This window comes from Phalangium opilio, unplaced genomic scaffold (genome assembly GCF_054372755.1).
Source record: "Phalangium opilio isolate 3A_F unplaced genomic scaffold, DU_Popi_V2 ptg000013l_1, whole genome shotgun sequence".
Taxonomy (NCBI): domain Eukaryota; kingdom Metazoa; phylum Arthropoda; class Arachnida; order Opiliones; family Phalangiidae; genus Phalangium; species Phalangium opilio.
In genome coordinates, this window is record NW_028324148.1 from 3,101,967 (window position 1) to 3,153,011 (window position 51,045).

Genomic DNA, 51,045 nt, shown 5'->3' on the forward strand with positions numbered 1-51,045 from the left:
GTTGGGTTAGAAAATTACTTAAAACTTTTTGCTGGTCAGGACGGGTAGGGTTTTCATACCGTCTACCCTGGTAGAGATTTTTATTATCTTCAATAGGGCAAGGTCGGGCCCAGGTAGGCTTTTTTGTGATCTTCAATGGGGCAGGGTCGGGCCCGGGTAGGCTTTTTTGTGATCTTCAATGGGGCAGGGTCGGGCCCGGGTAGGCTTTTTTGTGATCTTCAATGGGGCAGGGTCGGGCCCGGGTAGGCTTTTTTGTGATCTTCAATATGGCAGGGTCGGGCCCGGGTAGGCTTTTTTGTGATCTTCAATATGGCAGGGTCGGGCCCGGGTAGGCTTTTTTGTGATCTTCAATATGGCAGGGTCGGGCCCGGGTAGGCTTTTTAGTGATCTTGAATAGTGTAGGGTCTGATAAAAAAATTTCTAAACGCGCGGTCCGACCAAACAATTTAGCGTTGCGAAAATTCAACTCAGTCTCACGAGCTTCTGGTGGGGCAGTGGGAGGAGGTTGCGTCAAGATAACCCACAATATATGGGAATGGACCATTTCGATGAAATAAAGAGGTAAAAACATGTGGGTCAAAGTTTTCCTTCCATCTCACTTTATGGTGCCTGCGCTGTAATCTGTTATTATATTTTTCAAAAATCCACTGGATTTTTCAACGTGGTTTAAACCGGTTTAATCCAGGTGGATAAAACCGGACTGGATACCAGCGTGCCAACCCTGATGCATGCGCATATACACCCGATGGAACTAAAATGAATTTAATTCCCGGGAGCGCAAAGATTGCATCTTTGCAAGCAAACAATTTCTTTGACCTATAATGAAATAATGGTCAAAGAAATTGAGCACCATACGCGAACATTCTGTAAAATATTAAGCACCTATTTTAGTTTAGAAGAACCAAATACTTTCAAATCCCCGAAAATTTACTTTTTAAAGGGAATTGTAGTTTTTTTTCATTATTTTAAATTATATTTATCACGTTATCAGCTAATTAATAGGAGAATTTTTTGGAAAAGGTGGCAGCTAACTATTAGGAGAATATTTTGGAAAAGGTGGCTGCTAATTAATAGGAGAATATTTTGGAAAAGGTGGCAACGAATTATTGGAACCATTGTTTTGGAAAAGGTGGCAGCTAACTATTAGGAGAATATTTTGGAAAAGGAGGTAGCTAATTAGTACGAGAATGTTTTGGAAAAGGTGGTAGCTAATTAGTAGGAGAATGTTTTGGAAAAGGTGGTAGCTAATTAGTAGGAGAATGTTTTGGAAAAGGTGGTAGCTAATTAATAGGAAAATAACCTAATCGAACCTTACCTACCCGAAACCAAAATATTAAAATCTGGGAGCACGGCAGTGCTCCCAGCCAAGTCGAGCACTGACACCCTTTTCTCGAAGCAACTCACGACACTTTTAAGCCCACTGTAACTTCGTGATGGGTATAGGTAAAAGTCTGAAATTTTGCTTGCCGCGAGGACTGTCAATCCTAGCTATAGTTTCCAAATTTCAAGTTCCTACCGTATATTCTTTTCGAAATATCGAAGGTGAAATTTACCTTATTTTGTCACTCACTCACTCACTCACCGATCATCAAAATTCTAAGGTACTTCTAGGGTAGATAGAAACTTAAAATTCAGGATTTAGTTTTCATTTATTTTATAAAGCACAGAAAAATTAAAACATCCCGAAATTTTTATAAAATTGTTCTTTAGTTCTTTATTTTAAAACTAGATGGCGCTGCCGTCTTTTCAACAGAAATAGTGTATGTTCTTGATGAAAGGACGTAATGGTCCAAAGTTAACCGAAAGTTAAATATATATTAAAGCTAATAAGAGTAGTAGTTTAAAAGAAATGTGTCGTAACTGATGCTACATTCTTATATTAGGATATCGCGTACAATCGTTATTGCATATTCTCTGCGGGTCGAAAGGGGTAATTCAGCGTAAATAAGGACAAACGTTAGCGATTATATTGGCAAACGAAGTACCACGAGAGGGTCTTGTTTTAATATAACTACCGAAGTATAACGAGAGGGTCTACAAAAAGAAGTGAGATCCTATGAAAAACATTAACATGTACAAAAATGGGCCAAGCCTCGCCTCGTGCCCTTTCCGCCGTAAAACGTTCTGAGATCCCATGTAGAGCCAAGTCTGCCTTTTGTTCTCATTCAATCGCCAATTGAACAATTACGTTATAAATTAAGTCCTTTTTCTAATTAATAACCAATATTCTTTGATTCTATCATAATTATACATCTTTGTTCGTATCAAAAATATCGTGACTTGGCAAACTTCCAGTAATTTTGTTATTTCACTAAAAACCACTTCTTAGTAGAAAATAAAAATTTCGATAAGATACTAATATAATTAAATTAAATTAAATATTAGGGGTTTAATTGATCCCAATTCATGAAACAAGGCTTAAAAAACCATATATTGGCAATCTATTGTAGTAGTCTTTGTCTCTTCGGGTGTTTTTATCATTTGTGTGAAAATATCTCGTTGATAGAAAGAGAAAAACCTTACGGAAACATTTTAGTAAAATAAATTATCAAAACAATGGTTTTCGGGGCCCGAGGACCCCAAATTAAAAACCAAACAAATCTCAATCTAATGTAGTTATATAACAATAGCAACTTATCGACGTCTCTGGAGCAGAGAGACAGACAAAGACTTGGAAATATATTAAAGATTGACCCACGAAATTATCTCAAGGCACAACTAATATTTAAAAAATGTAAGTTGAAAATAATTTTAATTGAATTTAGCCTGGGTTTAATATATTATAAATGTTACAGGTCAAGTTACAATAACACAAATGAACTCCATGTTGGTCTTTGCGGGGTAGGTTAATAAAAACATGATTGCCAAATCAGTATTTGAAAATTTTCAAAATTTGTTATGTACCAAAGGTGTAACATCTCTCTTTTTAAATCTTTTTATCTCTAATTTTTAATTTACGAGAATTTTGATAATAAAAAGGCAAGGCGTTACGCGATTGGTCGGAGCACCTTCCTTAAAATTATCCTTAAAATCTGAACCTAATTTGAATTTTAAAATCATTCGGAAGTATTTCCTGAATGTTTGACTATGCAGACCTGTCTTATAATTAGTAGAAGAATAGATAAAAAAATCACTTGATTTTCTCCTTCACCCTACCCTTAAATGTGTTAAAAATGCGTTTTACTCAAATGTTCAGCCTCATTTGTCTTGTTAAAGCAAATAAGTAAATTTCTTTAAAGAAATGAAAAACGCTCTTAACCCCAGAAATTTTCCGATAAATCAATCGGCAGCCATTTTGAAATCTCGAGATTTTTATAGATAGTTTTCAAAAAAAGGGACAGAGAATATTCCTCCTCAACTCTTAGTTCTAACCTCAATGTAGAGTAGTCGGCATTTTCTATCCATTATCCACAAGTTGGTGGATAACGGATTATTTTTAAACAAAGTTGTGGATATAATAGATTTAACATGTAAGTTCTGTGGATAATTGTCGAGTATGGATAAAGATAAAATAACGTGGATAGTGAATAGATAATTCGGAGCTCTAAGTCAGGCCATGTTTGTCGAGTACCGTTTCAAACTGATCTGAGTCTTGGCTCCCAACAGTAAGGAAAGGGTTAAAGTCTCTTTAGTCAAAACGTTTATATTGTTCACATTACAAACTGCCCATTTCGTGAAAAATTTACACGGACTATTTAAACGACTGTATTTTACAGCATCAAGAAAACATGTTCGACGAAAACGCTCATTTAAAACCATCCAATAGGAACTTAAACCTGTTGTTAAATAATATAAGGTACAATGTAGCGTTGATAAAATTCAACAAGACTGGTTTCTAGTTCGTTCCAAGCATCGGGATCAAAACTAATTCTTTCCATATAGACGTGACTAGTTTCTTTGGTACCAGTAAATATCACAAAATCTGCCCAGGGCAGATTTTTAATTGCCATTTCCCCTAAAATCTGATAATAATAGATGGAGCTTCGCTTTAAAAAGTATTCGTAATTTTTCCTCTCTACACAAAATGTTTTGAACTGACTAGCAATTTTGGTGGCAGGCATGTTACTAATATCTATTTTGTTTAAAGATGATGGACATTTAACCTCTAAGACTCCTTTTGAAAACTTATTAGGGTCCATTACAATTCCATCGGAAGTCGCTCCAATAAAATTGTACTTGGTGTATAGTGTAAGGCCCGTTTCTTTAACTTCGAATCCAGTTAGATCCTTGTACCTCTCTATTGCTAACGGTTCCAAGTCTATTCCTCTCTTAATGGCCTTTGGAAGAGACGAATACATGTCCAGTTTTTGTGGATTGAGAATTTTTTCAATGATAGATTTTGGAATCGTCCTGCACTTGGCTTTCGCAACAAGTCCAAAGCGAGGGGGTAGCCACTACGTGTACATTTGGTTTTGTAATATTTAAAGTATTAAAAAATATCGAAAAGTAATGTGAAAGCAATACTCTGCTGCGTTCGAGCCCCTTGAGATTAACTTCACTGCGCCCGGAAAAAGGAGAGAAAATGTGCTGCCGCCTAGGTGCGAAAGCCTGCAATTCAATTTTTCCTCTAACGGTTTTTCAGTTCTGCCCTTTCTCCCACCCGTTTCCCACGGCTAGGCAAAAACAGTTGTTCCCCTCTTGCGAGTCAGTTTTTTTAGGGGGATTCGAAGAGGGAAAAATACAACTGTCTTCCCCCTCCTACAGCGCCCTTTTTCTCTCTAGCCGAAGCCCAGGCTCTAGCCAGGGAGAAAGCTCTAGCAGATCTTTGGTGACGCGATATGCTATACATGTTTCTGTTTATAAAATGAGGAAGAGATGAGTGTTTGCCTAAAGACGATCCGATGTAACGGGGCTCCAGGAGCCCAGACAACCCGTCTCTCTCTTTTCGTAATGCCCCTATACAACTAAAATATTTTTTGGTCGCTTTATAAATAGAATAATGGCATCCCATGCTAAAAGGGGGTACTGCCATTACTCTATTCGATAGCTTCAGAGTAGCTATAAAAATGTTTCATTATAAAATTATGTTTTACTTGCCAAAATGTTAAAAAAATTTATCAAAGAGGCAAATAAGGACATGCACTTAACAAATCCTTTTTTCACATCAAATTACACAATTCCTACAAATGAGATTGAACATGGAGCAAAAAAAATTATAATTTATTAGTTCAAATTGCAAATTTACAGTCGTAAAATTGAGTTTTTATCATTCAATTTAATCCGTGCACAGTCTGAAATGAAATATTTAAGTAATAAGTTTTATTCAAAATTATTGTGTGTAATCGGCAAGACTTGTTTACAATATCGGAATGAATTAATTTGGTGAAGTTGGCATTCTTACATAATCCCTCCTTGCGTGGTGAATTCGCTTCCGCTTTGGCTGTATGGACATTGTTCGCTCTGCCCCGAGGCGGAATCGGGGCTAGCGGCTGCACATATGACTGTACTTAAAAGATTACAAGTATAAGTCCTACCCTTGATAATGCTAATTTGTTTAGACGTAACCCCTCATTGCGGCGAATCTAAGAGTGATGAATGGTAATACCCTCAGTTTCTCCCGATTTTTGTCTAGAACGGTAAAAGAACAATGCCGATAGTTTCCCTCTTTTTATCAAGGCCATGTCGGACAGGTTGGAGGGTAGGCTGATCTACACTTCTATATAGAAATTAATTAGTTTCTAAATAAGGGTATACATACCCTTTCTAAAAATTCTACACTATCCCTGAATAATATAGGCTATATTTTATTTTCATAAAAAGGAGTTTTTAATTCGAAATGTCAGTATTTGTCGGATGAAAAGCGCCGATTTTCTGCTTCATCGGCGTGCACTCACGAAATGCGTTAAAAAAATTTGCAATAAATAATAATAAAAATATTAGTCATAAGTAGATCTAATATACTATCTACAGTACATACATACGCTAAAATTTACCCGTTGTTTCTTATAACATTTTGATTTGAGTCCTAATTATGCGGGAGTAAATTCCCGGGTAACGGCTATTGTAGAAACTATTTTTCAGCGTTTTTAGCCACATCGTTTGATGTACATCTAACGATGGGGGTATAGTTTGACTTGGTCTGAAGTAACGTTCGTCTTTTTAAAGGGAGAGTGAAAAGATGGATTTTTGATTTTCAAAGGATCGGGATTATTATTTGTCTATAACAGTGCATTGCAAATGTACTATGCACATATTTATGAACGCACGTAGACTGAAAAGGGATAAATTGTGTTAAAGGCCCACTTCCATCGAAAAGAGTTCTAGCGAACTGAAAACCGAGCATCGAGACTAACAATGGGGCGACCGTGCCCATTTTTGAAGCCCCGCTGGGGAAAACGCTGGAAGGGTTCTAACAAACTGAAAGCCATGCAATGTGGTTATAGCGAACTGAAGACACAATAAAAAGCCTTTCCTCTCGAATTTTTGCTTTCCTCTAAAGGAAATTCTCTATTGTGTCTTCAGTTCGCTAGAACCACATTGCATGGCTTTCAGTTAGCTAGAACCGGGGCTAGAACCCTTCCATCTTTTACCCCAGCGGGGATTCAAAAATCGGCACGGTCGCTCCATTGTTAGTCTTCATGCTCGGTTTTCAGTTCGCTAGAACTCTTTTGGATGGAAGTCAGCCTTTAAGGTGATATTTTTCAATCATTGGTGATTTTGAAGGGGGAAAGCTTATGATTTATCTATTACAGTACAATGCGGATGCACCGTGAAAATATTAATGAACAAATAGTAATATCTGTGTGTCTTATATGAACACACAAATTGGTCATATTGCCATGCCAAAATGAGAAATTTCATTCTCTCTTTAAAATTTCTCTCATTTCAAGCCATGACTATACTAAGAATCGGAACAACTTTCTATGCAATAAAAAGTTCAGAGTTTACACAAAGAAAGAACTCAAGTTTGGATGTTTTACAGAATTCTTTCTCTTTCAAACGCTTCTGCGCATAAGTCCATGTTATAAATTTATAAGATGCGATATGTATGCATCGGCATAAGTCTATGTTGTAAACTCATCGAGGGGATATTTTAAAAGAAAGTACTAGCTTGACGCCCCGGATATTTCAATTATAACGTAAGTAAATTGATTGAAGTAAGGATTAAGGGTTATATTTTTTTGTTAGGACATCGAGGGGCTATTCACTCTGATTTTCTGTACGCCTGTTAAGAACGGTAAGATGTGGCTACTATTACGAGCCCAGACCTTGGATCGTTTTGTTGCGGAAATAACAAATACTTGTTTTTTGTGTTTGGGTTGTTTTGAAGAAATGAAAGCGAAAACGAAAGTGAAGTTGTACACGAGCACGGCAAATTTTGTTTTTGGAAAACACCCTTGATTTCACGGGACACTAACAGTTACGGACTTTCTATAAGTATTTGTTTATTATTATCACTTTCCTTTTTGGACTTCACTTTCACTTATTTATTGGGCTCTTGGGCGAGGAAGAGCTTTCACTTTATTATTGGGCTCTCGAACGAGCAAGAAATTTCACTTTATTATTGGGCTCTCGAGCGAGCAAGAAATTTCACTTTTTTATTTGGCTCTTGGGCGATCAAGAACTTTCACTTTTTTATTGGGTTCTCGGGCGAGCATTATTGGACTGAAGTGGGAGAATATTTTTCGGGCACAAGGGCGTGCAATTTCATTTTCAGTCTAATGATGAATGTTTTTTTTATTTTACTCATCTTAATTGAAGTTAATTCTCAATAAATTTTTCAAGTTTTAAAAGGTTGAGTTGTTTGGAAATATTCTAAAGAATAACACGCAACATTATCCCCACGAAATCACCACAGCTATAGCTTACAATATTTTAAAAGTTTTCGCGCTTTTTAGCTGCACCGAATTCACAGCATAAATACACTAATTAAAAACGGGTAATTTGTTTTTCCCTCAGTTCCTCCTTTGAAGGGCCTTCAGTCATTCCCCTGGTTTTTGATATCCGAAGTGGATGATCCTCTTCCAGAGGAACACGTTGTTTTAAATTACCCTAAGATAATTACGTAACAATGAGGATTTTTCAGTATCTAATCGGTACAATGTATATTACCTTGAAATTCTCCCGTTGCTCAAATATGCAAATCATTAAGTCTTTTATATAGGTATACTTTTTCTTTTCATATATTGGGACTATGTACCAAGCCTTAGTGCGTTTACTATAGGCACGCGTATCCCTGTGAAGTTTTTCATATACGGACAATTTGTACATAATTTGATTTATTAGAAATGATATATTACCTTGGTTTTCCATCTTTGGTTAGTGCCTTTGGTCGTCCGCAGTGTTTATTGTGGTCTATAGCCGCAAGCTTAACTCTAATTTGGTAACCCCAATATCTTTGAAAAATATACCAATAAACAATGAACATTCTTAACCCTAAATCTATTTCAGCCAGTCCTACCCAAAAGCGATTCTTTTTGGGGCGTACATAAGAATCAGCCTATGGTAACTTTCGAGAAACCCGGTATGCCTAAAAATGTTTATGTTATCTTTCAAAGAATGGTACAGTTGAAACATAAAATTACGCGTTTTGTTCAAGTACAAGTTTTTACCTAAAATTTGTGAAATATACCATATTCTTCAATAGGTATTTTCGCAAAACTTCATTCCTTGGTTTTATAAACGTAGGAGTGTTTGGTTTTAACCACGGGTGTTTTTCGAGCTGCTCTGGTGTTAAAAGGTCATGGTCACAGTGATTGTACATGCCAATTTCCACGTGCCACTCATGTTCATTGACGACATGGTGCAGACAAGTCAACCACAAACACTAAATACGTTTCAAGTTACAACTTACATACCTCGTAACTTTCCATAACATCAAAATACCTTCATTTTATACACGTTGCCCTCACAGTTTTTAGAGCACCACCAGAAATGATTCCTAAGTAATGGAGCCCAGTGACTTAGGTCTCGGTGTTCTTTGCATTTTAGCCCAATCTTTAACGGATTGAAATGAATTTATTTAATAAGAAACACAAAAAGACGGATTAAATGATTTATAGATTCACATCATTGATTCTTTTCAAAATAATTTTCCCCCCGTGCCATGTATCCCAGGAATACTTGACACCTGGCAAACAAGATTCCTCTTTTCCTTAGTATAATAAAAAATTCTTAAGTTTCTAAATTTCTTAAAAGGTATCTGTACACAATATCACCCAAAACTAACTTAGTTCTCCAGAAATTGCTGAATGGGCGTCAGTAACAACTTCCACTACATTAACACGGTGTTGAGACCCTAACTCTACAACTTCGTTGGCGGCAGCTTTGAAGGCTAATAGCTCCATGTTTGGGCTTTTACCCTGGGCATGCCTCACATCTCTGTTAACAACAGATACAATTTTCCTGCTATTTGTATCTGCCAAAGTGTACGAGCAGAACATTGCGCAATGCCCAGGGCTATCCATTCTACCATCGCCAGCCAATATCAGGTCTTGACCTGACAATTCTTCAAAAGTTTCTTTTTGAGTTTTTTCCCAGAAAAGATCCACCGCTGGCTTCATGAAATGTAATTGGTAGCTGCATATCGAAAATGTTTAATTTAACATCTAAGTCTTAAAATGTCTAGAGTATAGTAGCGGAACGTTCCGTATATAGGAAACAGTTTACTTCTAAAAACATATTACTGTAAAATGGAAAGGAGATAATGCCTATCTAATATCAAGGTGAATTTATAGAATTGATTTCACGAAACTAAATTCAATATTAGCAAAATGTGCCTCAATAGGTTGAATAAAATTTAAAATTGATTTTCCTATATGAATCCTGCACCAATTTTAAAATCAGTAATGAAACCTAGGAAATTTAGAGTCAGTATTTTGACTAAGGACAATCGGTAATCGGTGCACAAGAAATAGGAGTGATTAGCCTCTCGATTTTTCTCAATCGAAAATGCGAGTCGGCCTACTCTTTGTCCATGGGGGGTTCAGGGGTCCTTAATTGCACCCATTAGAGTGTGTGTGTCGGGTCGGCTCCCACTTTTGAGGAACAGGCCAACCTTTTTTTTTAAACCTTAGTTGAATCCCTATTCCCTCGTTTTACAACCCAATTTGCGCTTAAAAAGGATAAGAGCTAACACAAGGGTTTTATTTCACTGTACTGAGTCAGAATTCTATCTTTATGTATATAGGCTGACTTTGGCTTTGGCACTTATTTGGAAGGGTGGCAGATAAACTTTACGATAGATTGGAATTTGTTTGTGGAAGTGAACATTTCAAATGGGTTCGTGCTAAGCGCCAAAAGACTTGCACGTGTTTTCAGTCGAAATTTATGGGAATTTTATGACTTTTTTTTTCAAGCTAATTGAAAATATAAGCTAAAAAGTACAAAAAAAGAAAAAAAAATAAAAAATAGGTTTTTCTTGTCCCCATTTTACCTTGAAAGCTGTATTACACCAAATTGTAGATTTCACATATCCTTTATAAGCTTCACTACTGATCTCGCCTTTTAAAGTGCTATTACGCTAAAAAAAATATAATTTGCAAAGTAGAGGACTAATTTACGGTGCTTGCGAAATCTGAATTTTCAGCAACTCTTGAAGGTTGTCATTTTCAGATTTTGGTCCTTATAGTTAAGACATATTATAAAGCCTTCTTCGCAAAAATGAATTTCCCAATTGCAATGGGTCTTGGGACCTCGGACCCTTTCGGGAATTGTTGCTCTTGCCGTTCAGTGTGCACCCGTGCGACTGGACGGCTTTCTTGCCCTTGTAAGGCTAATGGGGTAGAATGTAGCGATAGGTGCAGCTGTGGGGTTGTGGGAAAAAAGGTCCTAGTGTGCCAAAACCAGGCTAGACCAAGCACGTCAAGTGCGCCAGCCCCGGAAATAACCGTGCCGCGGCTTCCTCCGGCCCAAGAACTTCCGCTCTTCCAAGAAGAGGAAAGGGCTAGTGAGGAGTCCGAGTCGCAAAACGAGGAACCAAATGAAGCAAGCACGGAAGAAGAGGATATTGTTCAGGTAATATAATTCTCCCCCCTCCCCCAGGAAATGGTTTTAAATATATATTTTATAGCCCACTACTAGTAAGAGGAGGCGGACCCGCGGTAGCCGTGCCCCAAGACGGCCTTTTCAAAAAAGAGCCCCAAAATTTCAGGGGGACCCCGCCATGAGGAGGGCATTTTTGGAGATGGGCATCTCAGATGAGCCGAGAGTTCTCTCGACCGAAACGGAAACGTCTAAGAATATCGATGTGTGTATTTTCTTCTACTGATTTACTAAATATTGTAGGATGTTATTGACAAGCTAGACGTTGATACAAAGGATCAACTGCTGCGGCGACTAGCCCGAATGGTCCCGGAAACAGAAGCTATCCTTAGAGATGGTAATGGGCCCATATTTCGTGTAAATTTTAATTTCGAAGCATTGTAAAAATTTCAAATTATTATAGTTCAACGCGGAAATTCCGAGGGGTTAGTCACTTGAATAATCAGGTGTACAAAACCGCAGAAATCGATTACTTGATTTCTAGAATTCTTTGAAAATCATCAGTAATCAAAATCATTTCTGTGGGTAATCAAAGGTAATCAGAAATCTCCGATAATCACTGGAAATCACGTGAAATCTTGAGAAAATTAGAAATAATCACATGATTTACTAGTAATCTTTTGTAATCACATCGGTATTCACGCCTTTCGTGAAATAATCACGCATAATCAATGGAGGAATTCGAAAATCCAAAATAAAAATCATAATCAGTTGAAATAGAAATAATCACTGTATTCATCGAAATTCACGAGGAATCCAGTGGTAATCACGGCATTCACCAAAAAATCACCGGAATTCAAACGGAAATCACAAGTAATCCGCGGCAATAACGGGAAATCAGTCTAAAGATTATGGATAATACCTAAAATAATCGTAATCACAAAAATCAAGGAATTCGTCCAGTAATCATAGGAATTCATATAAAAATTCAGAAATCAGTAATCAGGTGTACAAAATTTTGGCGAATGACTAGCCCATCGGGAAATTCTCACCGAGTTGACGTTGAGGTGCAAAGTCCGCCCAACTTGGGCGAGCGTCAATCCCCTCCACCCTCTCCTCCGGGTGACCCGCTGCGAAACTGCGTTTGCGGGCGTTGTGAAAGGATGCCCACCGAGCCCGAGAATGTCTGCTGTGGAAACGCAGTTTGTACCACCCTACGGCCACGATTTAATTTGTTTTGCTTAGAACCTTTGGTCCTGGTATTGACGATGCGCCTTAGAGGCGAACTAATCCTGGAAAGAGGGTTAGACATAGATAACGAAAATCTCAGATTTCAGGCTTATGCTAATCTATGTCTAACCCTCTTCGGGTTTCTTGGCCTAGGCAACAGAATGGTTTTGCCGGCCTGTTGTGTCGGGCGAATTCGTAGTGAGTTCCCCAGTCCGGATGGAGTGTATCGCGGCTTTCAACCCGGAAGATTTCCAGCATAATTTATCTTATAACTGTATATATTTTCTGTTTTAGTTGTATATATTTTGTGTTTTTGTTGTGCATATTTTGTATTTTTGTTTTGTACGTATTGTATTTTATTCTATATATTATCTATTAAATAGTATATTTTCTGCACATTTAATGGTGTTTTAGTCTTAACGCGTGTATTCAGCACCGACGATTTTGACCAGTAATATTTAGCATACTAGGCCTAGTAGATAGGACTTACATCAAATTCTCAAAAATAAATAGGCGAAAAAGGGACTTTTTATGATAGAAATAGGGACCAAAATCTTTAAAAATAGATGGCCCAAGGGCTCGGCTCCTAATAGAAGACACATCGTACCGCACTCAACGTGCATTTTAAAAGGAAGGGAACTATAATAGTAAGTTCCCTTCAAAATGACTCTCACCCCTCGACAATAAGAATTTCACGCTCCCCTGTTTCAATATTCAAAGAAATCAGGGGAATTTTAAAAGCAAAAGCAAGTATGTACTGACGTTATTTTTAGAATGGTCTTAAGGCGGTATTTATTATTAGAAGTTGCCGGTATTTCTCCACAAATCATAAGAATTTTAAAAGCAACAGAAAGTAAGTACTAACTTTTGGCCCTAGATATTTTATATTTCATTGAAAGAAGGATTACGGGTAAACATTTTAATACTGTTTAGGGTAGGGCATGTATAGGGGTTATTTACCAAACGTTTCTGTACGCATATTAATTAGAAGATCGAGGGGCTAGTCACTCATTAGGGTAGGGCATCGAGGGGTTATTAATCACTCAGATTTTATGTTCTTGTATTAAGGGTTAGGTATGCGTTACGGGTAATCGTTATAGCGCTGTTAAAGGCTGCGCATCGTGGGGCTACTCACTTAAGTTTTGTGTTTGTGTCATATTGTTACAATTATAAAGAATACTGTATTAAGTATGGATTACGGGCAATCATGTTAGCACTATCAAGGGCCGCTTCTCACTCAGGTTTTCCCTATTTTTTTATTATTATAAGAAATTTCCTCTCCCAAGCAACCATGATGAGAGGGGAAAGGCCCCATAAACTTTGTTATAGGGGTTTCGAACGCCAGCACCCAAGGGGAGGCTTTAATGGTTTTGTGTTTCTCTTAGATCTCAGCTATCCCTTGTACATTTTAGAATGCTTAAGGCTAAGGAACGAATTCTGTTTATCTTGGCATCCAACGGCCATAAATTTAAACATAAATGAATAAACATAAAGTAGAACAATGTTCATGCACAACAATTGGTTGAAAAGTATTTTAATTTTAGTTTGTATTTTTCTACACTATACCAAAATCATCTCATCTTAAAAACTCCTAGCAACTAACAATTAACGCATCGAAAATACGGAGGTGACAGATTGGGGAGGGGTTTGAAAAAGTTGGTAAGCCTTTTATGCAAGAGGGCGCAAGTACTTTGTACTCTTCGTATTTCTCATTTTTCCCAGTTTCCCAGTTTTTAGTATGACCCAACAAACTTATTTATATATATATATATAAAAGGAACCTCACCGGAAAAAGGTGTCTTTTCCAAAAAAATGCACATTGCAATGTTGCATAAATAAAGCCACTTTGGTAAACTGGTTTCCAGAAAGGACAATGCCACTTGCCAAAGTTAAATTTCCCGTATAGGCCATGAAACATTGGCTGGCTCTCCCATTTTCCCTATATCATTTTTGACATTCGATCACAAATTTTTTCTTATGTTTTGTTTTCTAAAGTAAAATGTATATAATCAAACTACCTTTGCGTGTTTTCCGCCAGTACCCTCGCAACATTTCCACGTGTAAATAAGGGCAGTTCCTCGCTTGTGAATTTTGTAATCCAATTTTGCCCGACAATTTAAACATTTTTTGCCATAAGCTTTCTGAACCAGAGAAGTTTAAAATGGAGTATACACAAAGGAGAGATTTTCGTTCACGATCTTTTTCGCAGTTTGGTATTTAGGCTCCTGTGGGGGAGTCTAAAACAATACATTTCCAACAACACATTTTTAAAGCTGCTGCGAAATGTTAATTTTAAAATTAATATGAAAATTACTTCAGTGTATTCAATAATTAAATCTTCATAATCCGATTCGATTATAGCATCTTCCGTAAATTCATTTTCAAAATTTAGATCTGAATGCTCATCTTCATTACTGAAAAATGTTTTTTATCGAAAAAATTCATACTAATAAATTGAAATGCCCTACTCAATATTTTCCATAAGATCTCCTATAGCTTCCTGTTCAATTGGGTCAGCGTCTCTGTCAGTTATTTCCTCTTCTCTAAGTTTATAATTTTTCATAATAATTTAATATTATGAATGTTTTAAATTAATGATGTTTACATTTCATCATCATCATTTTGTTCTTCTACACTTTCAAACAAAGAACGCCTAGACCTTTTCCTTGAAGGAGGCTCATCCTCTGTAGAGGTACTACCTGCCTTAGGTGTATCTATCAGTGATGATTCCATGGCCAAGCCAAATTTTTTATATAATGGTGTTTCACATTTGTCTGTAGTTTAATAACAATGTTATAAAACATGTTGAATTACAAGCTAGATGTTAAATATGTACCTTTTGGCTTAGCGTGTGTATATCTTGCAGTATTGGCTGCAGTAAAAAACGGTGAAGTCATCATTTCGAATGTGCTTATTTGTTCAGTTTGCACTTGTTTGTCAATGACACTAATTTCAGTTTGAGTTGATTTGTGGTCAACCTTTTTAGTTCAGCATGAATATGCTCATTTTAAAAAGGAAAAGCTAAGTAGCCTACTAGTAAGAACTGTAAATCTTACCCTAATTGGTTAAGTAGAAATGTAGCAAATTTATCATTATTTGAACCCATACCCATCCTAGCTCTCTCGGCTGTCCACCGTTGAAATAATAATTTCGAAAATTGCATTCTATGCGTAGTTTCTGGTAAATCAATAAACTGAAGTAAAATATAGCTAACCATAATTTTGAGCATGCATCTAGTTCTTCATTAATATATTACGAATTTTTCAATAAATCAATATAGAACATGGCAAACCTTTGGAAGCCATTTCAGTTAGATTTTTAAAAATCAAACTCTATAATCCCTCTCGAATTTTTAATATATATGAATTCCTATTTATAAAAAAAACGGAATAACAAAGCGTTTAAAATATACAATATAATGAATGGTAATATAATTACTTACTATTTGAAATGGCAGCAGTAAATCCTCTATTGACAGAACAACAAGTGTTTCTAGTTTTCACGGTTTCACCAACAAATTTCGCGCCGCGCCCGAACGAAAAAAATAACTAGCGTTAAGCCGTTAACCGATATCGCGTCCGACCGAAAGAAAAAATATAACAAGCCTAAACAGAATCGTTCCTAAACCAAAACGGGTCATTCCTATTTTAGAGGCCGTTTTCCATAGTGGTAAATTTTTTAGAAGGATGGTAGTAAAAATAGTAGTATTCCCCCTACATAGAAAAGCAAAACCTATGATGGAGAAAATAGTATGAATTGCTACATTGTGCCGACTAACCATAAATTGCCGCCTTTTCCAAAATATTGCTTTCTAACCATAAATTTCCGCCCTTTCCAAATTATTTCTGACTAACCATAAATTGCCGCCTTTTCCAAAATATTGCTATATTACTGTCTTTTTCCGTGTAAAGAGGCGCATTTAGCCTTTCGTTAATAAACAGGAAAAATGAAATGGGGTAATGCACTGGCCTTTTAACAAGGCGTTTTAAGTGTTCTAATTGCGAGGCCAGTACAGAATGAACATGCAAAACGAAATGTTGGAATAATACATTGGCCTTTTAACTAGGGGTCCTAAGAGACCTAATTGCGAGGCCAGTACAGATATGCCCTTACGTTCAAACGAGATTAGACCAGGTTAGGTAAGGTTTGGTTTAGGCGAGGCGGGTGAAATTTCATGCCGGGCCTCTCAAGTAGGCGTTGGTAGTGGCCTACTTGAGAGGCCATTAGAAAATAAACATGCAAAACGGAACCGTGGACAATTACACGGGCCTCTGAACTTAGCGTTTGTAGTGGCCTACTTAAGAGGCCATTAGAAAATAAACATGCAAAACGGAACCGTGGACAATTACACGGGCCTCTGAACTTAGCGTTTGTAGTGGCCTACTTGAGAGGCCAGTAGAGAATAAACACGCAAAATTAAACTAGGGACAATATATGGGTCTCTTATCCATGTTTTTATCGTCGGCTACTTTGCCGTTCGTAGTGGTCGGCATTTGGATAGGATAATATCTGTTTGTTTTATCTTTATCCATAATTTGAAATTATCCACAGGAAGTCTATGATTAATGCAATGTAATCACGAATAATTATCTGATTATTATCCATGGATAACTGATTAACCAAAATTCTGTGGATTATCTTGTCCAAACGCCGACCACTAGCCGTTCGTGAATAAATATTAAAAACGAAATGGAAGTATCACATTGGCCTTTAAACTAGGTGTCCTAAGTGGCCTAATTGCGAAGCCAGTACAGATATGTCCTAACGTTCAAACTAGATAAGTATAGGTTAGGTTGGGTTGGATTGGGTTGGGTTGGGTTCGGTTGGGTTGGGTTAGGTTAGGTTAGGTGTCGGGCCGCTCATCTTCGCGTCAGTAGTGGCCTATTTGAGAGGCCAGTAGAGAATAATCAAGCAAAATGGAACCATGGACTATTACACTGGCCGCTCAACTAGGCGTCTGTAGTGGCCTACTTGAGAGGCCAGTAGAGAATAATCAAGCAAAATGGAACCATGGACTATTACACGGGCCGCTCAACTAGGCGTCAGTAGTAGCCTACTTGAGAGGCCAGTAGAGAATAAACGAGCAAAATGGAACCACGGGTACAATTACACTGGCCGCTCAACTAGGCGTCAATAGTGGCCTACTTGAGAGGCCAGTAGAGAATAAACAAGCAAAATGGAATCATGGAATATTACACTGGCCGCTAAACTAGGCCCCAGTAGTGGCCTACTTGTGAGGCCAGTACAGAATAAACAAGCAAAATGGAACCATGGACTATTACACTGGCCTCTCAATTAGGCGTCAGTAGTGGCCTACTTGAGAGGCCAGTAGAGAATAAACAAAGAAAATGGAACCATGGACTATTACACTGGCCGCTCAACTAGGCGTCAGTAGTGGCCTACTTGAGAGGCCAGTAGAGAATAAACAATCAAAATGGAACCACGTGTACAATTACACTGGCCGCTCAACTTGGCGTCAATAGTGGCCTACTTGAGAGGCCAGTAGAGAATAAACAAGCAAAATGGAATCATGGACTATTACACTGGCCGCTAAACTAGGCCCCAGTAGTGGCCTACTTGAAAGGCCAGTACAGAATAAACAAGCAAAATGGAACCATGGACTATTACACTGGCCTCTCAATTAGGCGTCAGTAGTGTCCTACTTGAGAGGCCAGTAGAGAATAAACAAAGAAAATGGAACCATGGACTATTACACTGGCCGCTCAACTAGGCGTCAGTAGTGGCCTACTTGAGAGGCCAGTAGAGAATAAACAAGCAAAATGGAACCACGGGTACAATTACACTGGCCGCTCAACTAGGCGTCAATAGTGGCCTACTTGAGAGGCCAGTAGAGAATGGTATGTTATCGATTGGGCGTGTTATCAAAACAGCATTGTCCAAAACGGCTTTTACATAAACGCGTTTTCCATTATAGCCATTTCTCGATTTAGCGCATTTTGATTACAGCGTTTATATCTTGAGCGTACGAAAGTACGCCTTTTCCAAAATATTGTTGTTTATCTTTATTAACTTCCCAAAATAATATGCCTTTTCCAAAAATTATATTTTATATTTACTTCCGATATAACATTACTTCTTTTTGCATAATATTGTTCTTTGTCCTATATACTTAATATAATATGATTTCCCTCCCTATCAATCACAGTTTGGGCGGAAACAGCAACCGCTGTATTGGGAAATAGCGCTGTATTGAGAAACGCGGAAACAGCAACCGCGGTTTTGCTTCCACGCGGTTATGCAAACCGCTGTTTTGGGAACCGCTTTATTCTAAAACGCTCTTTTGAAAACCGCTCAACTACCCGTGAACCGTAGAGAATAAACAAGCAAAATGGAATCATGGACTATTACACTGGCCGCTCAACTAGGCGTCAATAGTGGCCTACTTGAGAGGCCAGTATAGAATAAACAAAGAAAATGGAACCATGGACTATTACACTGGCCGCTCAACTAGGCGTCAGTAGTGGCCTACTTGAGAGGCCAGTAGAGAATAAACAAAGAAAATGGAACCATGGACTATTACACTGGCCGCTCAACTAGGCATCAATAGTGGCCAGTAGAGAATAAACAAGCAAAATGGAACCATGGACTATTACACTGGCCGCTCAATTAGGCGTCAGTAGTGGCCTACTTGAGAGGCCAGTAGAGAATAAACAAAGAAAATGGAACCATGGACTATTACACTGGCCGCTCAACTAGGCATCAATAGTGGCCAGTAGAGAAAAAAACAAGCAAAATGGAACCATGGACTATTACACTGGCCGCACAATTAGGCGTCAGTAGTGGCCTACTTGAGAGGCCAGTAGAGAATAAACAAAGAAAATGGAACCATGGACTATTACACTGGCCGCTCAACTAGGCGTCAGTAGTGGCCTACTTGGGAGGCCAGTAGAGAATAAACAAAGAAAATGGAACCATGGACTATTACACTGGCCGCTCAACTAGGCATCAATAGTGGCCAGTAGAGAATAAACAAGCAAAATGGAACCATGGACTATTACACTGGCCGCTCAATTAGGCGTCAGTAGTGGCCTACTTGAGAGGCCAGTAGAGAATAAACAAAGAAAATGGAACCATGGACTATTACACTGGCCGCTCAACTAGGCATCAATAGTGGCCAGTAGAGAAAAAAACAAGCAAAATGGAACCATGGACTATTACACTGGCCGCACAATTAGGCGTCAGTAGTGGCCTACTTGAGAGGCCAGTAGAGAATAAACAAAGAAAATGGAACCATGGACTATTACACTGGCCGCTCAACTAGGCGTCAGTAGTGGCCTACTTGGGAGGCCAGTAGAGAATAAACAAAGAAAATGGAACCATGGACTATTACACTGGCCGCTCAATTAGGCGTCAGTAGTGGCCTACTTGAGAGGCCAGTAGAGAATAAACAAAGAAAATGGAACCATGGACTATTACACTGGCCGCTCAACTAGGCATCAATAGTGGCCAGTAGAGAAAAAACAAGCAAAATGGAACCATGGACTATTACACTGGCCGCACAATTAGGCGTCAGTAGTGGCCTACTTGAGAGGCCAGTAGAGAATAAACGAAGAAAATGGAACCATGGACTATTACACTGGCCGCTCAACTAGGCGTCAGTAGTGGCCTACTTGGGAGGCCAGTAGAGAATAAACAAAGAAAATGGAACCATGGACTATTACACTGGCCGCTCAACTAGGCGTCAGTAGTGGCCTACTTGGGAGGCCAGTAGAGAATAAACAAAGAAAATGGAACCATGGACTATTACACTGGCCGCTCAACTAGGCATCAATAGTGGCCAGTAGAGAATAAACAAGCAAAATGGAACCATGGACTATTACACTGGCCGCTCAATTAGGCGTCAGTAGTGGCCTACTTGAGAGGCCAGTAGAGAATAAACAAAGAAAATGGAACCATGGACTATTACACTGGCCGCTCAACTAGGCGTCAGTAGTGGCCTACTTGGGAGGCCAGTAGAGAAGAAACAAGCAATATGGAACCATGGACTATTACACTGGCCGCTAATTTATATCTATTTTGAGAGCATTTAGAGTCCAAATGGATTTTATTTTTTGGAAATATTGTAGAGAAGATTATATTAAACGCGGTTCTGGTGCTCGAAAACCTCTTAGTGAAAAGCGATTATTATATTTCACAAAAACGTCTGTATCTACTGCTTGAATATTATGGCCTCCAAAACCGATTTAATACCCCATACATTTATACAAATTGAAAACTTTCTGCCTTTTCCAGAAGTTTTTAATTGGTCATACGACTGACTTGTAAATGCAGTTTCATACTGCGTTTAAGTCGATCAAATGATCAAATGGCCTACTTTGTATGCAGTTTTACACTACATGCCAGAACTACCCTCACTTAAACGGGTATAGTTCTGCATGTAAGAACTGCCCTAGCGACAGGGGATTTCGTTCCCTCAAGGCGGAACCTTGCTATAAATATAGCATTAATCACTAATAGTAATCATGAATTAAATATACAGTAAAACCACATGAAAGCGTTTTAGTCAGATTTTAGTTATCCATAGTATTTTCTCCCTCATCGGTTTAGCTATTCCGTTCTAGGAAAAATACTACTATTTTTACTACTATCCTACTAAAAAAATTTCCCACTATCGAAGGCGGCCTCTAAAATAGGAAAGATCCACCAAAACTTTCCCACGCTCGGAGCCTCGGATGGAGAGAGAAATTCAAATAAACCCGGTACGAGAGAGAGGAAAGACGCGAGATTTTTCAAAATTCGGACCCCCAAACCCAGCGCTTCTGCAAGCCACGGTTTCTGTTATATTTCTCAGTCCCTAATGTAAGGTCTTTGTACCACGTGACTCAATTGGCCAATGGGGGCTGATGTACATATTTCAAATAAAACGTACACGCCCCCTGAAGGTCTCGCCATCTAGCGTTAAAAATCGGTACTTTACGGAGTAGAGTATTCCTTGAAGTATATTCGAAATATTGAAATATTGCAAAATATGGTGTATTAAGTGTAATACATGTAATACGAAGAGTATACTGAGAATATGAAGAGTATGATGTAAATATTCGAAGTATTTCGCGAATCGTTACGAATATTAAGAATCTTAGTGTAATATTTTATAAAATCGAGAAGTCTCGCAGAATTATATGTTTCCATCCCATATTATAACGGTGGGAAACAGAGTATCTCGGATTTTAGTCCAAATTCCCGAACTTTCTCACGGTAGATACCGAGCATATAGCTTTACAGAGTAGGAGATTTGTAAGGCAAGGTTTTCTATTGGCTTAAGCTGTGATCTGACGTTTAGTTGGGGAGTTTCACCCCTTTTCCACCTACACTTTAAACGCCACATACTGGTAAAGGGATGCTTTAAAGAGAGAGGTTAAGCAAGATGCTTGATTCCTAATTTAATGTTCGGGCGCACATGATCATTAATTCCTGTGATATTTAACATCACTATAAGCTTAAGCTCGCTTGACGTAATAAAGATATGAATACGAAATCATATCTCTATTACATAAAGTGAGCTTGAGCTTACAGACGTATTTTCGCCCTTTACTTAATCTGTCTATTATCTATACGTGTTAAAGGCTTGTAATTTTAGTCTCGATTTATTTCGGTCCTCTTGACTAAGCAATGACACTAGTTTTTGCGAGTTTTTCGAACAAAAAAGTAGCATTGCGCCCATCAGTTCATCGAGAATCTATACTATCGTTTGAATAGATTTTGTAATCAGATTTTAGGCAAGCTCTAACCTAAACCTCGTCAGGGTTAATATTAACGGCTAATCTAATCACAACCTCAATCTAGACCTAAATATGGAGCAGGGTGGCTTAAGGGTTGGTTTTTCAAGTTAATAACTAGGTTTTATTAAATTACGATCCAACTCACATAACTCTTAATTATAACTTGGCTGTAATTATGAGCCCATGAGCGCCTTAGAAAAAAGCCAAAATTTCCATGAAAACACGATCGACGAACCATCAGTTTTTCTACCCAAAAACAAAGTTATATTCTACAATACCATAGAAAAGGTACAAGATAGTACGTATTAGATGGAAGTACTAATATCGAAATATTGCAACTAGTAAGTGTAACACATAGAGATGTGAGTCGGTAATTTGACGTCCGTATATTACCAGTAATTTACCTAATACCGAGTAAATTACCGTTTTATATCTTACCGCAATTTTACAATGGCAATTTACTGGTAAATAACGTGGTAAATTACCAAACATTTTTATAATGCATTAAAAGTTCATTTTACACTTAAATGATCAAGTATTTCTGTGTTTACTTCCAAAATGACTCACCAGACGCTATTCGCTAGTCAGTACTTACAAAGTTGCGCTAGAAATTAGTCTTTTTTAATAAATCTTTAGTTAGAGATCAGATTAGAAAGGCCACTGCTGCCGCTTTGGTAGCAAAAGCCGCAAATACGTGTAAAGCAGTCAAAATAGTGCTCACAATTAAACGTTGTTTAAAGTAACGGATAGTAAGCACGGGAAAATTAAATTACCAAAAATTACCAATTGAGTGGTAGCTTTTGTTTTCCCAAAATTTCAATCGGTAATTTATCGGTAAATTACCGTTTTTAGAAAATACGGTTATTTCACTTATCTAGTAATGAATATGACATGAGTTATTTGAATTTTTAAAGTAAATTGTAATAACGCGTGGTTCAGAATTATCTAGAGAACTCTAACGCGTTGAATTATGTTTTTGAGTACCTTCAGTCTTCAGAGCTGGTGTAATATTGGATATAACGGATTGAAAAAGTAAGTATATTCGTAGTATAGTGTAATATTTGAAGTTGGGAGAATATTCCATAAATTGTGTAATTTCGAAATATCCAGTAATATTTTGAATTTTTCGTAATATTTGGAAATATCGCGTAATATTTAGAAGTAAATTCGTAGTATGAGGAATTATCGTGCAATATCTGGAAGTATATTCGTAGAATCGTGTATTATTTGTATTACCAAGAATTTCGTAATATATTCGTAGTACCGAGTAATATTTAGTATGGTGTACGTTGAAAACGCTAATGGTTTCCCCCTTGGTCCAAAGTTGGAGCTGGTAATTCTGCCAATTCTTAAATCTTTCCATAAATCACAGTTTGCTAGAGTTTTGGTGTGCTGCTCAATAAATTGAACCTCTTCCAAACTTATTTTCTGTACATTTATGTCTATAAAAGCTCTTTCATCGGTAGAATTTCCCAACTCGTTTTTTATTTTGAAAATGAATTTCTTTGCATGAATTACAGCGTCAACTTTGCTAGAAATTTTTAAATGAGATGGTTTGGAAGAGTCTGGTAATTCAGCAATTTCAAAATCAGTTTGGGCGAAAGATGGTACTATTTCTGGAAATTCTCTAACGTTGATATCGTTTCCAGCATCATCTGATCTAATATCAATTTCTATAGCAACTTCAGGCACCATTTCTTGAAATTCTTCAATTAGAATTTTCCAGAAATATTGAAATCCAGTTGGAAAGATTGTCATTAGGTCTTCAACTGCTTGCCTATTTTTCACAGGATCAATTTCTCGATCACAAGCACGGCATCCATCAAAATCAAACTTGAGGTTGTTAGCTTCTTCGACAATACGTGTAGCGTCATTGCTCAATCGTGGTCTTTTAAACATCTTTGGCATAATTATACTATAGGTTGGAAATCTTGAGAACGTGGCTGATTCCACACACATGGCTTGGATGTGCATGCTGATTCTCCAGAACTTTGGCGTTCCAGACTTAAAGCCTCCAAGCACAGAAGCAATGCTCCGATATGGCTACATGATCCAGATAAGCCTCGAGCACATTCACATGCCCCGCCACGGATTTTACCATTGGTTTTGATGCAAACGATAACATTGTACGCCAGACGCTTTTGTGATGCAAAACACTTTGACTTTACGTACACTAAAGTGGCTGAAATGTTATTATTTTGGTCTTGACCGTCTTGGTTACCTAAGCCTTGGGGTCAACTTTGTCTTTTATCACAGTGAAACTTTTCTAAAGCTTCGATGTATTGAATTTTTTTCCAGTTGGATTTAAAAACTATTTCCTTATCTTTCAATATAAGTTTCAGTTGCGGAATGGTGTATTTACTATACATTTTGGATATAACCGTACTGTTCACAAACCCTCCATTCGAAAATAAGGTAGAATCGCGCCGAGGCAAGAAAACAAGCTACATCGCGCCAGTAGCGTCGCTAGGGTTTGAAATGGGGGGAAGCTAAATCTGGGCAAACTAGTTATTTTAAGAACTTAAAAAAAAATTGCATAATGGGTTCATTGGAAAATGTGTAGACCTTAAAAACTATCCGTTGTGTCAACGTGAAATTATTCGCATTTTAAAGATATACAACCTTTTATTGATAAAGAGTACGGAACCGATTATGAAGGATTTTCACTCGTCTTAAGTTTATTTTTAGTTTTGGTTAGCTTTTAGTCCACACTATTGGGACTCCCTTCGAAAGAACATGAAACATTTTACTTTTCTGAATCTGTTTTTTTCTTCAAAATTGTACTGTTTGATATTGAAATTCATCTCTGCAGAGATGAAACTTAACGAATCTATCATTATAATTTTTTATATATTGCTACAGAATTTTAGGTTGCTAACAGCAATTTTTTGGTAGGGTTTACGGATTATTTTGGGGGGACTAAGTTTGGAATTTGGGGGGCTATAGCCCCCCCAAAAAAGGCCTAGCGACGCCACTGCATGATCTTGCTTTCTGCGCTGGCGTGAATAAATTAGCGAAAAGGCTCATTTAAATTTGGGTAGGGACGTTAGGGAGACGAGGTAAGAGGGTAGGGAGTTCCAGAGGGGAATTGACCGTCGAAAAAAACGAGTGCTTCAACGGGAGGGTGGGTGAAAAAGCTTGAAGGAATGATATTGGGTGGAATGGTTTGATGGGGCACGTGAAAAATATTTCTCACCATTGGTGTCCGATGTTTTTATCATAAAATTTTCAAAGCCATTTAACGATAAATATATTTTGAATTCAGTTATTACAAACGAAATTAAAAAATGAGTCTTATAGTTTTTAAAATTATAATTATTACGTCTATCAGTACACTTTCCTATATAAATGCCATACTGATATTACAATGGTCGAATCGCAAGTTTAAAAGAAAGCATCAGAAGTGGATCATATTACAGCCATAGATATAGTAAAACTATAAAGGGTCTAGATCCACTTCGCTGGCTTAGGCTTAACGAAAAAACGCGGAAGGGGCAACGAGCAGACAGCCGCTATTTTCTGGGGGGCCGTATAAAACGCCATCTATCGGGGACAAATTAGCGGCCAAAATTGGAACTATCATAAGGATGCGTGGCATCTCCGAGGGTTTGACTTATTATGCCCTATAGGGAGTTAACATAGAGTGCCACTCATCCTTATGATAGTTCCAATTTTGGCCGCTAATTTGTCCCCGATAGATGGCGTTTTATACGGCTACCTCCAGAAAATAGCGGCTGTCTGCTCGTTGCCCCTTCCGCGTCGACCTCCCATAATATATCTATGATTACAGCTCCCTAGAAGTACAGGACGATATAACATCGCTGTGCATCAGCATTGTCTCCCAGCACTGAAGTGAAAAGGGTATATGCGAAACGCAGCGGCGAATTTGTGAACTAAACCAGAGGAATGATTTTGGCGCGAAAGAAATAATAGTAGAAGTCCACTTTATTTTTCCGATTTTAAAAAATAACTGGCGGTCTTTAAGTATTTCGCGCAATTTTTAAACGCTTGTGTTGAAAAGGAAATTAATATGAATTCAAATGTTCAAAATAGCCTTCATCATGCTAGAACATTTTAAAGCATCCTACACACCGCTGAGTTTCCACCGATTTAAAGGTTTTTAGCGGGGATATAGTTGGACCGTCTTATTACAAATAATAGGTTATGTGCGTCGACATAGAAATCTGATTTCCTTTTTTAAGTCTGAGAAATTTTTTCAATGCTTTAATGTTTTCCGTTTGTGAAAGATGCTGGTCAATATTTTTCAGTTTTACAAAACGTTTTAGTAGCTTTTAATATCACACAAATCGTGTTCAGATGTGTCTTTCATTTGGACATGCGACGATTGTAATTAGTTACATTGATCCTAGGTGTTTTTCGTAATTAGCAAAGAAACATAAGCCATTCTAAATCAAAATTATAACGCGATAATAAAATTCACACTAATCACGACACTGACGGCGGTCTGACAGCCATTACCATCAACTGGAACTTCCGTAGGCTAACGTAACTCTAGATCCGGGCTAACGGGCAAACTAAACTTGTAAAACTGAGCTATAGATGGCGGGCTTGGATGTCTCGGAAGAAAACGCTGTTTACAAAAGCATAACCTACGTCCTGCACTTATAGGGAGCTGTAATATGATCCACTTATGAAAGCATCTATTGTAACCTCACCTTACCAAACCGAAAACAACCGAAGCTAAGCTAAGCTAACCTTACCTGTAAAACCAGCAAAATTTTGGAAAAGACAGATGCCTATCTTTCAACTACAAGCGTGTGGCTTGAAAATATGAAAGATAAATTTAATTCGTCGTTAACAATTATGCCGAAATTTCTTATTGGTAAATTTTAAATTTCCTAATGGTCACTTTGAACATGGTTTTCTAGACGTGAATCATAAGTTCATCAGGTATGTTCCATAAGTTGTCACCGGTTATTAACAGCTTGTCATGAAGTGACGTAGGAGAAACGTCATAGATTCTCGAAAAGCAGGAAGATGAAAGTCCTGCAAAACCGAGTGTAATCAATTCTGGCTTGTCGTTCTCGAACTAGCTCTCAGTAAATCCCAAGTATTACTAAGTATAGGTAGAGTCATATCTTATAAACTTCTGGAGAATTTAAACAGAGTTTTCATGGCTGGAAAATTTTAAATGAAAAGCCTACTTTATTCTTGATTTTTAAACGTTGTAGATACGTGGTAAATCCATCGATTTATCCTTTATCAATAGCAAAAAATTTGAAACATGGGTAAACTACATATAGGAAGTAAATGTTTTATACAATTTAGGATTTAAAATGTCCCTACCACTAATGAACTAATTCCTCTTCTATAGAACGATGTTACGTAGGAGCATTAGTTTTCAAAAAGAGGGCCACGGTCGTGCTTCATGTTCCAGTCGAATTCCCTCGCTTTTTCCAAATCAAAGCACTTACTGATTAAAGGAATATTACGAGTTGGAAAGTAAAGTATTTCGTTAGCGTTTGTATACCGGCAAAGTGAGGTTTTGAAATATTCAATTTTTTTTTTATATTGGTAACATTAAAGAATCCTTTGGGTTGAGTATATACAGGGTGTTTTTGATAAGTATGTCATAATTTAAAGGGTGTGTTCTTTGCGTCAAACTGAATGAAAAGTCTCAAAGAACATGGGGTTTACAACATTTAACTTCGGTACGGGCCCACAAAACGTGAAAAACGTCACTAATGTGGAGTAGGACATATCAGCTTGCTCATCTTGATTAGACAATTCCAATACCCTCCCATCTAAGAATTATAATGAGCCATTTTCTAGCAGAAGTGTATTATTAAAGGTAGAAGTGTGCAAGTTGTTACAGTAAATTGTTGAGATATTATTGGATTTTAATGAAAGTTTAGTTAAATTTTTGTGGGCAATGTAATTTAAATACGTAATAAACCTCAAAACGTATTAAGCAAACTGTCAGGATTGAACACCTTCAACGTCATCATGGATAGTCAAGCACACTTTTCGCGATTGAACGCCTAATATTTCCAAACTGTTCAAGAATGAACAATTGCGTTTAAGTTTGAATGCCCATTTAACGCTTTTTTTCTTAGAGTGTCTGTTTCTTAAACTCACAAAATTGTAGTAATGTAATCTATAGCTATTTGATGGGGCAATCACTGCTGCTCCAAATCTATAAAGCTGTTAAAAATATTTGATTGTTTGAGGCTAAAATAATTAATTAAACACAGGGTGTTTCTTATAAGCAAGTCAAAAATTAAATGGTGTGTTCTTTGGGTCAAACTGACTAAAATGTGTCAGAAAACATGGGGTCTACAACGTTTAGTTTCGGAGGTACGGGCCCCCAAAACATTGGCCTCCAAAACGTGAAAAAGTCACAAATTTGGAGTAAGACATATCAGCGAGCTCATCCTGTTTATACAATTCCAGGAGTGCATTATGAAGGTGTGAAAATTGCTTTGGCTTTGTTCACGAATAATTAAAATATAAACATGTGTTATAATTGTTCGAGTGATCTACAATATAATATCCATAAGATATAAGCTACGTCAAAAAGTCCATATTTTAGGTAACGAAATGATGGAAACCTCCAGGGTGTCTATGGCCGCGAATTTTAACTCATTTAAAATGATAGCTTAAATTGTGCACAAAACATGATAGCTTAAATTGTGCACAAAACTGGTGTTAAAACATAAGTATTATATTTAGTAGGGTTTTTTTTTGCATAGAACTATTATCACTCGAAAGGAATGCTAAATGTTTCTAACGTTATATTGCAACAGAGGTTTGTTCTCGCAACGTGAACATAATTTTCAAATTAAGTTAAATAAAAAAATCATCCATCTTTGATCACTTTGGAGTAACTTTATTTGTTAAAAATGTACTATATGAAAATAAAAATACCATTGGATTCACGGCCAACCAGAATTACAGAGGTAACATAAGAAAAAAAACTATAAGTAAAATTAACAATACCTGCATGCTTGTTATAATCCATAATTAGTGTGTAATAATTGTAAAATAAACAAGTGAACTTAATAATCTTTATGAAATACCTAACAAAAACTAAGACTGATTTGGCGCAGGCGTTCAGAAATATACTTATCCAGCCCTTATTTTTACCAAAACGTATAACCATCATGGAAATTGTATATATCACACTTTCTCATTAAACTAGTTAAGGCTGATAACTATGAAATAAAATTTAATTTGAAATAATTGGAAATTGAGGTTGTAGTATCCCTTTAAATAGTAAGCCACGCTTTTACCTTAAATCCACCTGTAAAGAAGAGGGGTATGTGTAGTCACGTAACTGTATATTCGTTAAATTTGGCAGAGGAATTAGTCTTGCTCGTTTGTTCGAGTAGGTTCGCTACCACAGATTTTCAGATAGGGTTAAAAGTAATAGTTTCGTTGTCATGGAAACGCTCAACCATAACATCCTTTTAACTTTCCGGAATGAATCATTACTCCGCTTTACATTTATACGAGTAGCAGGCGTAATCTTCTCTTTATTAGGACCAATATTCCGAATATATTATATTATAAAATGCCAACGCATAAAGATGTTATCCTAGTTACGTTGCTTTTTCTTGGGCTGTTTGGAATATGGAATACTGATGCTGGTAAGCAATTTAAAAATTTAAACAAACTTTCTAAGATCAGGCTCAATAACGAACCTAACAATGATAAACCTTTTCCGTCGTCAAGAGTTTTCTAAGTAATATTTTTAACCACAGTTTCAACTGATCCAAGAAAACTTTCTTTACCAATGAGATTAAACATTGTTAATTCATACACGCTTTGACATCTTGGATTTATATTAATAATACGTATTATTCATGTAAATACATGTTGCCACATTATAAAAGAGCGTTTGAAGTTGAGTATTTTTTGGAATTTGCTACCGTAGTGAGTTTACCGAGTTGCCCACAACTAGAGCTCGGCAATATCTATCCATTATCCACGTTATCTTACCTTATCTTACCACGTTATCATACTCGAAAATTATCCAAGAATTTACATGTTAAATCGTATTACATCCCCAACTTTGTTTATAAATAATCGGTTATCCACCAATTTGTGGATAATCGATAGAAAATGCCGATCTCTAACCACAACTAGTCTCATACACGATTATTAGGAAGAATGGTTAAGTGGGCATTAATATATGAAAAACTCATTAATGATTTCATCATAAGTTGAACATTACTTTAAATCAGCACCACGTTATAGGAAGTTTTGTAAAATAATAATAAGTTCTAAGCTTCATCTTGAACCCTGCCAACACTAATTTCTCAGCAGATTGTTTGGTTTGTGTATGCATACGAAAAAATTACGTAAATATAAATTACAATTAGCACATTCCACTACACTTAAGCATTGGTAGTCAATAACAATAAAAAAAGTATGATAAAAAAGTTATGAAAGAAATCGCATCATTATGAATGAAATACTAATAACCAACTGGTTGGTAGGATTTTTTACTTAGTTGGAACGAAACGCGATGAGTGTTACAATCAGACAGACGAAGTTTGTTGTTCATATATTAAATTGTGAATATACTAATAAAATCACGGTTAAACAAATGAAATATGATTGGAAAGTAAAACTAAAATAGTTTGTAATAAAATTAAACAGATTTTAACTATAGTATTATATAATTCTAATTAATCTATGTAAGCTTAAGGGCGAGGGGTCGGTCATTTATGAAATCCCGTACGCCTACCCGTGAAATCCAACTTAAGAAATCCGAAATCAATGCTGATTTCGAAATCAAATAAAAATCCGAAATCAGCAAGGAAATCACCATTTCAGTAAAGAAATCATAAAATCAGTAAAAAATCAAAAAACCAACAAAGAAATCTCAAAATCAGTAAAAAAATCAAAAAATCAACAAAGAAATCTCAAAATCAGTAACGAAATCGTGATATCCATTACAAAATTCACGAAATCCAAAATCCTAAGAAATCACAAAATCCGACCAAATCACGGTGAAAATCTCAAAATCCGAGGAAATCACGCGAAAAACCTCAAAATCAAACGAAATATCGGAAAATGCGTCCAAATCACGGTAAAAATAGCAAAATCCGACGGAATCACGTGAAAAATCTCAAAATTCGATTAAATCCATTGGATTTTATCGAATTCTGAAATCAAACAAAATCAAATGAAATCCGAAGAAATCAAATTGGATTTCGAAATCCCGTACACTTTTTCCAAAACGTCCGACCCCTCGCTTAAGGGTGAGATCGCAAACCAATCTCCAATAGTATCGGTTACGTCGGGGTAAGTTACCCGCGGTTAGGTTAAGATATTAAATAACGGTTCGGCCAGCGGTCATCATCCCACCAATACCAGCAAGTACGATGAGAGGTATTATTTTAGTTTTCCAAACTTGTTGAGACTGAATCGCTAAACCTCTGCTGTACATAGTTAATTTAAAATTACACTAAAAGTTGTGGATTTGTGTCACAGACGGTTTTACTATGAATACTTAGGCTTTCTTGTTTGACGCTAATCACAATTTCTCCAAACTTTTAGGATTTAAGTGAAATTGTTTTCGTTAAAACGTTTTTTCTTTACTTTAGCTGGCACTAAGAAGGACTGCCTAATTGAAGAAGAAAAGGGATGGTACGATCTCGATAATGTTTACCAATGCGAGTCAGATTCAAAATGCTGCAAAGAATATGGCAAACCATCGTGTTGCAAAAGTAAAGACGTCACAGTTATCATGTGTGTAATTTTTTATATCCTTCGCTAAAAAGTGTTTTCTCGTTAGACTGACATTCCAATCGACGCACATTTCGCGACCTTCCAACGATTATTCCTGTCGTCCAACACAAAATTTATGGCAACCAACTAATTCCAAGTCGACCAACACCTTAAACGGTATTTCCAATCGATTGACACGGGATAGATAAGATTCGGTTCTCGAACCATTTTAGTGAGGGGTGTTTCGGTGTCTGAGCCTATACTGTGCGTAACGTTTCGAATGGGAGCACGAATAGCAAAGGACGACACACGTTGAGAAACACGTGTTTTCTCTTCGTTCACGGGGCATGTACAAAACAGACCTGCTGTTTTTACGCTTTGTCGTGCCTTATATACACACAAAACAGTTATCACAGTATTCGAAGAAAGATCAAAATATTAAATTTTCTTCAAAATGTTGTGGTGTTTATCAGATCCAAGTTCATTGTACCTGACGGGCCTAGTGCAATGGCAACTTCTAACTCCTACTAAGACAAAGAAGTCAGCGGCCACGTTGCACAATTAGGATCTTACTAGCAGACCTCACATTATTCACCTCGCCCCAAGGACTTGAAATTGAAAACCTTCCCCAGCATAGTGCCGAACTCTCATTCTATTCTTGCTCCCAGGGGTCAGTGTGTAGGCTTATTCAACGCGGGATATCTTTTGGGTGAATTTGTCATTTTACTTTCGATCGGTTTGATGCTTCAGTCGTTCAGGTGGCAAACTTTTCGGTTTTTTCTGGTCTAAGAAATGGTGACTTTTCCTGAAGATGGTTTTTAACTTTGTCGGTGAAATAAGATTCTTTATTGTCAATTATGCTGGGGGAAGATGTCGACTTGAACACGGTCCAATGAGATATTTTTTCCCATTTGGTCAAATTCCAATCCACACGATCTCCAAACTATACTAGAAACTCAACTCTATTTTCGTGCCGGTCGAATGGTCAACTAGCATACAATAAGCTAGCTTCAAAGGATATGTATTTTTATAGTTAAAGCGGTTTTTAAATCAACCGCCAAAACAGTGCTTTCCGGTAGTTAAGAAATATGTTGAATCTAACTCAAGCTTATGAAACGCAGTGTTGAAAATCGCTATGCTGGGATTCGGAAAAAATATATTTTGATTACTTTATACATATACAATGCTAAACTTAAACTTGAGTAGAATACAATTTTCTCGTAGAATACTTTTTTAAATATTAAATACCACGTTTCCCATGGGTGGATTCATCAATAGATATACATTGTCAAAACTTATCCCAGCGACCAGTCTAGAATGTTTGTTGCGACTTTGGATGCAGCAGAATTGACTTCATCTCATATCAATTAGAGGTAACGCGACTTCTCATTTATTTTTCTTTATAAAGTACCTGTCAAACTCTTGTACGTATTCACTGCAAAACGTCAACGCGTTAAGGGAACTGTCGAGACTGGTCGCTTTCGAAACTTTCCACCCTCTATAATATTTGTGTTGACTCGTTTTCAGACGTGACCAGCTTATCTTATGGGGTGGACTACTAGGATTCCTAGCCTCTTTGGGCCTCATAATGTTCTGCAAGCGCAGCGATTTCTACGTGATGGAAGGTGATAAGAAATGCCGCTGTTGCTGTAGAGGAGGTGCTAGTCCGGACGAAATCCACCGGCTAAACGAAAAGGCATAAATTTACATCAAAGCAATGCAAAACGTCACTCATCGAATAATTCTTAGAAAAACAGAACCTAATACGAGTTAAAATAGCTGTTAGTAGCAGCGGATTCTCATTTCATAAAATGGAGCAAGTCTTGCATGTGAGTTTTACCTGACAGTGCTGTAGAAGAGGATATTTATTATTTTGTTAAGTACTTACTTCACCAGAAAATTTGTCGTATTTTGGGTCAATTATCATTTTTGACTAAATTCAGATATGAATAGGCGTTATACGGAATTTATGAGAGGCATATCCATAGACGCTGCTAAAATGTAATGGTTACCAGCGTATGCCTTTGTTACTGGCGGTTTTTGGTCACTCTCCGTAGACTTTACTGAAAAACTCCTCGAAAAGGATCAGGTAGCCTCGTAAATCTTGTATAATCTGTTAACTAAACTTTTGATTGCAAGATGCAGTCTTATACAAGATTTATGCAATCAGAACTAGATAGAGCATTTCCTTTCTTTCCTTTTAGACGAAATTAAATTATTATAGGAAGCATCTGGGTCAAAATGCTTGTTTTGTAACGTAACTAGCGCTACTTTAAATTAAAACAGTTCAAGATGGTGTTAAAATGATGAAACTAAGTGATCCACCCAAATTTCGGTTTTTATTCTACGTTTAAACAAATATTAACAATGCTTTATCCACAATTCGGTGAATACCCGATTATTTAGCAACAAAGTTGTGTGTAAATTACGATTTAACAAAGAAATTCTATGAGGATAAGAATATAACTACCTCCATAAGTGACAGAAAATATCGACCTCTAAATCCAACTAAGAATGCATTTAACTTCAACATAAGTGGATATGATTTGAAAAATCTGTAAAATTACGATAGAAAGAATTATACTGCAATATATATTAAATGTTTTACATTTTACACCAAGTGTGAAACTCTAGTCTTAATATCCTACCCGATTACTATAGAGTCAGGAAACTTCTTATCTGTGGTAGCTTTACGTGAATGAGATCTTCCTGCTAGTCATATATATCATTCTTTAGGCCATCTATAGGCGTGCGATGCTCTAAGTGAGAAAGAGACTTAAGTACAAGAATCTGATATAAAGTTTATTTTAAGGCTAGTAACAGCATCCTATGTGAACTTATGTTGAAATAAGCTTTAATCCATGGCCATGTAATCGACTTCATGGTAAATGGTTTTATTAACTCACTTACAGTGCAACATTGTTAATTCTCGTTAATTATTGGTTTTTTAGAATCTAGAGAATATGTTGCTTTAGAAAAGATGTTTTAGTAAAAATGTGTACTGTATAGACCATTTCGGAAATTACATTCAAAGAAAAAAACGCACAGAGGTGAGGCCGCCATGGGGTTATTCTCCTCTCGCCAACAAGCTCCGCTATAGGCAGTGCGAGTTCGCTAGCCTCCCGCCTGTAGTGAACTCTGGCTCCGTCCGGCGTTGCCCCTTGGTGCGAGGGAACAGAGTCCAATGGCGGCCTCACCACTGTGTGTTGGTTTCTCTATATTTGTTTTCCAAAATAGTCTAATCTAAAAAACCCCGCGGCTATTAATCATTGAGTATAAAACAAATTGTAGCCTACAAAAATATGTTGACTAATAAACATTATTTACGTTATTTCACTGTCTGGTAAAACGTGCTCATACATTAGTTTTTAAGTCGACGTAACTTATATCAAATGTTGACTTATATAATTATTGTTTTTATTTAGACAAAAGCACTAATTTTCTTTACGTCATAACTTTTGAATATATGTTGAATTAAAATATTTCTTACAAAATGCTTTCATATTTAATGTTTGAATGAAACATAATGGCAAAATCGTTCAAAATCTCTTTAAGCTAATTTAATTATGGTCTAAAAATATAAGATTTTTACGGTCCTAGTTGAATTTACTCGAATTGAAACGCTCTCTTAATCACTGTTAACAATGTCTGGAAATGATTTTCAAAAATTTTATATTATAAAATTTATTAATATTTTGAATAATTTTTGTGTGTATGCACAATTGCATTCATAATGTCTTAGATTAAATTTGACGTTAGGCGTATATAATATATTCATATTATACTTTATGACGTTAAATGTAAAGTTATAAAACTGAGTTACACCATAATCTTGTTAAAGGTAATAAAAGAAAAGGTTAACATTTTTTTAGTTCTTTGTATCGAATGAAACTCTTTTTGTTATGTTATGGTATGACAATAATAATAAGCATTTATTTGGCTCAATCATTCAGAGGTTAGCTTATCTACAATGATGTCCACAAAATTTTACTTTTAGTTTATGCTAATCAGTTTGTAAACTAAGTAGAGATAAATAAATAGATTAAAAAAATATTAAATTAAGTATATAGAGTCAATGGGGGGTCGAATTGGTTTCTTAAATTGGTTTATTATTTTTAAATTCTTGGTTTCGGAGTCTAAAGCATTCCAGTATTTTATTCCTTGATGTTTAATGCTTTTGTCTGTATCATTTGTCTGAAGGTATCATTATTAAAATTTAATCCTTGGTTTCGTTTGAGTTGGGATGAAGTCTTTGCGTTAGTTATCGTGAAACGATAAATGCCGAACTTTATACATGAAAATCAAATTCCGGAATACTAATTTTTGCTATTTCTCTAGCTGCTGTAGCGGAGGAATATTTAGGTGATTAAACGAAACATTTACCACAAGTGGAGAAAGATTAGCCTTGTTTGGTTTGATTGAGAAAGTATTATAGTAGAAGAGAATTCTGTAATGGATTAATGGCTTTAGGCAAGCGAAAGAATTTCTTTTCCATTTTCGCGGCGGGACATTACATCTTCAGACAGGTTTATGAAAATTTTTGGAAGAATATTTCGATTATAACAACGGCTTTTGAATCAGACAACAGCATGAGGAGCAAGTACAAAGGAACAAAGACGTTACTCAGGTCCAAGGCAACGGTGATTTTTTACCTCTCCGTGTGACGTAGTCCAGGAGAGGTTCTGTAACGGCCGTGTCTGTGTGTGTGTGTGTGTCTGTCTGTCTGAGTGTCTGTCCGTTGTTACACCCACGTGACCGCGTTCGCAGTTTGCGTATCGGAGCAAACGTGTTCGCCATTTCCGAACTGCTTTCACAGTCACGGAAATGACTCCTCTACTTGAGTTCTCACAGCACCATCTTCTGGTCTTTGTCCATCCCACACAGACACCAGTCTGTTCTTACTGGCTTCTAATCACCACCATCTTTTGGTCTTCGTCCATCCCCATGGACACCAGTCTGTACATAATGGCTTCTAATCACCACCATCTTCTGGTCTTCGTCCATTCCACTTGGACACCAGTCTGTACATACTGGCTTCTAATCACCACCATCTTCTGTTTTTTGTCAATCCCACATTGACACCAGTCTGCACTTACACTGGCTTCTAACACCACCATCCACTGATCTTCTAACACCACCGTCCACTGATCTTCCGTCTATTCCACATAGACACCAATCTGTATCATTGCCTTCTACTCCATTATCATCGTTTGGTTTTAGGATATACGCGGCGATCAGCTAGGGTTACGAGAAACGTCTAGCCTCCCTAAGGTGGGATCGCCACCAAAGGTTTTCGCAATTGCGCTTTTTCCTTACATCATAATGGAAACGAATCGTATATATACCCCAAAATTTGAAGAAAGTGGGCAAGAGGGGTACCCTTCACTTTAAACGTCAATATTAGCAAAGTTTGAGATGATAATAGGTATAACTTTATTTTAAACGATTTAACTATTTTTAATGTTAATTATTGCAGATTAAAATAATTAAAAATAATTATATTTATTTAAATATTAAAGATAAACCTCTCGTGCAAAGAGAGAGATTATCATCGCCTCCTATATCTGCCAAGGCCCGTGCATGCGATATATTTCATTCATTGCCTCCTATATCTATCAAGGCCCGTGCATTGCGATATATTTTTCAAAACAACCACCAAAATGGGAAGCTCCTCTCAGAAACATAATAATTTCTTTTCTCTGTGTATGAAATGAAAATATGGATAATATTGCGCTCCTTCTTTAATGGTATCAATCCTTGCCTGTCTATTAATATTTTACGTAGTAGTAATACGTTTTTAGCGAAGTTTAGAGAGGATAAACATAAGCGAGATTGTTTCGGAAAAAAATACTGCTTCCACTAATGGGTTTATACTCTTTGTGTCTGTGTGTGTCCGTCCATTGTTACACTAGTGCGTCGCGTTAGCAGTTAGCCTTGTGTTGATGTGTTAAGAAATCATACAGAACCTTAATATTCCCTTTTTCCATAATATAAAGTGAATATGTGGAAGTATTTTTCGTAATTATGATGCATTAAGTACTTTTGTAGCTTTAAAGCTCTGTTTCATCTTGATATTCCAAAGATTTTTTTTAATATTGTTATTTGAAATGGCTGTTTACATATTGCTTAAGCTATACTACATCTGTATATAGAATAATCCTTGGTTTAGTGATTTCACGAAGAAAACTTATAAGACCAAGACTCCGGCGGGTATAACAAGTATTATCCGCAATAGGCTTAGTGAAATAAAGAGTGAATAATTGAGGCCTGAGGTGAAGTAAACTTGTGGCTTTGATTTTCGTGTCTGAAATGAAGAGACATCAACGGTTCAGAGTGAGCCGAAAGTTAAATACACTCTTAAATAATCAGGTAAAGATTTTATAATGGAAGAAAAGATCATGGTGGCAATTTAATTAGTAAAAGGGCTAATGGTGAACGGGTAGTAGCTACAGACTTATTATTCTCTTTATGGTGCGCATTGACTATTAGTGCGTCTAGCTACAATTTAGCTTTGGTGTTATTTAACGTTAACATTCATGTTGGCAAACTAAGAATATTGTTGAGGTGAGTCGAGACGATAGTGTTTACACTGCAAACCAGTTGTGAATGTAGCTATCAGAATATAGGCTAAACAGCTGAAGCGTAGACTTCATTTCCTGTTCTTTTCCCCATTGACTGATTTCCATGTGTCCAAGATTTATCCTTATTGGATGTAAAATGTCGTCTGGTTTACTGTACATTCGCTATGTTTGGAATACTGCTTCAATATTTCGTAAATTTTTACTTCAAAAAAGTGAAATAATTCCATATCTAGGTAAATAAGTTTCTAGTAGTAGACCTCTTGACACGGAGAGGTAATATTTTGGTTTTCCCAACTTGTCAATTATCTCTTCCACTTGACTGTTTCAATTAAGTAATGCATCTGTAAACCCAGATATATTAAAAGTTGCGTTTCGAAAATCATTTTCAGGCTGAAACAAGACTGTCTTCAAGCCCTTTACTCAGTTTACTTTCGAATTCGTACCGATGTCAGGATTTCTTCCGTTACCCAACTCATAGGATTCAACTGTGATTAGAGCTTTTCCATCGAAAAGAATTGGAATGTATCCTCATATAATCCTTTGCAGTACTAATCAGTTTTTCGACATCATGCGCGTCTAACCATTCCCGAACAACTGGGTCCTGAGCTGCTTGCATATGCGCATCAAAGACGCCAGAAGAATAACATTGAAACGCCTATTTATCTAATATATTTGAAAGTAGAGTTCCGCTATTTTTAGTAATTGTAGGTGGAATTCCCGATTTTATCAAGTCTGAGCACGGGCCACTAAATTAAAGGAACATTATCACACCCCCTACTTTTAAAATTCCGTTTCGTAGTTCACTTTTCTGAAATAGATGGCGTTTGTATCTATGTGGCCCACTCTGAAGCCGGGTGTACACAGAAAATATATTTTTGTGTTTTAAGAGCGTTTTTTTCTCGAAAGAGACAAAAATCTTCAGTGTGCACCAGCATTGATATTAACGGCCGCTTTTCTAGAGAATTGAGAATGGACTCGTCTGGGGGAATTCTAACCATAATTTCTACCATTCCTACAAAGTCTGGTAATTCCTCCTACCTTCCCGCGGGGACCAAAGTTTAAACTTCACGCGGTTCACGGAATATTATCGCGGTTCATTGATTGAATGTTTGCGTTATAAGTTCGGGTTTTTTTGTTAGTTTTATGTGTGGAAGACAATTTCACGTTCTAGCAGTATTGTATTCGAATTTTATGCTAATTAATTAGGATAACATGGAAACAAAAAATAGATCAAAAGTATGCAAAATGAATCTGGGCTTAGAAACATTTGAACGTTGGTCTATGGAAAGGAGAAAATTAGGATATACAAATGAAAAATTTGAATCTTTTTTGTTCAGCAAATGGTAAGCGCGAAAGAAAATTTTGATTTACAAGTCACTTAAATTTAGTAAATAATCTTTCGGTTCAGGGAAGAACTAGAATATTTGAAGATGGAAATAAAGAAAAAGGGTTCTAAAACATATTCTGTTACCAAAGGTATTAAAAATATTCATCAAAATGTTGTATTATTAGAAGTAATAGGTTTCTTATATTATTTTACTTCAGTTATTATTTAGTATTCACTGGTACGTAGTCATATTATTATAAGTTTACCCTAAATGCTCCATAAGTATGGCACTGCCTTTGTAATGTTACATCCCTACCTAGTGGTAGGTTGGGACAGACCGGATATATGCTCAGTTATTGCAGTTCAGCTTCCTATTTAGTCGGTACTAAGTTTTTGAAAGCGTGACCCCAGGGATCACTAATACATACCAATGGGTTTATCTTCTTGGAATGTCCAATAACATCTTTGCTAGAGAGCTCCCATTCTATGTAACTTTGGGGGAGGGGTATATTTCCAAAATAGAAATCTTTCGCCCTACACTGTTTTTAAATGAGGTGTTTTTATTTGTAATACCGCGACTATTATCATATCAAGCTAGAATTTTTTCACTTGCACTGCAGATGTTGAAACACAATACGAAGTTATTCCCGAATTCCAAATTACCACACCTACTAAATGTGTGAAAAATTCCACTTTTAATTTTGAAACGCCAACCTCCAGATTTAATAAACGGTTGAAATCATCTACGAACTTGTGAGTTTATAAACATTATTTATCACCTCACTCCAACTTCAAAAATATATATGCCAATTAATGTAGGCGGAGAAATGATGCAAATCAAAATCGTGTTTCTTGTTTATTTTTTGAGAGCGATAGTGAAACTTCACCTATTAGGTAGGGTCCATTGATTAATAACACTATCTGCATAAAGAAGGTAATCAGTTTTAAAAATTTAGCGAAATTCCAAAAAAAACACCTGAGAGGAATGAAAGTACAATGGTAAATTATCACGTATATACTATTTCACCGTATGAGTAGTCGTAGCCCAAAGTGTCTTTTGTAATGGCTATCCAATCCTAGAGCGCGCTCCATATATTTTTACGTTGAAAGCGAGTGAAACTGGCAGACCTTTACCCTCGGGTAACGTTTTCACTGTCGACCATGGTACAGCGCACTCCGGATTGGACACCCATTACAAAAGATGGAATGCGATATAATTACACGGAATAAAATTAACCTGAATAATTATCTAGAGTAATAACTCGTTCATTAGTCCTACTGGTGGAGTAGCCTCATATTTTGGATCACCATTGTTAACTGATGAATGCGCGCATCTAACTGATCAGGTATTAAAACGGTTTTCGATTAGACAAAATTTTTAAAATGGTTGATATATATAGTGCGTGCTATAGAGGCAAGAGAAATTTCCGCCTCGTTTCTTACCTTTAACCGCGCTTCAGGGTTGCCAGGATTTTGTTAGAGCATGTCGAGTTCGGAAGTTCAATTCAGTGATCATTCAGTTCCGAATCGGAATGATCACTGAATCGAACAAGTTTTTCAGTCTGTTGTAGAAAGCGGTTAAATTGCACTCACGAATGACTGACAACGCTTGTCCGCACAATATCTATACCTATTCATTTCAGTTTCCTAGAAACCCCAATATTTGTCCAAAAGATGCTGTAAATGCCGAAATGGTTTTGGTTTTTTTGGATAAGATTGAGCAATTGGTAAAACAGGCTTTCGGATTGAAATGCTATGGCGGTTTGCCATTGCGATACACTTCTGTTTTCCGAGGATCTGCGCTAATATATTATTATAATTGTCCTGCTGTAGCATCAGGACCGAATCACAAAAATGTACGCTTGAATTTGACAATTTTTATCGGTATTAGATGATAATGAAAGACTTAAATTATAATAGGGAATTTGGGAAAGTCAGGATAACTTTCGAGGCATTTATTCTGGAAATATCAAACTAGCGAGTGCTGTTTTAATAGCAGGCAACGAGTTTGCAAAAATTGAGAAATGGGCGCGATTTGCCAAAATTCATCTTATATCTGATGACACATTTTATCGGTATTAATCAATTGAGAACGCATTTATAATATAAGTACAATAATTAACCTTTAAATCGGATAGGTATCAGAGGCACTTTATTCAACCAGCGATACTACAATATTGGCAAAATATGCAAAACGAGCTTTTTAAAAAGTTAGCTGGGAAAGAATTGTTAATATCTGGGGACGGAAGGAATGATTCTCCCAGATTTTCTGCAACATATTGCACTAACACGTTCGCTGATTGTGAAACAAACAAAATTTTAGCAATATCTACAGTAGACGTAAGAGAAGCCGATGGGAAAAGTCCAAATATGGAGTTCATAGGTTTTCAAAGGGCAGCCAAAGAAATAATGGAATTAGCCAAAGATAACAGTATTGTTATTTCTGAAGTTGTCACGGACGCCCATTGTAAAATTAAGGTTGAAATGAGTAAGTAAAGACATCACAAACTCCAGGACGACAATAACTAAAGAATAATTCCATTTGATCATGCGGTGTTTTAGAAAAGCCAGATAGGATATTCAAAAATGCCACGCATTCCTTAGATACATGGCATGCTGGAAAGAATATTAGAGCCAAAATTGCCGATGTATGTGTCACCTCAATTTATTTAAAATTTTGAGAAATTGAACCAATAAGAATTGCTTTATTGTAACTCATGATGATAAGTGAATGCATTTTTTATGTTTTAAAGGCTGGAAAGTTGAATGCCACTGAGTAACTAGTGAAGTAGGCGCCTGAAATTAGAAACCATTTTTGGTTCTGTGCTAGAAATTGCGAAGGTGACGTGGATAAATTGCAGGCTTCATTTTAAAGTGTATTAAACCACGTCACTGATTATCATGAAAGGCTTATGGACTTTGGCGCCGGGTACTCATGCGCACATGAAAAACCGTTAGCAATTGCAGAAGAGAGAGATAAAAAATGGCTACAAGTTAATTCGAAGGCGTATAAAGCTCTAGAAGACATTGTGCTCAACAAAAATTTCCAAAAAAATTTAGAATACTACGTTAATTTCAGGTATTATCGTTAAAATTAAAAAAGTTCTACTTTCACGATCTCGCACTACCGAAATCACGAAAGTGCTCGCCAATGTCGGAAAAGGCGCTTCGCACCGGATGTTGTCGGTGTGGAAAGCGTTCGGCATGAAGCACTGCCTTTAGTTGAACGTTACCGCGACCGTCACCCAAAATAAAAATCCTGTCCAATTTGTCCTGGTTGGAATAGGTTGGCATTTTGCTGGGAAACGAGACTAACAACTATAATTCTACTACTTAGCTGCTACACTGAAAGTTGAGTTTTCAAAGATTGCCAGCTTAATCAGGTCGTGGTGTATATAGTGGTGAAGGTCGCTTTAACGTACGACAAGTGACACCGCGGGATGTTTTGGGAGCTCCAATGTCCTCACCCCACAGGTCCAAACATCCTGGTTTTTCGGCTCAGCGTTGCGGTATTGCCGGTACCATTAGAAATACACGGTATGTAGTGTTACAAATTGTTGTGTCGTGTTCTTAAAGGACTTGTTCAGTGTTTAAAACGTAATTAAGGTTATTTTATTGTAGTCGTATAAATACACATTAGCGCGATACCGCGAGCGTCGTCTTTAACATTCTTAGTCCCGGCCCGATAACAAGTGCCGTCTTATCTAATCTAATCTTTATATAGGCGGTTAATTCTTCCCTGGTGATATCAAAGTTCTCTGTTACCTAGTAGACCATAGATAAGCGTTTGACCTACTACAATATAGATAAGCATTTGGCCTACTACAATATATCTCTCTCATAAAAAATGGCGTTTACTGTTGTTGATAATAAGTTAATCTGTCTGGGACTCTTGAGATTGTATACCAAAATCCCCCCAGCCAAAATCCCCCCGGCCAAAATCCCCCCATTTAACCCAATGCGACAAAATTCCCCCAAATCATTATAACAAGACAAAATCCCCCAACCAAAATCCTCTGAGAAATATATAACCAGACATACTGTGTGGTTTTGCATTAAAAACATTTTTAATTTATAGGAAAATCTTTTGGAAAAGGTGGCAGCTAATTAATAGGAGAATATTTTAGAAAAGATGGTAGCTAATTAAAAGGAGAATATTTTGGAAAATGTGGCAGCTAATTAGTAGGAGAATGTTTTGGAAAAGGTTGCAGCTAATTAATAGGAGAATATTTTGGAAAAGGTGGCAGCTAATTAGTAGGAGAATGTTTTGGAAAAGGTTGCAGCTAATTAATAGGAGAATATTTTGGAAAAGGTGGCAGCTAATTAAAAGGAGAATGTTTTGGAAAAGGTTGGAGCTAATTAATATGAGAACATTTTGGAAAAGGTGGCAGCTAAGTAATAGGAGAATGTTTTGGAAAAGGTGGTAGCTAATTAAAAGGAGAATATTTTGGAAAATGTGGCAGCTAATTAGTAGGAGAATATTTTGGAAAAGGTTGCTGCTAATTAATAGGAGAATATTTTGGAAAAAGTGGCAGCTAATTAATAGGAGAATGTTTTGGAAAAGGTGGTAGCTAATTAAATGGAGAATATTTTGGGAAAGGTGGTAGCTATTTAAAAGGAGAATATCTTGGAAAATGTGGCAGCTAATTAGTAGGAGAATGTTTTGGAAAAGGTTGCAGCTAATTAATAGGAGAATATTTTGGAAAATGTGGCAGCTAATTAATAGGAAAATCTTTTGGAAAAGGTGGCAGCTAATTAATAGGAGAATACTTTGGAAAAAGTTGCAGCTAATTAATAGGAGAATATTTTGGAAAAGGTTGCAGCTAATTAATAGGAGAATATTTTGGAAAAGGTGGCAGCTAATTAATAGGAGAATGTTTTGGAAAAGGTGGTAACTAATTAAAAGAATATTTTGGAAAAGGTGGTAGCTATTTAAAAGGAGATTATTCTGGAAAAGGTGGTAGCTATTTAAAAGGAGATTTTTTTGGAAAATGTGGCAGCAAATTAGTAGGAGAATGTTTTGGAAAAGGTTGCAGCTAATTCATAGGAGAATATTTTGGAAAAGGTGGCAGCTAATTAATAGGAGAATATTTTGGAAAAGGTGGCAGCTAATTAATAGGAGAATATTTTGGAAAAGGTGGCAGCTAATTAATAGGAGAATATTTTGGAAAAGGTGGCAGCTAATTAATAGGAGAATATTTTGGAAAAGGTGGCAGCTAATTATTAGGAGAATATTTTGGAAAAGGTGGCAGCTAATTAATAGGAGAATATTTTGGAAAAGATGGTAGCTAATTAAAAGGAGAATATTTTGGAAAAGATGGTAGCTAATTAAAAGGAGAATATTTTGGAAAAGGTTGCAGCTAATTAATAGGAGAATATTTTGGAAAATGTGGCAGCTAATTAATAGGAAAATCTTTTGGAAAAGGTGGCAGCTAATTAATAGGAGAATATTTTGGAATAGATGGCAGCTAATTAATAGGAAAATCTTTTGGAAAAGGTGGCAGCTAATTAATAGGAGAATATTTTGGAAAAAGTGGCAGCTAATTAATAGGAGAATATTTTGGAAAAGGTGGCAGATAATTAATAGGAGAATGTTTTGGAAAAGGTGGTTGCTAATTGAAAGGACCATATTTTGGAAAAGGTGTCAACGAATTATTGGAACCAAACCAAACCTAACCTAACCTAACCTAACCAAACCTGACCTAATCTAACCAAACCAAACCGTTAAATATAATTTGGAGAGATTTTGTCGATTAAATATGATTTGGGGGATTTTGTCCATTAAATATGATTTTGGGGGGATTTTGTCCATCAAGTAGGAATTTTGGGGGGATTTTGTCCATCTAGTAGGAGTTTTGGGGGGATTTTGTCCGTTACTTATGATTTGGGGGGATTTTGTCCCGGGGGATTATGTCTGGGGGGATTTTGGGTCACACCCACTCTTGATGGCGACTCGATCTGCGAATTGCTTGTCGGATGGGCTCTTCTTGATAATCAGGTCTGTCGACACTTTCCGATGATGAATTTTCTCGGTTAGTAATTGAGACGGGTGCTGACAGGTCTGTGGCTTTTTGACTAGTATCCGCGCTTGATACTACGGGTGGATCGTTGCGGACAACCGGAACTGATGGACTGGTTATAGACTGATTGGGTCCTGAATCAGGAGTCGACATCTCAGACGATTCTCTATTGGGTACAGTACGACCAGACTCTGGAGAGGACGGATCCGATTTTTCGCGGCTGGGTGTACCTTCCGCTGATGTCCGAGCCTGCTCGGACGGATGTTGAAAGGCTGCAGCAACTAATTGATCGGCTGGGCGAACTGGTACCAAGTGATTTCCTGGTTTATGGGGAGCCACAGGAACAGGGTGACTGGACCTCGGAGGTGATTGATGTGAGTGCGACTGCTCACGATCTGTGATGGGTGTCAAGTGCCCTGTTCGGTATCGTCTACGAATTTGGTTTTGGTGTCTTCTCATGATGGCCCCTTCATCTGTGGTTACTTCTTACATAGCGTTTCCGATAGCTCGTGATATCTGACCTTCGATCCACTTTTCCCCCCTTCCGTAATTTCTGGCATATATACTTTGTCCCACGGTCTCCTGAGTTGGGTCAATTCTGACTGGTCTTGCCTCGTATCCGTCTACTGGATGGAAGACGTCTAATAGCGTTCTAATGTTTCTGCCAAACATTAGTTGCGCTGGGGAGCGGCCCGTTGAAGACGGTGTTCTGCGGTGGTTGATCAGAAATCTCGCTAGTCTCTCGTCCAAAGTACCCTTTCGCTGTTCTCGAAGTCCATTGGTTACGATTTGTGTGATGTGTGACGAACTTCCGGTTATTTTTCTTAAGCTGCCTTTTACCGTTCTCACGTTTCGCTCTGCTAGACCGTTCGACTGTGGATTGTATGGAGCAATCAGCCTGTGTTGGATGGCGTTATTCATCATGAAAACCCGGAACTCTTCACTGCTGAAGCATGTGGCGTTATCGGATACCAATGTTTGCGGCAATCCGAACCGTGCGAACATTTGCCTCAGGGATGATGTGACTGCCGTTGTAGATGTTGATGCACAATTTGCCACCTCTATCCATTTTGAGTAGGCGTCTACCACGATCAGCAAGTATCGGCCCTCGACTGGACCCGCGAAATCCACATGTATCCTGACCCATGGCGATGACGGTTCTTGCCAAGGGATGTGGGTTTTGCTTGGCATCGGAGCATCCAACTGGCATTCTTGACAGGTTCGGACGATTTCTTCCAAGCGCGCGTCCAGCCCGGGCCACCATACCTTTGAGCGGGCCAGCGCCTTCATTTGACTCATAACCTGGTGCGTAGCGTGTAACTCCGTCAGTATGTTTTCTTGAAAGACTTCAGGGACAATAACCCTGTTGTTCCAAAGGAGAATGTCCTCTGCCACCGATATTTCATCCCTGCGTTTGCGATATTGGCTCAAATCCGCTGGGCTTGTTTTCGGCCATCCTTGCTGGGTGAATTTGAGAACTTCCCTTAGCTGGTTGTCTTGTTTGGTGGCCTCTCTGATCATCTTTCGTGTTATAGGAAACGTCTCCTCGTATGAAGATAAGAAGAACACGTGTTCTTCCGGAAGCGGGGCCTCGAATTCTGGTGTCTTCACCGGCAGCCTGCTGAGAGCATCCGCGTTATTGTTCATAGATCCTTTTTTATAACGTATTTCGTAATGATATGCAGCCAATGTTAACGCCCATCTTTGAATCCTGGCCGCAGCCATGATTGGGATGCTTTTACTTTCTGAGAACAGAGTGACCAACGGCTGGTGAACGGTTAGCAAGGTGAATCGTCTTCCCAAGAGGTATACCTTGAACTTTGCGACCCCAAATACTATCGCCAACGCTTCTCTTTCTATTTCAGGATAATTTTTCTCCGCCTTGGTGAGTGTTCTTGAAGCGAAGGCGATTGGGCGTTCTCTTCCAGCTTCGTCGCTATGCGATATTACCGCTCCGATACCGTAAGGTGATGCGTCACATGCCAATATAACCGGTTTGTTTTGATCGTAGTGAGTCAGCACGTTCGAAGATTTCAGGGCAATCTTGACCTTGGCAAAGGCCGTTCGCTGTTCGCTTCCCCAAGCCCAGGGAATTCCTTTTTCCAGTAAGCGGTGCAATGGTGCTAACATTGTTGATGCATTCTGTATAAACTTTCGGTAATATCCAAACAACCCCAGGAAAGATCTGAGTTGTTCGGTATTTACTGGTTCCGGTGCGTCATCGATGGCTTTGACTTTATCTTCCAGCGTATGAAGGCCATCTTTATCGATACGATGACCCAATATTTCTATCGAGTCTTGGAGGAATTGACACTTTTCCTGTCGGAGTTTCAGCCCTGCCTTCGCCAGTGCTCCCAGAACGTGATCCAACCGTTGCAGAAGTTCGTCAGGTCCCTTCCGCCGATGGGTATGTCATCTTGGAATACGGCCGTGCCCTCAATGCATTGTATCACGGTTTCTATGTGACGTTGGAATAGTGCCGACGCGGAAGCAACACCGTACGGTAATCGATTGGGTTTGTACAGTCCTTTATGGGTGTTGATTACGACCACTTGTTTAGACTCCTCGTCTAATTCCAGCTGGTTGTATGCTTCCCTAAGATCGAGTTTAGCGAAATACTTGCATCCTGCCATCTCGGAGAAAATGTCCTCTGCTAGTGGCAATGGGTATTGTTCAATATCCAGTACTTGGTTAGCCGTGCGTTTGTAATCCCCGCATACCCGTAAGCTGTTCGTCTTTTTGACCAGAGGGACTATCGGGGAAGCATATTCCGAAAGTGGGATGCTGGTAATTATTCCGGCGGCCTCAAGGCGATTGAGTTCCTCTTCTAGCATGTTGCGTATGGCATACGGTACCGGTCTGGCTTTGCAAAATTTGGGTTTTGCTCCCGGCTTGACATGAAGGTGGACTTTGACCCCTCTGAGCCGTCCTAGACCCGGGGTGAATAAGTCGCGGTGAGCGTGCAATATCCTGCCAAGTGACGCTTGATGGTTAGTGACGTGTGCTATCCTCGTTGATACGTGATTCGCCCCTTTCGAAGTACGTTTAATCTTGAAAATATCCATTGTCTTCCGAGCAAAACTGGACCTTTTCCTTGGTATAGTGAAAGTGGAAGGCGGTCGTGTACCTCTCCGATTTGCGCCTTGACGTTGGCGGCTCCCAGCACGGTGACTTGGTGGCCAGAAAAGGATGTGAGACTGTTGTTGAACGGTTCTAATGCCTGGTGGTGTCCGTGTCTTTTAAACTCTTCATATGGCATCAGCGAGTATGCCGATCCTGTGTCTAGCTCCATTCGCGAGGTGATTCCGTTGATTTGGCATTCTATGTAAACAGGCTCTAAGGTGTTACTGGACAGGGTGCCGTGGACATGAAACAAATGATATTCACATGGCGGTTCAAGACCTGTGACGTTCGTGGGTGCTACGTTGTGCACCGCCCCTTCTTCCCATCTGTGATGGCTGTCTACAGGTTGGTCGTATTGGTCCGTATGCTGTTGTGCCATGGTATGTACTTCGAAGCGTTCCGAGCGTGAATCGGGACGACGGCATGCCTTTCTAAGGTGTCCCTTGAGTCCACATTTGTGACAGGTGAATTCGGAATACGGACAACGTGTTGAATTATGCTCACGCGATGTACATCTGTTGCACCCGAGATTTTGGTGTGATGTCGGTGGTTTCCTTGAATTTCGGCTTCTACGCTCGCCATATTTTCCTCTCGTGTCGGCGCGTACGATGTTTGATTGTGAAATCTTGTTGACTGGTTCCAGGAGTGAGTCGGACCTCCCTTTGATTTCCTTCGTATTTTGTGCTGCTGCCTCCATCGTTTGGGCCAGTTGTAGTGCTTGCGCTAACGGTATGTAGTGTTACAAATTGTTGTGTCGTGTTCTTAAAGGACTTGTTCAGTGTTTAAAACGTAATTAAGGTTATTTTATTGTAGTCGTATAAATACACATTAGCGCGATACCGCGAGCGTCGTCTTTAACATTCTTAGTCCCGGCCCGATAACAAGTGCCGTCTTATCTAATCTAATCTTTATATAGGCGGTTAATTCTTCCCTGGTGATATCAAAGTTCTCTGTTACCTAGTAGACTATAGATAAGCGTTTGGCCTACTACAATATAGATAAGCATTTGGCCTACTACACAAATGTAACAATACTCCAGTTAAAAAGGCACGAATACTCTAACCCCCCTCCCAAACTTTTAAATTTCGTGCCTTTTCAATGGCTCTCTTTTCAATATGGGAAAAATACATTTAAATGACAACTTATTTAAGTGTAAGAATTAAATTGGAAAATGGAGCCTGAGTGAAAGATAAGTGTAGTTTTAATTATAATCTGTTCGTTTAATTATAAGGTATCCATGAATTTACCAAAAACATTCGTGTTTTGTGTAAATTTCACATTAATTAAACTTGATTAAGTTTAATTTAACGGTTTATCTAGTGTGAATTTAGTTTATATACAAGTTTCGATAAAATATTAACTTTAATTGCAATTACTCTAACATATGTATTAGCTTTTGATGTATTTTAATGATGAATTAAATTAATTTGAAAATGATAGAGGAAACATCTGGGCTGTACGAAAAACTTGTGATGTTTTAATCTTAATTTGAGCGTGGTTCGGGAAAGTGGATTAAGCTTAAAATTAAAATTTATTTTGGAATATTTACCCTAATTGCAACGTTTAGTGCAGTTAGCTTCTGGTGCAGTTTAACATGTTTGCCACATAGTCAATATTTTACCCTAAACTTTTTAATTTCGCGCCAATTGATGTATTTTAAAGATAGTTTAAATTTATTTAAGTGTGAAATAGAAAACATTGGGGTTGTAACGAATGCCGAATATACGACGCCATAAATTTTAAGATCAAAACCCTTTTTATAAAGTAATATCAGGGATAGATAGACTTTTTTAAGACGGAATAAACAATGTTTGGCCTTTACTTCAGTCCGACTCATAGACGAGTATATAGTCCCTTCCTTCAACACGTAACCAAAAAATTAAATTATCTTATTGGCTCACAAAAACTACGTATTGGTGACGTTGCTGACAAGGAGGGCCAAAAATACGTAATTCCTGTTTAGCTCTGTCGCTATGACTACGACCCCTCTTGCGTTGTACCATAGCCCACTCGATCACGCGCGTCACGACGCAAGCTGCTCGCGCTATAGCTTTGGAGCGCGGATCGAGTGGGCTATGGTTGTACAGATAAGCGTCTTCGCAGGGGTTCAAAATGGAGCCGTCTAAATGCGATGGTCCGGTAATTATTCGGGAATTGTTTTTAATAGCAATTAAGAAGGTAGTTAGTGAATTTGGTGCCGGTGTTTTGGATTTGGAGTACATCTGTAAGGGTGAAAAGTGTTCGCTAATTCTTTCTTAAGCCAATCATTTCTACTATCCTCATGATTTTGTAAACGAATTTGATGAAGTTAACCAAGGCTTAGTGAATGGTCAGGAGTTTTTTGAGCTTAGTGTTTGGTTAAAACCTGTTCGTGCTGTAATATCTATGAAGACTTTTACTCA

The 51,045-nt window shown here is 37.6% G+C and overlaps 5 protein-coding genes and 2 long non-coding RNA genes across 8 annotated transcripts; 1 reads left to right on the top strand and 6 right to left on the bottom strand.

Moving 5' to 3' along the window:
* Window positions 1–3,782: 3,782 nt before the first annotated feature.
* On the bottom strand, window positions 3,783–4,298 carry LOC149707800 (uncharacterized). Its single transcript, XM_089863803.1, has one exon. The coding sequence runs from the start codon at window positions 4,296–4,298 to the stop codon at window positions 3,783–3,785; it is 516 nt and encodes a 171-aa protein (XP_089719929.1).
* Window positions 4,299–5,143: 845 nt separating this feature from the next.
* LOC149707801 (uncharacterized) lies at window positions 5,144–6,293 on the bottom strand. Its single transcript, XR_016379856.1, has 2 exons — window positions 5,342–6,293; window positions 5,144–5,231 (listed from the first exon to the last, which is right to left on the bottom strand). It is a non-coding gene; the product is annotated as an uncharacterized LOC149707801 (long non-coding RNA).
* Window positions 6,294–6,502: 209 nt separating this feature from the next.
* On the bottom strand, window positions 6,503–8,452 carry LOC149707802 (uncharacterized). 2 transcript variants are annotated; one of them, XM_089864102.1, is made up of 4 exons: window positions 8,402–8,452; window positions 8,241–8,336; window positions 8,053–8,176; window positions 6,503–7,992 (listed from the first exon to the last, which is right to left on the bottom strand). In XM_089864102.1, the coding sequence occupies exons 1-4, from the start codon at window positions 8,428–8,430 to the stop codon at window positions 7,870–7,872; spliced, it is 372 nt and encodes a 123-aa protein (XP_089720228.1). In that variant the 5' UTR covers window positions 8,431–8,452; the 3' UTR covers window positions 6,503–7,869. The 2 variants fall into 2 exon arrangements, with proteins under 2 accessions (XP_089720228.1, XP_089720234.1); XM_089864108.1 differs by having other exon boundaries at window positions 8,241–8,425.
* A 10-nt stretch (window positions 8,453–8,462) lies between these two features.
* On the bottom strand, window positions 8,463–14,047 carry LOC149707803 (uncharacterized). Its single transcript, XM_089864096.1, has 5 exons — window positions 13,940–14,047; window positions 9,170–9,519; window positions 9,009–9,094; window positions 8,827–8,937; window positions 8,463–8,767 (listed from the first exon to the last, which is right to left on the bottom strand). The coding sequence occupies exons 1-5, from the start codon at window positions 13,984–13,986 to the stop codon at window positions 8,549–8,551; spliced, it is 813 nt and encodes a 270-aa protein (XP_089720222.1). The 5' UTR covers window positions 13,987–14,047; the 3' UTR covers window positions 8,463–8,548.
* A 262-nt stretch (window positions 14,048–14,309) lies between these two features.
* On the bottom strand, window positions 14,310–15,121 carry LOC149707804 (uncharacterized). The gene is made up of 5 exons (XM_089863804.1): window positions 14,990–15,121; window positions 14,759–14,927; window positions 14,622–14,696; window positions 14,468–14,567; window positions 14,310–14,390 (listed from the first exon to the last, which is right to left on the bottom strand). Exons 1-5 carry the CDS (start codon window positions 15,051–15,053, stop codon window positions 14,310–14,312), a joined length of 489 nt encoding a protein of 162 aa, XP_089719930.1. The 5' UTR covers window positions 15,054–15,121.
* Window positions 15,122–15,216: 95 nt separating this feature from the next.
* Window positions 15,217–15,742, bottom strand: LOC149707805 (uncharacterized). Its single transcript, XR_016380580.1, has 3 exons — window positions 15,596–15,742; window positions 15,446–15,522; window positions 15,217–15,330 (listed from the first exon to the last, which is right to left on the bottom strand). It is a non-coding gene; the product is annotated as an uncharacterized LOC149707805 (long non-coding RNA).
* Window positions 15,743–30,935: 15,193 nt separating this feature from the next.
* LOC149707806 (uncharacterized) lies at window positions 30,936–33,512 on the top strand. The gene is made up of 3 exons (XM_089863805.1): window positions 30,936–30,951; window positions 31,469–31,613; window positions 33,120–33,512. The coding sequence occupies exons 1-3, from the start codon at window positions 30,936–30,938 to the stop codon at window positions 33,292–33,294; spliced, it is 336 nt and encodes a 111-aa protein (XP_089719931.1). The 3' UTR covers window positions 33,295–33,512.
* Window positions 33,513–51,045: the final 17,533 nt, after the last annotated feature.

Bases quoted from the DNA above. Each gene is read 5' to 3' on its own strand.
- LOC149707802 (XM_089864108.1), bottom strand. From the start codon at position 8,368: ATGTTCATTGTTTATTGGTATATTTTTCAAAGATATTGGGGTTACCAA. The intron at 8,177-8,240 runs GTAATATATCAT...AAAACTTCACAG, and splicing joins ACCAAAGATGGAAAACCAAG to GGATACGCGTGCCTATAGTA. The intron at 7,993-8,052 runs GTAATATACATT...TAATTATCTTAG, and splicing joins AGCAACGGGAGAATTTCAAG to GGTAATTTAAAACAACGTGT.
- LOC149707804 (XM_089863804.1), bottom strand. From the start codon at position 15,053: ATGATGACTTCACCGTTTTTTACTGCAGCCAATACTGCAAGATATACA. The intron at 14,697-14,758 runs GTAAACATCATT...TTATAAACTTAG, and splicing joins CAAAATGATGATGATGAAAT to AGAAGAGGAAATAACTGACA. The intron at 14,391-14,467 runs GTAATTTTCATA...GTATTGTTTTAG, and splicing joins TAATTATTGAATACACTGAA to ACTCCCCCACAGGAGCCTAA.
- LOC149707806 (XM_089863805.1), top strand. The intron at 31,614-33,119 runs GTGTGTAATTTT...ACTCGTTTTCAG, and splicing joins AAAGACGTCACAGTTATCAT to ACGTGACCAGCTTATCTTAT.
- LOC149707803 (XM_089864096.1), bottom strand. From the start codon at position 13,986: ATGCAACATTGCAATGTGCATTTTTTTGGAAAAGACACCTTTTTCCG. The intron at 9,520-13,939 runs GTGAGGTTCCTT...TTCGATATGCAG, and splicing joins GGAAAAGACACCTTTTTCCG to CTACCAATTACATTTCATGA. The intron at 8,768-8,826 runs GTATTTTGATGT...AAACGTATTTAG, and splicing joins GCAACGTGTATAAAATGAAG to TGTTTGTGGTTGACTTGTCT.
- LOC149707800 (XM_089863803.1), bottom strand. From the start codon at position 4,298: ATGTATTCGTCTCTTCCAAAGGCCATTAAGAGAGGAATAGACTTGGAA.